This window comes from Marmota flaviventris, chromosome 2 (assembly GCF_047511675.1).
Source record: "Marmota flaviventris isolate mMarFla1 chromosome 2, mMarFla1.hap1, whole genome shotgun sequence".
NCBI lineage: Eukaryota > Metazoa > Chordata > Mammalia > Rodentia > Sciuridae > Marmota > Marmota flaviventris.
Window position 1 is genome coordinate 194,462,672 of NC_092499.1, and position 72,089 is coordinate 194,534,760.

Below are 72,089 nucleotides of genomic sequence, written 5' to 3' on the forward strand. Positions count from 1 at the left end.
GACTGACGGAGCCAAAAGGAAAAGGAAAACTCGGAGCTGGGCACGTCTGGGCTGCTGCGGCTCTTTGAAAAGACTGTGAAATGAATAAACCCCTCACTAGATTTATCAAGAAGAGCAGACATGAATTACCAGCACCAGGATTTCATACAAGGGAATCCCTGAAGACCCTTCAGACATAAATGGATAATAAGTGAATATTAGGAACAACTTTATGCCAATCAATTTGACAACTTGGAGTAAGTGGACAAATTTCTTGAAAGACACAAATTACCTAAAGTGGCATGAAAAGAAATAGAAAAATCAGAGTGGCCCTAAATCTATTAAGGAACTTGAATTTGTAATTAAAAACCTTCATAAAGAAAACTCCAGGCCGAGATGATTTCACTCTGTAAAATATTTAGGGAACAAATACTACTAATCTTATACACATGAAGAAAATAGAGGCGAAAACATGTGCCAACTCATTTCTTTTCTTTTTTTTCTTTTTTAAATAATGGAGATTGAACTCAGGGTACTTTACCACTGAACTGCATCCCCAGTTCTTTTTTTTTTTAATGTGTGTGTGAGGCAGAGTCTTGAACTTGTGACCATCTTGCTCAGCCTCCCAAGTTGTTGGGATAATATAGGCATGTATTACTGTGCCCTGCTACAAACTCATTTTTGAGGACATCAATACCATGATATCCAGAGTAGAGATATAATAACAAACAAACAAAACAAAACCCAGTACAGATTAACATCTTATTAACATAAGTGTAAATATTCTTAAAAATATTTTCAAATGGAATCTATTATTATATATAAAAAGTAATACCACATGACCAAGTAGGGTTTAATCCCAGAAATGAAAGTTTGGTTTATCACTTGAAAGTTAATTAATGCAAGTCACCTTATAAAAGTAGGGAAAAAAACACATCATCAGGCAAAGAGAGGAAAAGCAAAATCTCCTGAGATCCTAGACAAGGCATAAGTCAAGGTAAAGTGATAAAAGCCAAACACTCTGCAAAGGAAACATTTTGAACCATGTGTATTTGTCAACAGTATGAATAAGAACATACGCATTTCCAAGAAGTGCATAAAAAAAGCTACCAAACTCTATAAACGAATTCATTAAATTCATTGGCAACAAGGCTAATATACAAAAATCAATAGCATTTGTAGATGCTATTAACAAGCAATTGGTAAGTGATATTTAAAAATATGATTTAAGTCCAGTGTGGTGACACATGCCTGTAATCCCAGCAGCTTGGGAGGCTGAGGCAGGAGGATCGGAAGTTCAAAGCCAGCCTCAGCAATTTAGCAAGGACTAAGCAACTTAGCAAGACCCTGTCTCTAAATAAAATATGAAAAAGGGATGGAGATGTGGCTCAGTGGTTGAGGACCTCTGGGTTCAATCTCTGGTACTAAATAAATAAATATATATATGTGTATATACATACACATACATATATATATATAAACATATATATGTATGTGTATGTATATACACATATATATACACACACACACATTTGTAGATTTATATATATATATAAATATATGTATATATGTGATTTACAAAAGCATAAAAATCAATAAAATATATGTGAGAATAAATTTAATAGGTATAAGAACTGCACACTGAAAGTAAAAATATTTAAATAAATGCAAAGACATTCATGGTCATGGATTAGAAGGGTCGACATTGTTACATCTGATAAAGGGCTAATACCTGGATAGGTAAGAAAGACCAGCAACTCCATCAAAAGACAACTAATATCTTAAGTCAAAAATGGGCAAAAGATCTGAACAGACATTTCTCCAAGGTAGACATTCAAATGGTGAACAGGTCTAAGAAAAAACGTTCACCATTTCTAATCATCAGGGAAATGCCAGTTAATGTCACAAGGAGATGTCACCTTATGTTTGTTATAACAGCTGTTGTCCAAAAAGCGAGCAGGAAGTGGAGTGAGGGGACCTTCGGACTCGGCTGGGGTGAGTGAAAATTCTGAGCGCAGCGGTCCCTGCTCAGGAGTGTGGTCATTTGTGTGTGTAGTGCTCACATCTGCTTCTGAAATGGCCCCACCAGTGCCTTTGTCCTCTTTCTCTCCGCAGTTTCCTCCTAACTTGCCTCACCTACCCCTCTACTTCCCCAGCTTTTCACCCTCCTTTGTCTTATCCCACTTCATTACATAAAGGATAGTACAGACTTCAGGGGAGAAAGAAAATTAAGAACACCTAAAAATAGATTTAAAGTATTTAGACCAGGAAATCTGAGCATCCAATGGTTGTTAGAAAACAGACTGAAAAGAAGTAGGCACAAGGATTTATCAATTTTTTTTGTGTGTTTCCAGAAAAGTAGATTTTCATAGCAACTGTTTTTATTTATTTTATTATTATTTTTTTATGATGGGCTTCACCGTCCTAGGGGGCTTTGAGCCCTGAAATTATTTTCTGTAGAATATTTCTGGTGTGTGTGTTTTCCTGGCAAGAATAATCATTGCTTCCTTTGGATTCTCAAAATATCCACAATGCATCAATAAATAGAAAACACTATGTTAGCCGTAGCTCTTCTATCTCTATGATGATAATCTTTGGGAATAATTTTATGAACCCCCATAACACTGAAAGTGGAATTTATAAGCAACACTAGGAAACCAAGAAGAAACAAGGAAACCAAGAAGAAACAATGTCCAAATGTGAAATGCAGACTACCACCACCTTCAACTGAAGAAACAGAAACAGAGGGCTTTGTATATGCCTTAGTTTCCTCAACAATATTTTATTAATTTTTATGAAGGAAATAGTCGTGAAATCCTTAGCCACAAGGATGTTCATCACAGTGTCATTTATAAGAATGAAAATCAGACACCACTTAGCTGTTCAACAACTATGAATCATCCTGAAACGTCACAGCATGTCAGTGAAGTGGTACAGTGTGATGTTTTTAAGAATGACATTGGAACAGTGAAATGCAAAGAAAATCATCCTCTATTAGGAGCCAGCAGACTGTGGCCACGTGACAATTGCTGCCTGTCACCGATTTATGTACACGGTGTTGTTGGGACAAGGCCATGCCCATCCATTTCCTACTATCTAGGGCTGACGTCCTGCATCCACAAAAGGGAGTGCTCCAACAAGACCTTACGGCCAGCAAAGCTAGAAAAACTGCCTGATCCTTTGGAGAAGAGATTGGCCAATGCCTGTCCTACACCATCAAATGGTACTATGACCTCATTCCTGTAAAACACACACACACACACACACACACACAAAGTAGATACACTAAGATGATAAATGGTGGTTATCTCAGGTGATAGAATAATACATAGTTTTCATTTTCCCTTTCGTTTTTCAGTATTTTCCAGAATTTATAACCATTATAACTTAATTCACATGGAAAACGCTTTAAGATTGTGTGATGTCATTAAAAAAATCTCATCCTGTTTAACTTCCAGCAGTTTCCCCCCAGTCTCCCTGTCTCTTTTCGTGGTCACAACGATGGCAGAAGAGCCCCTAGTTATTGTGCAGAGTGGCTGTGCAGCCACCAATTGCCCTGTGACCAGGGCCTGTTCAGTGTCATACCTGGGAGGATATGAGCAACAGGAAAGGAAGAGTAGGGCCACCGTGCTGGGAGAAAATTAAGATCTGCAGATGTGACATTTCCTAGAAATCAGCCTGTCTTAGAATCTCCCATAATTATTCACCATTTGTTTACAAATGGGAAATAGCAGTCTACTGTGCAATGTCTTCCAAGAGACTGAAGTTAATTTGAAATAATCCTCCAGCAAAAGCACCAATCAAAGCACCTGGAACGCCCCGTTCCTGTAGCCGCTGGCTCCTGACACGGTGTTATTGATACACAAATCAAAGTTGACTGCTCTGGTAACAGTGAGTCCCCTGGCAGCAAGAGCTTTCAACAGAAAAGGTGTTCCTTTCTTAAGACAGGACCAACTTAACACAGGATCTCACTGTAACAGGGCTAAGTGAAAACATTAAAAACCCCAGGCAGAAATTGAAAATGTCCTCCCTGCTCCCTGCCCTCTCGGAAGGAATGGGTCAACAGAACATAATACTGGGTAAGCACAAGAGGAAGAAATTCAAACTATGCTTAAGAACAGACTCATGAGACATGAAAGAGGGTACAGCGTGCTGTGATCTAAGGGCTGTCATGGTATTTCACCTGTCAGAATCGTGGAAGGGGAAACTGAGGCCCATGGAAGCCTCTAGCCTTAGAGTCAGCTTGAGAGGCTCTACTCAAATAGAGATTTCTAGAACTTCTGGGTCTGCAGGGCCCTTAGGGGCCTGTCCATTCCTGAACTGCTCTGCCGCCCACCCTTTGTTATCCCTCCCAGAGGTTGCCTGGCCTTGCTTGGTATGAACTCCCCTGCGACAAGAGCTCAGTACCTCAAAAAACAAAATGAGAACAAAACAGAAAAGCAACTGATTTCATCTCGATGGGTTTGACTGTGAAAGGCGTCTTTGTGCTACAGTCCCCGTTGCTCGCCTTCTTTGCTCGCCAGCCTGTTTTCCTTGCTCAAGCAGCATTTTAATGCACCACTTCAGGTGAACCAAAGTCCCTGCTCTCCCGGGGCTTCCATTTCCTGAGGTGGACGGCCAGTGGGCAGATAATCTGGCAAAGGAGAGCAAGATCCAAGGTCCTTTTGGACAGGGTCAAGGCAGAGGAAGTAGCAGTGACCCTAGAGAGTGGGGTGGGGCCACTCCAGATGCAGTGGGTTAGAGATGAATTGTGCCCCTGCAGTGGTGAAGTCCTAAGCCCAGTATCCTTGAATGTGACACTGTGTGGAATTAGGTCTCCGTGGATGTGATCAAGATGAAATGATGCAATTAGAGTAAGTTGAATGGGAGATGGCAGGTGTTATTGTAAGAGGAGGAGGAGAGACATGCACAGAGGGAGGACCGCGTGGGAGACAGGGAACACCAGGGATGATGATGGCCGTGATTAGAGCCACACTTCCATGAGCTGAGGAAGGCTGAGGTGCACTGGCCATGTCAGAAGCTAAGAGAAGGACATGGGACCATCACTCCCACAGAGCCTTCAGAGAGAGCACGGCCCTGACACCATCTTGATTTTGAACTTCTGGATTCTGGAACTGTCAGGACAATGAATTTCTCCTCTCTTTACCCACCTAGTTTGCTTGTAATACTCTGTCATAGTAACCCTAGACACCAACAGAGGGCCAGCAAAGACCTGACCAGGATGGGACTTTCTGAGCTAATGAGCCAACTTCAATCAGAAAGAAGACTCTTATAAGCACAGGAACCAGGAGGAGCAAAAGCCAAGCTGTTGGGATGAGCTTGGAATGTTCCAGGAACAAAAAAGAGACCAGCTGGGCAAGGGCTCCGAGCAAAGAGGGACATGGTAATGGACCTGAGGTGTTGGAACTGCATTATGAGAGCAGAGCTTCTCAACCTGCCCTGTGCTACAAAGATGCAGAGGGCTGGGTCCCCAAGCTGGGGACTGGCACACAATGGGCCCAGGTATGGATACACTTTTAAAAGACCTCCAGGTGACAATTTTGAGAACCACATACACAAAACATTTTAGTCCTGATAAGAAATTTTGATTTTATTGTTCAGGAGACTGGAAATCATCAAGTATTTTAAGTCTTTTGGAAGCTTTAACTCTTGTAGATTGGTGTTCTTCAGACAATTGAAAGCAGCCACAGCAGATTGCTCCCATGTCCCATGTCCCTCCTCTTCTTCTTCCTCCTTCTCTTCTTTAGGCTGAACAGCCTCCCTGGTGTAACCCAACTGAATACTGCCCCTTCCCATAGCAGAGATTTTTGTTGGCTCTCTTCCAGTCAAAAATAACTGGCTTTCTGGTCACTAGAAGAGACCCACATGCTCAGGAAATTTGGGGTGAGGGAGAGGAAAGGCTCCAGGAATCATTCACTTAGTGAGCCTGTCCTGTGTGCTAGACCTGCTGTGGGGGCAGGTCTCCTCATTCTGTTAGCAGGGGCAAGAGGATCCAGGCAGTGTCACTCGTGCTGAGAGTGGGGGCTACGGCAGATGGATGTGAACAGTCCTTGAGAAAGAGAGACCGAGAGAAGCAGACACAGAGATGCCAAACTTCTCCTTGTCTGGAGAAGGAGCCAGCTTCTACACTTCTTTGGGCTTAGATGCAAATAGAATGAAGGAGGTCACTCCTGCAGTGGAAGTTGTCAAATTTCTGACAACTTTCTGGAATTTGTGTCTGCAGGACCCTGGCTTTTGGCTCTAAGGCATTATTGGAAAGCAGAGCCACAGGCCAACATTCTGTGTGTTTGTCCATGCCATCTCTTCTTGAGATTAACAAGACCCTCCTGGCGGACACCCAACTTGATGACTCCTCAGGTAACAGATACCAAAAGATCGAGTAACAGAGCTACCTACCTGTTTTTGCACCCATTATAATGTAGACCTCCTAATTCTAAAAGCCCTGGCTCATTCCCCAGGTTCTTAAGAGAGATCATTGGGGAAGGAGTAGTAAGACTTATATTTATTTTAAAAAAACTCTGTGTTTTCTCACCAGGTGTGCACAGGTACGACTCAGCAATCTGCCTATAACTGGGGTCTGTTCTGATTGATTGCCTGATGTTGGATATTTGGACTATTATTTCTTTATGTAGGGCTCATGTGGAGACATCATAAAGCAACACAATAGCAGCTCTAAGAATCACATCTGGATGGTCTCTGTCAACCTTTGAGTGGTCACTGTTCTGTTGTCACCCTACTCAGGTCCACAAGAGTGGACTCTTGGAAACACATTCATGCATTGACATTGGCCCCAGCCTACCTGACCACACATTTGGTTGAGGTGTAGAAACTGGCTCCTTCTCCAGACAAGGAGAAGTTTGTCATCTCTGCTTCTGCTTCTCTCGGTCTCTCTTTTTCGCTTTTCCTATTTATGATGCAAAAATTCGGGCACCATTCACAGCCCCATTGAGTGGTCCTACAATTGGGAAATTGAACAAGTCACCCTACAGTAAAGGAAAATAATTCATCTGATGTTAGTTATATAATTTACTTCAAATTATATTGAACCAGATGAAACTGTCAATATTTGACTAGTTGGAAATTGGAAATTAATCAAGTTGATGTGAAGTAGATTTCTACCTGTGCTGTTTAGATTTTATATTATTGTCCTTTACAATCTTCTCTGACAATTGACTTTAGTCATTGTTTTATTTTTTTTTCAAAGAAGTAAAGGATATGATTTTTTAATACTAATTGTGAATTTCTTTTTTTTTTCTTAAATATGAATTTCAACAGGGGCATGTATACTCAAGCCAGGTAGAAAACATTGAAACCTTTCTTAGCCAAGGACTATTCTGTAGTAGTTAAGAATTTTTATCCTAGACTATCTGAATCTTAAAAGTGGGCAGGAGGGAGTTCAAACCCATTTAAATGAAGCTCAACTAGAAGCCATGGTAAAAGCTAACCCTGTGAGACCTACCAGCAGACCTAAGAAACTCTGTGGAGACAGTCTCTTTAAACCTGGGTACAAAAGGGGAGATAAAATTAGGGCCGTGGGTATCATGGCAATGGACAGCAGGTCACGCTCTGATATGGCTAAAGTGATGTTTGTTGCCCAAGGTTCCAAATAGCAGATACAATTTTTGGAGGAGATTATGCCACTAAGACAAAAAGTGAAAACTTGTTTACAACTGAGAGAGATTAGATGATGGATGGAAGTTGGGAAGCTTCCAAGCATGTTAAAAAGCCAACACTAAGAGGATTCTAGATGGTGGTCTTCAGAAGGCACCTGGAAAACTCCTTTCTAAAGTCATGTGAGAAAATAACAGCAGAATCATCTTTTTTCAAAACTGTCCCAAGCTTGATCTGTGGATGGTTCTTTGACTACAGGCTGCTTTGGTGGACACCGGGCAGGGGTCAGCAAGGTCCAGCCCTTGGGCCAGTTCCAAGTCATCACCTGGTTTTGTACAGTCCACGGGCTAAGAAAAGTTTTAATATTGTAAATAGTTGAAAAAATAATCAAAAGAATACTTATGGACGTGTGAACATTATATGAAAGTCCAAAATTAGTTCATGAAATTTATGAGAATAGACCAAAACTAATTCATGGACGTGTTGTCTGTGACTGCATTTGCATTAAGACAGTGTTGACTAGTGGTGACACAGACCATATGGCCTGTGATGCCTAAAAAATTCACTATCCAGCTCTTTACAGAAAAAGTGTGCCAAGTCCAGTGCTGGTGTTGATTATCTCTGCCACAGTGGCTTTTCAGGCAGCCCATTATTGGGGCACCTGAGGGTGAATCCTAGGTCCTCATCCAACTTAGAGAAGAGGCCATGCCTGTTTTTACCCATTCCTTTTTTTAAAAAAATATTTTTATTTGTAGATGGACACAATACCTTTATTTATTTTTATGTGGTGCTGAGGATTGAACCCAGTGCCTCACATGTGCTAGGCAAGGCTCTACCACTGAGCCACAACCCCAGCCCTGTACCCATTTGTAATAAATATCAAAGTTTGGAATCTGGATATGAATTCCTGGAGCAGACAATGAGCTGATACCTTTGTCTAACTGCTGGGAGTTCATGACATTGACCAGAAGAAGGCAATAGCTGGGTGGAGCCTCTGGGGCTGAGATCTCTTTATTTGCAGATGCCTTGAGAGGGGCAGAAAAAGGAGGGAGAACAAAATCTGACTGGCATTTTGGTTGCTGGTTTTAAATCTTTCCTAAGACAGCTGCTTTCCTGCCCTGCACCTGGTGAAACACCAAATATTTTAACAATAAATCCCTTTTGTTTTGCTTAAGCCACATCAAGCAGATTTTTATCTCTTGCAACCAAATAGAGTCTTTATTTATACACTGCTGATGATCCACAGAAGGGGATAGAGGCAGAAGACTTGCAGTTGCTCATTTTATGAGCCATAAGATCTTCCTGAATTATTTAGGTAACTGTCCACCAGCACTTATAGCCAGGTACTTCTCACACTTAACCCAGAAATCTTAGTTATTAAGGTGACATTTTATAATCTTTGCATTGGACAACAACACAGTAGAAATACTGATACATTTTAGGCAAGACTGGGGAGTACATAGTGTATCGATGGGCAATAAATAATGTCCTCTACGGCTTTTTAAGAGAGGACCGGCCATCACACACCCAAGACAACCCAAATGCCTCATCTATTATTCACAGATTGTTCCAAAGATTCAGCAGATGATCAAACAGCCCGTCTGAAGCTGTAGCCAGGATCAGTCCAACACCCTGCCAGGAGGAACCAGTGCTTCCCTTTGCCTGCGGTGCTTCATTTCCTTTATAGCCTCTGCCCTCCCTAGTGGAGGAGCCACCCCAAAGTCACCCTCACTGGCATTCCCCACCAGTCTTAGGTGACAATACCAGAACAGTTTGAAAGATGAGCAGGGAAGACAGCAGGAGTGTGCTCTTTGCAATGACATGCCAGATCAATAAACACCTTCATGCAAGCCTGTCCCAGTTAGTGGATAAATGGGTCCCTATTTTAATTATTAAACAAGAACTGGCAAGAGTCAACAGACAGGCACTTTACAAGACAAAAAATATTTCCAATATGAAATTGAATTGGGCGTAACTGTCTCCTGACTCAATTTTCCTCGTCCCACTTACCAACAAATGAGAACTGAAAACAGTCTGATAACCAAACAGACATGTTGACTTTGAGGGTCGCTGTCAGGGAAAGAACTTTGTGAATTTTCCAAAGATACTCATTTTGCTGCATTGCACTGACTTTTAGCATTTTTTAACTTTTCATGAACTCTGTGGTTCCTCTCCGTAGGCACACCTATGAGCCCAAGGGAATTCTTTTTCCAGCTTCCTCTAGCCTCGGAAGCACTTGGTTTCAGAAGGCTGTGCTACATAGGGCACTCACTTTTCCTGCAGTAATCCTAATAAATCCAGGAGAGTGCACTGTGCGAAACAGAGGGACCCAGGCCTGCCTCAGAATAATGGGGCTTTTATGCTGGCATGCTCCATTGGGGACCACCACACACACCCTCTACTATAAACAAGCTTTCTGCTCAAGTAATAAAGTCATTTATGGAGGGAAGTCAGCCAGAAGACCAGGACTCACGAGAGGTTCTCAGAGAGGAATCACAGGGGTGGGTTAAAAGAGAGTTCCCCGGAGCCAAATCAAAAGCCTTTCTTTCAACTGAGAACCCTGGTTCCCCTGATTCCTGCAGTCCCATTACCATACCTTTTACGGGTCTAGAGGGAAAGCCTCATCTGTACTGTCCCAAATAAGGAAAAGGGATTTGGTGACTTTAAAGCCAATTAAGCCCTTTCTGAATATAAGAGTTTTCTCTTTTACTAAAACCTAAGAATTTCTGATCAAACAAGAACTTTTCCACTTTTAATTAGCCCCTTGTGTTCTGAGAAGAAGAGCAAGGGCAAAAGTTATTTTTAAAAGAAGTCTCTTATTTAAAGTCACCATTATAAAGATTTTGAATTTTTTAGCTCTATTGATTGTTATGGAAGATGTCACAAAGATGTGGATGTTTTCATTTCTTTGATTCTCTATGTGTTCTTGGTGAAAGGCACTCTCCATCTTATCAAGGACCTTGCAAATCCAGGAGATACTGAGGGGTGCTGACAGGGTGGGTAAGAGAAGAAAGTGAAAGCTTATTGTAGGGCATACTCCCTCAGAAAAAGACCATAAGTTCTATATGTTTAGCTGACTCTCAGGATCTACCCACTGGCCCCTAACATGACACAACATGTGCTAGATGTCATTGCTCAGTGTGTTCATGCACACACAGACGCATAACATATACAGTGTGGGATACATACACACAGATGTATAGATACATACATGTGTGCCTGTGTGTGTGTATTTTGACATCTACATGAGGGTGTAAAAAAAGGCCCTGCACATCTTTGCAAAATTATATCTTTCTTATATTAAGGACACATACATATAGGAAAATGAATGAAACTTTGGGTATACAGAGTAATTTTGATATACATCCATGCCTAGCTAACTACTATGAAAGATCAAGATATCAAATTATCTTAAGACCTTAGATTTAAATACAAGCCAGTAATTTTGTAATATTATTTCCTCTGCATCCCACACAAAAAGGTAAGTGGTGCCATTAGAACCAACCAGCCTCTGACCAAAAAGACAGTGTGTGCATCTACCTGTCTAGCCTCTCTACCCTCACCTTGAAAGGTTGCTGCTGGGGAGTTGGTGCCAGTGAACACGTCTCAGGAGATGCTGGCTCAACAGCCAATCCCAGCCCTTGATTGACGAAGGCTCCTCCCATAAGGAGGCAGGAAGGCAGCAGCCACGCCCTCGCGGCTGTGTCCCAGCCAATGGGAGCCAAGGGCGTGTCTGCTGAGTCCTGGGAAACATTCTCCCTTCTCACAAAAGAAGGGCGTGAGGAAATCCTCTCCGCTCTTCAGTGGGGCAGCGGTGCAGAGCTGCTCAGCTGTTCTGGAGGAAGGCTGCGCCAGTGTGCCTGGACAGGCAGGAAGAGGAGGCTGGGTCCTTGATAACAGATAGAATCCCTGAACCAGGGGTCAGCAAGCTTGTATTGCAAGGAGCTGTATAGTTAAATATTTTAAGCCTTGTGGGCCACAGATGGTCGCTGCCGTCTGCTGTTTCTTTAAAAACCTTTCTCAATTTTCAGACTGAAGAAAAAATGGCTAGCAGGGCAGATTTGACCCATGGGCCATGGTTTGTTGACCCCCTTCTCAAAACCAACCTGGCAACCTACTATCTCCAGAGTTCTTGTTAAGGAAGTTGATTTGAAAAAATAAAAAATAATAATAAATAAATAAATAACTGCTAGGCCCGCTATTTTTTAAGTTACTCTAAGTCAGATATTCTGTTACTTGCAACTAAGAAACCCCCCAAAGATATTGCAATGCATCTGCCTTCTCAAACTTACTCTACATTCTAAGAAAAAGGAAATAATACTGAAGGAAGTATTACAAGACCAAAGGGAAATATGTCATAAGTGCATAAGGATTTTTTTTTTCCCCCTCAAAATGCAATGTCTGCTGTGACTTGGAGGGACAAGAGTGATGGAGAGAGAGATGTCGGTGGAGAGTAAGGGCCAAACTTGGCATGTAGAGCTCTTTGAAATACTAAGAGGGAAAAAAAAGCACTCAAGAAAACCTCTTAAAACAGGACCCAACTAATCAATGGTGGTCAATTTTGTGTGTCGACCTGACTGGACTACAGCAGTGAGTTGTTTAATGCAATGCTGATCTAGGTGTTGCTGTGGAGGAATTTTGCAATGTGTTTAGTATCTACAATTAGTTGACTAAGTAAAGGAGATTATCCTTGGTACAATGGGTGGATCCCTTCCAGTCAGTAGAAAGTTCCTAAGAACAAAGAGTTCTTAGGTTTCTCTGAGAACAAGAAATTCTGCCCCAAGACTGTAGCATGTGCCCTGCCTGTGAGTTTCCAGCCTGTTGCCTTGCCTTCTGAAATTCGGACCTGTCCACCTTGACAAAAGCAATGCATACAGTCAAGTGTCCTTTATGGAGTCCATATTTGCATTTTTGCTAATTCTTTTCTACTCACTAAAATTCATTTGTAACCCCAAATCAATACTTAACATGCTCTCATAATCATTTGTATACACCCCCTGAGTGACCAAAGATTGAAGTCACCCAATGCGCATTCTCCCAGCTTGGTTGACCAAGTCACCACTGCCATTTTATTTCAGCTCTCAAACTGTAACCAAGTGTCCTTTTTGCATTTCATTTAGAGACATGGATTTTACATTCTTATGTCTTTTGTTGGTGATTTTGCTGGTCAAAATGCCCTCAATCATAGTGTAGAAGTATGTCTACTGCCATAAGCAGTAGACGTACCTTACAAGAAAAATAGGTGTGTTAAACAAACTAGCTCAGGCATGAGTAATCGTGCTGTCTGCTGTGAGTTCAAAATTAACGAACTGGCAATACATACTACAGAAGGTGTCTTTAAACAGAAACACATCTCCATCAAAGTCATGTACTGATCAATTGGTGAAAATGTAGTCACCAATATAGTAGGCTCATAGGAACCGAGTCACGCATTTCCCCTAGGAACATTGTCACTGATTCAGTGTTTGTGGTAAGTTTATAGACCGTAACTACCTCTACCATGAGAGTAAGAGAACAGAATCATTGTGCCTGTATGTGTGTGTGTGTGTGTGTGTGTGTGCCTGCATATGTCTGTGCCTATGTGTGTATGCCTGTGTGTGTGTGTGGGGGGGGTATATGTGTGGGTTTGCACTCATTTCTCATTATCCATAGGCAATTGGTTTCAGGACCCTCCTCAGATATCAAACTCCATAGATGCTCCAGTCCTTTATGTGAAATGGTATAACATTTGCATATAATTTACATACAACCTTCCATATATTAAAAATCATGTCTAGAGTATATATAATACTTACATGATGTAAATGCTCTGCTTATAGTTATACACTGTATTATTTAGGGGATGATGACAATAAAAGAAAGTCTGCATGTATTCAGTACAGAGGCAATTTTTTTCTTGAATATTTTCAGTTCATGGTTGGTTAAAAATGAGAATTTGGAACGTGCAGATTGACAGGGCCAACTATACACACGTTCTGTTTCTCTGGAGATCTCCAACTGAGACACCAGCTCAACAAGTGTGGGCTCCTTAAGGACAGGTCAGTGAGGAAGCTGTCCTGTGGCTCTGGCCTCCTCAGGACACAGTCTGTACATGCTGTCACAGACCCTTCAGACTCGCCATGCTCTGGCCCCGTAGGCTAGTGTATCTCAACTTTACTGTCTCTGATGCGGGGTCTGGTCCTTGGCCAAGCTCAACTATCTGTGGTCCTTGAATGCACCACTTCATTTTCCTCTTCCAGGCCTCAAGCATCTGCTCTCCACCTCTGAGTGTGAAACTTCTGCCCACACCTCCAGCCTCATTTCACATCCGTGGGTCCCTGATCTCCTGGACAGCATCCCTGCCCCACCAGCCCTGTGCCAGCATCCCTGGCTTCCTGCACCCTGCCCATCTTAAGGCACATTTGAACATGTTATTGCCTCCCCCTGAAACGTTCTTTTACATTCTTTTTGATGGTCACAACTGTTACCTCCTCCATAGCCCAGTTCACATACCACATCCACAGCGAAGCCCTCCCTTTCCTCTCAGTGTGTTCTCTTCATATTCTGAATTTCTTCTTTAGCATCAGTACAATTGCAATTTTTAACCAGTTTCTGTTATTTAATCAATGAGGGTTCTTAACAATTTTTTTCCCCATGGATCCCTACAGTCTAGGAAAGTTAGAATGTTGTTATCAACTGCATGATACAAAGTACACAGGATTAAAAGAAATTTAGATTTCAATGTGATTGGTTATCAAAATATTTCTTAAATGTTGTGTAGTAATAAAGTGCTTCTTTATTACGTATTAAGTAATACAGATCTAGTGGAATGTCTTAAGAACTGTAATTTTGAAGTGATGGGTACAAATGATATTTTAAGACAGTTTAAACAATTGTAATGGGATATAAAAATCTGGAATTGATACTGACAAACACGTCACAGATATCGGTAATTCTGCCGTATTTGTTGTTGCAGTTAATAACAGGAGGAGATGCTAAACATTAATTAAGAGTTTCTGAAAATAAAGATGTCATTTAGTTTTCAGCCAAATTTGCAGATTCCCTGACCTCCTGCTGAGTTCCATCTACGTACTGTGGAGGAAAGTCCAGATTTAGTCTGAACTGTCCCCTCTACCAGGCTCTTGGAAAGGACAGAGCCAGGTCTGATTTTCCTACCGTTGCATCCCTAGTGCTTAGGACAGGCGATTTCCTCAGCGGCTCGCTCCTGAAGGACAAACAGGAAGGAAGAAAGGGAAGCACTGTCTGCTTGGCTGGGTGATCTTCTGGCCACATGCATTACATGGTGAAAACACAGGTCAGTTTCTCTCCTCCAGATGGTTTTCCCTGCACTTGTCCCTCCTGTGGACACTCATCTTCTCACCACAAAATGCTTCCTTCTGTCCTCCTTCTTCCCGAGATGGGAGAACTCATGCGTTTTTGTTTGGAAGACTTTTAAAGGGACTCGGTTATATCTTATTTATCTCTCTGTATCACTATTTCTTAATATAGGGTGTAGGACAAAGTTTTGTACTTGATGGGATTTTTTTTAAAAATCAAAATTTTATTCTCTCCTTATTTTTCCATGTGGTGCTGCCTCTGCTGTTATTCTCATGTCGTGGAAACTCAGGCTTCTCTATGACCTGTCCTTGACCTTCACGCCCCCTCAGTCCCTTCTTGTTGGTCCACTGTTCATGCCATCGCACATGCACAAAATGGCTGGAAAACAAACCCCATGAATATGAACAATGACATGCATCTCACAAATCCTAACATTTATTCTTTTTTCATCAGTCACCGAGAAACAAGGGGCACTACATGGTTTTTGGAAAGTGAACAGATTGTAAAAGAACAAAGTATGAGCACATCCACTTGTGTGTATCCCATAGGGTGAGGGACAAAGCTTCAGGGGCCCCCAGAGATTTTGTCTGAGTCCTGGGGTGAGAAAAATCAGGGGTACCTCTAACCTCCTGCTCCCCTAAATCTATTCAATCAGCCAGAGGGTTGGACAGTGGCTGATTGTGACTTAACATTTGTTCTATTTGCTCACTGATTTGTGTGAGAAGTCGTTGAAGGGAAGAGTGGGAGGAAGAGAGAAGTACTTTGGGACATGGTGGAGTTAAAGCAGTTGCCATGGACAAAGGGCTGCTTATACCTCAAGAGTCACCAGTGGACAATCATGCTTGGCCTGATTGTTATCATACCTGATTAGTAATTGTGTCATTGTTAACTTTAAAATTCCTGTTTGAAACAACTTCCTTATTTATTTCACAGGAGTTAGACATTAAAAAATATTCTAAAATCTTCTTCCATATGCTACCCCAAATCATTTTGTGTACTAACGGTGCCAGCAAGTTTCTGGACTGTGGGTTGACCCTGTCTCTGCTCCCCATTCTTCTAGCTGACAGTCTGCTAATAGAGGAGAATATTTTTTAAATCAATAGAAAATGTTTTATACAGGCTCTGCAAAATATGGTTTTATTTTATCTATATTGAACATTTTATAAATGGCGTCCCATCATTCATATCCATCTACCCAACTTATGTTTTGTGCTCAACTTTATGTCTCAGAGATTCAGCTGTGTTGATGAATGCGATCCTGATTGCTGTATGAATAACCACTGTTTCTTTACCCGTTAGCCTGCGAAGAGGCATTTCTACCTTTCTAATCTCTCAGTATTAGAAAAAACAGAGCATGTATGTTTTCACAGTCTCTGGGTACATGTTTTAATTTCTCTAATACCCTAGAGTAGAATTTATGGGCCATGGAGTATGTGCACCTTGCATAGCATCAGATGTGGTCAGATTCCCCCAACATGTGGGCATATGCTTTTCCAGTAGCACTTTGTGAGACCAGGCCTGAGTCCACACCCTTGACAATATTTGATCTTATCAGACTTTCAAGTGTTATTAATTTTAGGGGTATGAATCGGAAGCCACTGTAGTTTTCACGTACATGTCTCCGATTGGAACTGTGAATTGCAGCTACCTTTCGGTGCTTCTGCTGTGTGAAGGACATTGTCGTAATCAGTCTGAACAACAGGCTTGTAAAATAAATATGGCTGCCATATTTTACAAATCTGCTTTCAACCATGCAGCTAGAATTCAGGTCACTGTGAAGCCTCAGCCTAACTACCTTATAACACAAGGACACTACTAATTACTAAAGACTGAGACTCAGTATCCTCAGCCATCAATTGGTACTCAGTACTCTCTCCCACTTCATTAGCTACCTTGTAAATCCAAGAGCAAGGCTCCTCGTACACCTGGTGCCCAGCACAGGTCGGTGGCATAGTAGGATAAAGTATGTAGTTTTTGATAGCAATGACAATCATGCTGATAACAAACCCCAGTGCATTTAACATGGCTGCAAGGTCGTGTGGTTTTACATGCTCTTCTGTCTTTCTGGGAGCAAGCTCTATGCAGGTTAGAACCGTGTGACTGCAGTCCTTCCACATCCTGCTGGAGTCTCCCTTGCTACTGGGACTTTCTCTTCTCCATCTTCCACCTCCACCCACCTCTTTCCCTCTCAGTCTGATGGAACTGAAGTTTTATGTTTTCTGTTCTTCTTCTTTTTTAACCTTCAGGGATAAATTTGTTTTGGATATTGCTCATGAGAAGGCTGGGGGAGTGGGATGAGCGTTTCGGGTAGAGTTAAGGCAATAACTAGATAGAGTTCCTTGGGGGTGGATGATTTTGTCAACAGCATTGACTCATTTTTATTTTAAACTGGACACATCTGCTGAGGGACCTGGCAAGGGAGATGTCTCTTTATCATTCCAAAGTATCCACCAGACTGTCTCGAGTGGAGAGAGCTGGATTTGATTTAGGGCTGTGTCCCAGTTGCTTGAATGAGGTCTAGGGACGCAGACTTGCCATAATACACTCGGGATTAGTCATTCGGGGAGCAGGTGAGTATTTGCTTTTGCAATTGTGCCTCACTAAATAATCTAGATAGATATAAAAACAGTGAATTCAGCCGCTTGTGAATAGTACGGATATTTGAGCTTTTGTGCAGTACCAATCCCCAGCAATATTTTTTTGTATTAAATACTATGAATCCACTTCACCTGTCAGCACTATTCAAAACACGAAATGCTGTATGAATAGAAAGGATGTTCTGGGATCTTTCAGATGATTACTGTTGCTAGGAAAACCACTTCCTGATATCTTTGTGCTTGCTGTATGTGTCTCTCTTTGTGTACAGCTTACCGTGACAAGCAAATTCATAGCATGGTATTGGGGAGGAATTGGGAAAGTTTAGAAATGTTTAAAGAACACTGCTTAGAGTTAAAAAGGGGGATGTCATCTAAAATAATAGTTAAGAGTTATGGCTGCTTTCTGTGAAGGATTATAGCTATCAAAGGAGAGCGGTGCTACTGTGTGTGTGTGTATGTGTGTGTGACGGCCGTGCAGACGCCGGGGCCATTCTAGCCGTCATTTTCTAGAACCTCAGAACTGGGTTATGTTTTTTTGGTGCCTGAGGAAATGACCATCTTCTGCTCCTTGTGAATATCATGCCAATTATTGTTTCTATAGTGTCAGCTCTGCTTAAAGTTGCAATTCAACAAGACTGATGGGAGGGGACTGTGTGAACTCTCTTGGGGACATGGCGAGGAATGAAATGGGAGCCAGGTCAGACAGGCTCCTTCCTTCACTCAGGATAAAGCATTCTTCCCAACGGTGCGACAGGGCCACGAGGAGTCAGTCAGTATCTCTCATCCTGGAAACATCCAGGAAGGGTCAAAAGCAAATGTGGCCTCAGCTCTGGTGCCTGGCACAGAGACCTCCCCAAACATGTAGGAGGTGACGAGGAAGTAGCTGTGGTAGTGTCACATCAGGTCAGTCCTATGCAGAAGTCCAGAGTCATCTTGGTAGAACTTCCATGACCACCGAGGCTGCCAAGAGGCCGGCCGGGGGCAGGGATTTCACCTCGTTGGGCCTCTCTGTTCTCATCTGGAAGACGGGGACAACGTGTGGAACTCCTTTAAAGAGCCGACATCATAGCTTAATGGCATCAGGAGCACAAGGAACTCATTTTAGCACCTGGGCATATTAAAGGTTTCCATAAACGCTACTTGACAGACTCAGGAAAGAAGTCCTTGTCCTAACGCTTCCACTCGGTCTCCACATGGGCTCCTCACATCCAGATGTTTATCCATCAGCATTTTCTTAAAAGGGATCAAAAAATTTTTCTGGCCCCAGTTACTGTCTTTGTTTTTAAGCAATCATGCAATAATAATATAATAACAACAATGTTAAAAAGAACACGTCTCAATCATTTTATGTTACACGCACTGCTTGCATGTTTGTTCTCTCACACGAGCCCTGTTGCAACCACAGCCTCAAAACTAGAGTGGGAAAGAGGAAGCTGAGGCTCAAACTGTGTGAGTGGCTTGCTCAAAGTCCCCGAGCAACTCCCCTGGGCCTCCTGACCCTCCATCTTGACCTCTTTCACAGTGCAGCACTGCAGGAGAGCTTCCCAAGCCTGGAACAGGGAGAGACACAAGAACAGCTCAAATTCCATCCTGTTTGTCACTGACATTTATATCTTGACTCCAGGAAAGGTTGTGGATAAAGTGTGTCTAAATTACAGCAAGGACCTGGGATATTAGTGAGAGTCTTCAAATCAGGTGCTTCTGCCTACATTTCAGTCTTCCAAAGAACATGGGCCACTCCTATGGCAGGGCCATCGGCACAGTAGCAGACTGTGACATATGTGGACTACAGGGTTTTAAGGTTACCCAAAATTGTACTTTTCTAAATATTTACTCCTCTGTCAGCTCCACAGAGACTGCATTTCCCCCTGTAAGGAAAGGAAGAGTCTTTAGTCTGGGAAAAGCAAGCTGATCCAACCTCGGTCTGCTCCTAGGGCCAGGTCTGGAGTTCTCTTGTCAGGCTATGCTGATATCCAGGACCCCAAATGAGACTTAGGGCAGTGCATTTGGAACTGCAAAGGAAAAAGATCTGGAGCCTGGGCTTCAGATGCCATGTGACCATTGAGAGCAAATATGGAAAAGGAGACAAAGAGATGAGCAATTCAGAAAGACAAACTTTTTCCCTTTTTGCCTCTTCTAAGAGTTAACCCTCTTCTCTTGGATCTGAAAAAAGTGGGTAGAAAGCATTTGAGAACAGTCTTGGTTGGCATACATGGGCATCCTTATTCCTCAAGGGCCACATTTAGAGCGTTTGCCTGTTGAATGCTGGGAAATCAAGATGAACGCATCCAAGCTTCTAGTCCACACTCCACGCAGAGGCACGGCCCAGGGCCTCTCAGCCAGAACCAGCCCGTCACTGTTGCCGCCCTGGCACCAAAGATAAACTCTGCACAGTGCCTGATGGATGTGTCTGTTGGGGCTGGGGTGGGGACACACAGGGACTCTGGTAGCTCCCAGGCAGGGGTAGGCCTGTGATGGATGGGGTCCAATTTATCTCATGACTTCTGTTGAGCCTGGCTGTCTGGGTGAGCCCTCCCCTGAAGTTAATTTTCAGTAAAGAATGCAAGAAGCCCCATCACATCCTGGCATTGCTCATTGGCATTCGCAATTAATGCTTTTGGGGTGCTTCTGATGTGGCAGGCACGACACCATGCATTTTCTTTGTATTATCTCTGATTTGGAAACCAATTTCTTCACCAAGTTTTAACATTGGGATTTAAATATTTTAAGCAAGGGTTCACGGTTTAGCCCTTCAGTGCCGCACAACGATAGACATTTGAGTTCTAAATATTAAAAATAAAAAGTGTAGTCTTTTAAATCTATCCCCAGTAGCTCTCCCAAAGGAAATAATCCAACAACAGTATAAAGGTGTGTGTACAGGATGAATACTGCAGCCAAATTTGTAATAGAAAAGATTAAAAAAAAATGTTCCTCAATTGGAGAGGTGTGTATCTGTATGTATATATGCATGTATATGTGTCTAAAGGTGCATGTGTGTGTATGTATGTGTGTCTCTACAAACACACACGTACTCACATGCACTCATCAATTGATACACTTTTGCATATGCAGAAGGTTGTATACCATATAGGAGGCATCATTAGGATATATTTCAAATGGAAAGCACAGATTTATTTAATACCATTTCTACAGTATTAAATAAATACCTATTTATAATAACTATTAATAACAAATTGAGGCAAATGTGTACAAACTCACAATTTTTTTCATATGGGGTAGGAAAGAACTTTTATGTGTAAAGATACTGTCTACTCCATAGACCACTGTATATTTCTAAAAATAATAAGCACAGGTTACTTCTGTAATCAATTTCCCAAGGAAAGCTATTCACACCTGTGGGTGGGTGGGAGGGGGGATAGCAAGGCATTCTGTAGATGAGTTGGGCTGAGTGACCTATCAGGAGTATAGTTGCAACCCACAGTGATGGAATACTTCCAATTCTGAAGTCATTTTACTTCCTTCATTTGCCTGATTAACTATGTTCATTCAGGGCATTTAGCTCATCAAAATGGTGGTCAAAATATTAAAAGAGTATTAGAAATACAAGAGCAAGTAACTTTGGTAAAATGAAGCACTTTGTGCGGTCAATATGCGTATTTGCAGAGGACAATCGTCTATACAGAAAGCAGCAGCCACAGGTAGATACATAAGTCATTTTGCTGAAAGCAGGTAGCAGTAGAGACCCTCCTCCAGAGGGTCAATCCTCTTCTTGAGATCTTTCCTTTAAATCTCAAAACACTTGAATGGCCATCGGGGACCAAAGAGCCTCAGAAATGCTTGAACCCATAGCCGGCAAAGCCCTCACCACACCGTGAGGCTGAGCGGGAGGATGTGGATATGGGGACTTCAGAGCGTAACCACCTGCAGGTCCACCCCATTCAAGGCTGAAAGCAGGAGGAGCACCTTAGTCTCTCTGTGCCTCAGTTTCCTTATCTTTGAGATGGGAGCACTATGTATCATCTTCAAAGTACCAACAGCACCATGTGTACACAATAGTCAATGAACAGTGTTTAACACTTAGTTAAATTGTTACCAGTTCAATAAACATTTATTGAGTAGTTTTGTGGTTCCACGGACTCTACAAGGCCCAGGGGAATGCAAGAGCAGTAAAAACCTACCTCAGGCCTCAAGACCTTACTACAATCTAGAGAGAAATTATTTATTTTCTATGTTTGCTTGTAATTCTTTATTTTCTGAGGCATTTCACCATATCACAATCATTCCTATGGCTTGTTGGAAATAATGTGTTAATGCTACGGAAATACTGAAGTTTATATATGCCTTTCAATTTTTGCAAATTTGGGGACTTTACATGTTATGCATATGACACTATCACTCTGTCTTTCTGTCTCTCTTGCAGCTGTATTGAGATAAATTCACATTTAATTAACCTGATGTATTTTCTTCAGTGGTAGCAACAGGTAAGGCACACCAGTCATCCGAGGAGGATGAGAAGAAGCTCAGAGCCTTTCCAACCTGCCCTGGATCCTCACTTGTTCTAGTGCACTTTTATGAATATCAGGCTAAAAATAACTTTTATTCAGCTGCACATAATCCTTTCTGTGGAGGGGGAGGGGCATCAAAATCAAAGCGTATCTTTGCAAATGTACATAATCCATCAGGAATGTTAGTGTAAGAAAAATGGCGCCGCGACCCACTTACTAATGGAGTGCTGTGCAGAGTTTGCGGAATCCACTCCTCCTCTCGGGGAGCTTTCAAAGAGCATGGATGGAGAAAAGTAGGAGGGTCTAATTTATTTGACAGATAAGAGAATTAATAGCTATTTTCACCACAAACAGAATGGGCAGGGGGTGATTGGCGGGCTGGGAGGGCAATGGGTGTCTGTCACCTTGTTCTTTTGCTTGGGGAGGACTACCTGAAAGAGACTGGGGACGCTGCGACTGGTCAGAGGGGAAGAGTCTGCCAGGGGATTCCAGGCCAGGGAGGGAAGAGGCCATTATCCTGCCTGCTCTAATGCCCCTCCTTACAGACAGACCCACTTAGGACAGCTAGGAGAGCTAGGAGGGCCACATTTTCTCTCCACTCTGTGAACCGTTTTAATTGAAATGTGGAGAACTCAGAAACAGAAGCACACTTCCCCCCTCACCCCCACCCTCAGATCCTCTTTCTTTCCCTTTCCCGTAAGAGTGACTCAGTGGACAATCACTCTCGGCCCCAGCCCTGCCCAGGGAGTGGGCCAATGCAAGGGAGATTAACACACAGAAAGGGGAGGACCACGGTTAGATCAAAGAGCTGAGCTCCCCTGGGCACCTGGTGGTGGGTGTGAGCAAGTGGCCACACGCCTGTGCTCAGGGGCAGATGGGGCCTCCTGTCATCGCTTGGAGGGACCCCTCCTTAACAACCAGTCATCCAGCCTTCAAACAGACTCCCTGAGTGTGAAGCTACCAGTATGAACCTGAGGCAGAAGAATAGAGCCAGGACTGCCATCCATTCAGGCCCCGACTCCCTCCCAGAAGAAAATAGCTCTCTATTTTATAGCACAAACCAAATGTGAAAGGAAGGTTATTTTCCAATAACAAATTAATTTTTATAGCAAGCCTTTATGCTGCTGTCTGGAAGAAACCATCTCAGTGCGTGTGTGTCTGCCATCCAGCCACAGTTGTATGTTTCTGTACTGAGGCAGATCTAGAGCAAAGACAGGAGGGTGGGGATTTTAGCCCCCATCTGGGGAGTCCAAGAGGGGGATTGCTAGCTATTTGTGGCCATTTAAATAAATTTAAATTAATTAAAATGCGAAATTCAGTCCCTCAGTTTCACGGATCACATTTCAAGTGCTCAAAAGGCACCTGTGGCTTTTGACTGCCATCTTGGATGGTGCCTACGTAGCATGTCTCTGTCTTCACAGGGTTAGATTGACAGAGCTGGTCTACGTCGCCATCATGCGATCCTGGAGAATTTTCCGACATGTTCTCATTCTCTGTTCCACAGCGGAGGAAACCAAGACTCAGAAAGCTTATCTAACTTGCCTGTGGTTACCCAGATTTTAGATGGAAGCCTTTTTCTGGGGGTCCTAGGCAATTGGCAAGGTAATTACAGTGTAACACTCACCTCCCCTGACATCTTCTTCTCCTCCCCTCACAAGTCTGAGGAACCTAAAACTAGCCAGGGAATGAATAATTTGGCTCTTCATCCATTATTCCCAGTAAATGATGTAACCTATAAGCCCAATCTCATTGAGGTTTTTAGATAATTCAGAGTTCCAGAATTTTGAAACTCAAAAAACTAATTATCTGCATTTCAAATATTATGACTCTCCTCTGAGGAGTTATGGCCTCTTGGTCTAACTTGCATGAGGATAAAAAGGGAAGTCTAAGAATAGAAAGCCTATCAGTTACTATAACAAAATATTATCCAGCCTCAATAGGTTTCAATGAGAAGGTCCAGAGAGATGGAGGCACTATCAGACACGGCCTAGTTGCCTCAAATGAGCTCGGTGCTTCCGGTGCAGCTAGATGAGCATCTCCAAATCTCAGTCGCTCCTCTCATTAAGCTCACTTCCTGCTCACACAAAGTCCTCTGAAGGTCAGCTGAGCCTCCAGAGCAACTCCATGCTGTGACTCAGAGATCCAGGCTGCTTCTTCCCTGTGACAGCAGCTGCACCATGGCCTTCACACTTGCCCTCCAAGAAAACAAAAGAGAGGGGAATTACACAGGGGCTCGCCTCAGAGGTGACATGTGTTACATCCCTTGAAGCATCCCCCGCCTCACTGCAGACAAACTGAGAAGGGAGAGGAGGGTTGGACTATGGGTGAGTATTCTCTTTCCCTCCATGATGTTGAGACAAAGTCATTGACAATAACAACAACAGAAAAGCATTACCCTATTCGACACTCGCTGACAACTGAACATTTTGTGTGCAATATCTCATTTAGTCTTCACAACAGCCCGTGAAGCAAGTACTATTATTATCTCTCTGTGTCTTAAAGATGAGCACAGTAGAACTTAAGATATTTCTAAGTTATCTAAGAGATTTGACAAAGGTCAAATGGATGACAGCTGGCAGAGCCAAATCTTGACTCAGGTCTGACTAATCTCACAGCCCACCATTTAACTTCAACGTAATATTGACCTCACCTGCCACTATAGATGGTGCTTGAGAAATGTGGGAGGAAGGAAAAGATGTCAGAAGCTCAGGGCTGGTTAAACATCCAGATATTTTAAAGGGAAAGTTGCACTCTAAAGGAGTACTACTCAATCAAACTTTTTGCAGAGAGGCAAATGCTACTATCTCTGAGTGATCCCTTATAATAGCCCCTAGTGGTATATCAGATCTGCATCCCTGTTTTATATTTATCCACAGCGCTTACATTTCCTGACTGTTTTTAACATATTTTATCTGTTTATCTGCATGGACTTCTAACATGTAAGTCCTGTAGGAGACCTTTGCTTAGTGGTGTGCTGGAAACACTTAACAACCAACTCTCTAGGAAAGAGAGAGGAAAGGCCGTGACTCCTGGCTATCACTTTCCAAGGTATAAATGCCTCCACCCAATTTTAAGCCACAAGCATGATGTCACACGATGCAGACTTGGAAAGAGATACACAAGATTCACCCTTGCGAACTCATGCACACCAGTCCCAGAACACTCGCAGCTCCTGGGTAGCGCAGCCCTCTCAGGGGGAACACAGCCGACTGTGCTAATTGTGCTGAGGTGCCGAGCCCTGCAGCAGCTGGGAGGTGGATACCAGCCCCATGGAAAGTGACACCTACCACACAAGGAGTAAGATTTCTTATTTTCTTTGGTCACTTGGAAATGCTCCTAACCCCCGGATGCCTGTGCAAGAGCTCAAAAAATTAGGCAGGGGGACTTAAACTGTTTTACTTTGAGAGTTGTGCAAATGCATTTGCAACACATTCATTTCTTCAGCTGGAAAAGGTAATTTAATGGCACTGAGATAGAAAATTTAATTAATAGTATTGTAATGAAATGATCTGCATGTAAATGCTCTTACTTAAAAAAATAGAGTGAAGATCTTTGAGATGAGGGGTCATCCTCTACTCAAATTTTTATCTCTTCTCGTTTGGGCAGACCAGAAAAAAGTCTGCTGGTACACATTTAGATTATTAATTGACACTAACCCATTGCAGGGCTCACTGACCGTGCATTTGCCATTCAGCTTGCCTGGAAAAGACCAAAAGGGCCTTTAAGCTCCATCCAACCAGCAATTGCCTCATTTTTTTTTCAACCTCCCTACAAGATTGAGCATCTGTAATGAGACATGTTTGGGTATTTTTCAGAAGTTGCTTCCAAGGCTTTCAAAAAATTTCTTTTTGTGGTTTTTTTTTTTTTTTTGGTGGCAGGGTTGGGGGAGAGAGTAGGAGGGTGTCAAATTCCTTATTTTCCATACTGACTTTTTAAAAAAGGAAAATGAAGATCTAGCTTAGAGTGCTTTCACCAAACAGGAACAGAATGAAATGGAGAAACTTAATGGATCTCTTTCTGTGAATAAAATGACAGATAAAATATCTATTTTGCTCACATATTTTTCATCCACAGACAGTTCATTTCAGTAAATATCTTACCACCTGCACTTGTCTATTTTCCAAGGTTTTTGGGAAATTTCCAATGAGTTCAGTTGGACTCTATAGCCGCTATTTACGAGGCTGTGCTTAAAGGAAAATTGCGTCAAGGATACCATCGGCTGGATGTTTCCAGTGTCTTTCTTCAAGGTGTAGTCTGCAAGCTCTCCAAGCCCTTATCAGGCCATAACTCAAAGATGCCCGTGGCCTCCACACCTGGGTTAATGTTTGCAAGCCCTCTCCTGCCCCACAGCCTTTTCCTAATGTGTCTCTATCCTCAGGTCTGTCAGTACTTAAGATTAGAAGCGGCCAAGTGTGTGCCTGCAGAAAATGCCTACTGTGGCCTCCACGCCGAAACTTTCCTTTAAAATTGGCTCTACTGGTGCCTAGAGATGAGTTGGGAGATTTCTGAATGCCGTAAGCCAGTGATCTTCACCCTTAGCGTGATTGACATTTAGGGCCAGGTAATTCTCTACCAGGGGGCCATCCTGTGCATTTGGATGCAAGATGTCCAGTAGCAGCCCTGGCTTCTTCCTCGGAGATGCCTGGAGCAACCCTCACCCAGCCTCAGTAACCAAAAGTATCTTCAGTTATTGCTGATTGTCCTCTTGGGGAGGGAGTCACCCCTCAGTTGATGACCATTGTCCTAAATTGTCACCATGATGTACATGGTAAGGACTCAATGAAGGATTCTCACTAAGTACTTTGCTTTCAAACAAAATTACTGTATCATGTGTGAACAAGTAACGATGACTCCCACTATCATGTGCAATTATAATGCTCCAGTGAAAAAAGAAAAGGAAAAAGAAAGATCAATTCAATGTCAAATAGTTAGGAAAAAAAGAAAAAGAATTGCCTTGTACAGGATTCATAGTACTGAATACTTTCCCCTTCTATCACACATGAAGGGCCAACAATACCTGGGTATTCCTAGAGTCCCCGTGTCTCTGGTATGACATTTCTAATAACAAAGCTTGGGTTGAGATGACCAGAAACTTGAATAGGTTGATAAGGGAAGTTTTATGACCTCGATATCCCTGCATGATGAAGGAGCTTGCTTTCAATTTAGAATTATTTCTTGAACCCCATTTTCCAAGGGAAGAACATGGATGTAAAATGCCACAGCAAGGGCAGTGACCTGGGATCCAGGCACAACTCCAGACTTTCTGCCGACTTTTTCTTTAACAAATGTTTTGTATTTGACAACAGACTGACAACGAAGACACCTGACACAGTGAAGGGCTTCGGGCAGTTGGGGGAAAGATCAAAATCTGATCTTGCAAAGATCTGTAGTTGCAGGCTATGGAATGAACTGCACGTCGGGTGAAGGAAAACAAGAGGGTAAGTTCAGGAAGTGTTGAGAGGACAGGGGAGGGCTGCTTAGGCCAGCTAGGGGTCCAACAAAGAGGGAGAGCAGGGGAGTGAGGGTCATTTGGAAGGTGAACCGACAGGGGATGGCAGCTGATGGGTTGTTGATGCCCCTATTTGGTGGGCTGAAGTCCTTCCTGACCCCATATTCAACATGGCCCCTATCACCTGGAGAGGGATGGGACGTGAGGAGGTGAGGGAGAAAGAATCATTTAGGATGCCCCTTAGGTTCTTGCCTTGTGCATTGAGATGGCTGGTGGTGTCATTTGTCTAGGGAATGGATTCTGGGAACAAAACAAGATCATGATGGGGACCTGTCAGCTCTATAGTGGGCCTGCTGAATCCAAAGCACATTTAAGATCTTACAGGAAAAAGAGACCTGGTTTGCAGCACCCCAAGGGAGATGCTGTTCCAGGAATAGAATTACCAATGGTGGCCATCATGTAAAACTTCCATTAGCACCGAATGTGAAACTTGAACAATGGTTAGGCAGGGGCTACGTATTTTTAGCATATTAACAGCAGAAAAAAAATGTTTTTAAAAAAGAAGAGGTTGTCTGCCACAATCTCCCTCCTCACCAAATCTCATCTAGGCCTTCAATATAAGGAATTCTGCACATGGGCCCCTGGAAAGAAAAGGAAATTTACAGCATTAGAAATGTCCTCTTGTGGATGGAGACAATCCACTCACCACGCTGGGTCCCACACAGGACATCTAGAGGGGACCGTCTCCTTTTCGTCACCTTGCATTTGCTCAGCGTCCTGACCCCAAGTTGTGGGAGTGCAACTCTGGCAACCTTTAAGGATATAATTTGCTTCCTGTTACTTTATTTCTTTCCGTACAGGAGAGACCGAGTGTTTGTCATTTACGCATGTCATGTCATTACATTCCATATTGCAGTGTAATGATGTGAAATGATTAAATGACAAAATGCCAGCTCACTGCCAAAAATTTAAAGTGGCATACTTTTATTTGTAGATTGGAAAGCTATTATTAATTCTTATATTGACTTTGCCACGTGAAATAATGCGAGAAGACTGGCGCACGGAAGCCGGCGACTGCAGGTGAGGCTCTGAGTCCCCAGTTCGAGAACAACAGGGAGGAGGACACTGACTCAGGAGCCTTCCTCAGGCCGCATGTCCAGAGATAAACATATTAGCTTAGAACAGTCTTGTCACCTGATGAATGTGGAGTGGCAGTTTTCAAAATACAATCTGACTGGGGTTTTTATTGGAAAGAAAAATGGGAATTGAGGATGGGTGGCTTAGAAAACCAGGGGCCTGGCCTCCCCTTTGCCTCCTACTCAGCCTCTGTTTTTTCCTTCTAGCCCTTAGAGGGAGATGGAATTTGGTTCTTTTTTCTTTTAAGGGAACAAAGGCACACAAGATTGTTGCATTTACATCATCAAATTACCGGAAGAATCTGTCGCTGTTAAAATAGCAATTGTGTCCCCTGCCTAGGCTGTACAATCTCCTGTAGAAATCTTTGAAAGAGGATTAAAAATGACATTCTCCGTACTATATATATTTTTAAGTTTTCAATTTCAAGTCCGCATGACCTCAAGTGTTTGAGGATTCGCTGTGAAACCCTCTCTCACTTGTCCCTTGTCCCTGTCATTGGTGGCCTCCCATCCTAGAAACATATTATTTTCCCCATCCCGAGAAGAATCTCTTGGTGCCATATTTGATTTCCTTCTGTTGTTTCCTTTTTTCTCTCTCTTTTGAGCCATTTTTACTTCTTTGTGGAAACCAAAGAAACACCATGCCTTGACCTCTTCTACTACGTCTTCGAAGAAATACTCTTGCCTTTGGAATTCTCTGGAACTCAGAAAGGCATTATTTTTTTTCACACTTTCTTTTTTAGCTTGCTCCTTTAACATAAACTAACACCTTATGTTTTGTGTCCACTTTGTTATATGCTATGTGCAGAACATTGTTTTGTTATAAAGCGCTCTTGGATGAGAGTCAATTTGAGTAAAGGGGAAGAAAAAGAAGTCCAGGTACATTATGCTGATTTGCTTTGTTCTGTTGCTTATTATGCATGGGCACCTGCAAGGTCACTCACCTGTGGCTTGGTGGTTTTAGACCAGGAAGGTGCAAACACCAATAAGCTCCTGGATTTGTAGACGTCAGCTGCGTGCGTGCAAGGTGGTGAGCAATCTTTGCAATTGCTCCAACACGTGGGGCATGTGGCCTTGCTTCTGCAGTATTGACAAGGACACAGAGCATGTTCTTCATGGAAAGGGCCTCATAAGTGGATAGGTGCTCAGGATGAGACTGTCAGGAGCTCATTTGGCTTGTGGGAAATGCTTGAAAGTTCTGCACCTGGAAGGATGGCAATGTCAGGTGGTGCGTCATGGGTGAGATGCCTCGCGGTTCTCTCTGAATTGCAGCATCTCTGTTGAGCTCCTGCTTTGTCTTCATCAAAGAGCACGTTGGCCAACAGCTTGTGGCAGCACCACGCCATCAGGAAGCGCTTCTCCGCTGGAATGCCTTTCTTCATGACTTCCTTTGAGTCTTTTATTTTTACATCTCTTTGGCTCTGGCTCTTGTTTGGCAGGTAGGGAGAACTAAGGGTTCTCTTGGAAGAGCTTTGGGGGATTTTTCTTTATACACAAATGACTTTGTCATTCTGTTCTAAATCACAGATGCATGAGACAGCTGCCAAGAACAGCTCAGGTGGCTCATCAAGGACCCTGAATTAATCGACTGGCTCCACCCATGTCTGCAAACGAGATCCCATCACACAGGTTCTGACCAGCACACCTGGAGCACTGGGTTAACCTGACCTTTGGCACAGCCTTAACAATGGCTGGTGGAAATTATTTATTTTCACAGGTAAGTTCTGCTCTTCAATAAGCCATCCACCTTCCCTGAAATCAAGGCATCTCTTTGATGACAGTCGCTTGCTTTCTCAAGCATTTAACTCATGCTTAGGTGTTCATTGAAGAGGTGAGTCGTTCTAGGACAGACACCATTCTGCAGGTCATAGAACTTAAGATCCTCATAGGAAAAATAGAAGCAGAACAAGTAAATAAGCAAGACAGTTTCCGGTGGGAAAACATGCTGTGAAAAAATGAGACCAAGCAGGGTGGCTGAGAAGGAATCAAGGTTGGCTAAATATAGATGCTGTAGTCACAGAGGGCTTCTGAAAGGAGGGGACATTGGAGCCCAGAATAAATGCTGGCATGTCAATTGTGTTACAGTCAAGGAGACACATTTCAGATCACGGTATTGTCAGGTATAAAGACCATATGTTAGGAGCAAGCCTGAGCAGGAATCAGTCTGCTGTGACAATCTCTGAACTACAAGGAAGATAAGAACTGAGACTGGAGCAGTGAACGGGGAACGACTCATGCAGACTTTGAAACCTGGTGTGCAACCCCAGGCTTGCCTGGCCTCTGGTTTGTATATTTTGTCTTTAGAGGTCACATATATCATTCCACTCTCAAGACAATAAGAAATACCACTGCAATATGAGCCCTGGTGTTCTAGGGCATAAATAGGTTGCTAAATGTTGATGGATGTGTAAAATTTACTTTTGCTATACTAAGGGACGCATATACTCATAGCAAAGTCTGTCACCTACAACAAGGGGGAATAAAGGCTGTCCACTGTGAAGTGGATGATAAAAGAGGTCCCCACTCCTCCTGCCTTCAATGAGGATGTTCTGCCAAGAGCTATAGCTGCCATCTTAAAACTGGGACCAGATGGGAAAGGCCATCTCAGAGATTCTGACCCTGGTTCAGGATCTCCTTACATAAGCAAACCAGGGCTAGCAACCCCATATCTCCAGACTTTGGTTATGGGAGAGAAAAAAAAATCATATTTGTTTAAAAATACTGAGACATGGAGAAGCTTAGAACAGAGGTAAGCCCACCAAAAGAAGAGCAAGCATTTTCTGAAACTGTGGGGGCTTGTCTCATGCGTTTTTAAGAGAACTCAGTTTGGGGCAGTAAATAGCCCTACTCATGAGGAGGCTGTTGCTAAGACAGCCAGATCAAAGATGGCAGGGCAGCATGGTCACACCAGAGTGGCAAATAGTGATAATTATTATGGTCTGTTTTAGCATGGCTTTGTTTTTTATTCTTCCCATAATGCAACTTATCTTCCAGCAATCTCAAGAATTTTTGTAAAAAAGTGAGAGCCACTGATAACCTACCATTGGCTCAAAGAGACCATTCTCCTATAGCCATGACCAAAACACCGCCATGTGAGGTCTTGATCCAGACATGAGGGACAAGTTATACCACCTGCTTGTCCCAAGTGGCATCAATTTCTGTCCTGGCTTAGATTCCCTGGTACTCTGGGGACACGTGTCTGCTGGCTTCCAAGTTTTACTCTCTTTATTCCGCTGCCTCTAAGACCTCAGCTACTTATGAGTAACATAGAAAGTCTGGCCAAGACGGTGACTTCGAAGCATGTGTGTGTAGGGGAATGTGAGCAGCAGGTGGCTTTCCTCAAGTTAAATTTTGTGTAGAAACTCACTTGATAAAGGGATGGACGAGGACACATTATGGTTGAAATGAAGAGTGATCTCATGTCCCTGGGCTCCATCTGCCCTGCTCTGCCTGCCATCCCTGAGGTCTGCACCCTCACGATGCAGACATGCATTTAATGATTTCTATCCAAAAATACTAGTGTGGGTTAGAGGGGGAAATTGAGACACCACTCAGCAAGAGGGCCACACAGAGACACACCTGGATATACTCCATGGTGAAGGCATCTGGTTCCAACGTGCACCAAGTGCTGTTGGTCAAAAGTCCAGGTCTTTAATATTCTTTGCTTCCACTTAATTCTCATTGGAGAATAGTGAGGGAGAGAAGGAGTTTGGTGCCAGAGGCCAGTGCTCAAAGTCTAGTCCTAACTGATACCGACTTTACCACAATTGGCAATGCATTCACCATGACCTTGTTGAGCATTGTTCTGTAGCTGTAAAATCACCGAGAATGCTCAGATAGGGTGATTTTTAAAAAAAAAACTTTGGTGAATTTTTATGATAACTAAGAAGTTGGTACTGAGAAATCAAGCAATTTGCCATAGAATGGATATGGCAAGAGCAGGCAGCTTGGGAATTTACAAAAGAAGTGATTGACATGAGATCCTATACCCTTGACTTGACTGCTGGGTGGCAGGGGCCCTGGGAAAGTCCTCTTTGCTTGGTGGTTCATGGTAGGTCAATTGGAGAGCACAATCACTTTATGTAGGTGCGATGTGCCTGGGTGGGGCCTGCAGGATAGCTAATAAAGCTAATGTTCGTAAAGCTTTCTTGCTATTTAATTAAACTGATTAGGTGTGTTGGAAAGCAAGGCCTTGAGGGAAGACAAAAGATAGGTAAAAAATAGATACGACTGACTGGTGGGGTTGCAAGGTTAGAGTTCAGGAAATAGTTCAAGTATAGAAGACCAGGAGCCAGGAGTCTGGGTTTTATTGGAGGTTGCCCGTTTGGGTGGTTTTATGCAGCTAAAACTAAATACCTCAGCCTGGGTAATTTCTAAGGAGCAGAAATTTAATGAATCATGGTTTGGGGCGGGGGGTGCTGAGAAATCCAAGATCAAAAACCTGGCATCTGTCAAAGTCTGAGATCAACAGCATGTGGCAAGGTCTTACTTTCTCATCTCATTGTGTCAGATGAGAGGGACAAGAGACTGAACTCACAGCCAAACCCTTTCATAGTGAGCATGGATCCACTCACTGGGTGGAGCCCTCCAGACCTCAACACCTCCCATTAGGCCACACCTCCCAATGTTGCTGCACTGGGGACTCAGTTTCCAACACCTGCTTTTGGGGAGACACAGTCACACCATAGCCTGAGCCCACACCCAAGAGAATGGACATTAGGCTTTCCCCCTTCCACATGAAGAGAGCTGGGACCTGTATGCTTGCCCACATCCCTCACCTGATCTCAACCACCCACATCTGAACTCTTGTCAGGGACAAAGCTGTGGAGGTGTCACCAAAATGAGCTTATCCATTCACACCAACTTCTCCACATCCAAGAGCCTCTGTGAAAAGGGGGACCTTTCAAACCCCCTTCAGAATGACAGTAGCCCAGAAGCAGTTACTTAACAAGACCCTCACCAAGGGATGAAGTCACAGCAATTATCCTGCATTTTCAACTTTCATTTGAAAGGAGGGTGGCCCAGTTTGCTTTTGAAAGCAATTTTAATGAATTCTATCCCAAAATACTAGATTCTCACTTTCCAAAATTCATTTCGGAAGAGATAGTTCTCAAGCAAGTAATTCTCAATGTTATTACTATTACCACATTCCTATACATTTGGGAACAATAGAAGTGCATTTTTTTTTATTGAAAGAAATGTTACATTAAGACCGGAGCTCATATATGGCCGACTTCGGTGGATTGACCAAAAATAGAAATTGGCTTACATATCCTTCCATTTTTAGGGAAGGTGAAGATATGGATTTAGACACTTGATTTTCTTAGCTTAGGGAGCACTGTAGGCTAAACTGCTTTGGCCCTGAGGGACTCTTTGCTATTGGCAGCCCTGGGCAGGGTGAGATTTTAAAATTCATTTCTGATATTCAGTTGACATGGGATTTTTTAAAAAGTGTTTAAAATTGCACTGGTCGCTGCTTCAGCCCTCAAAGAATTCTGCCGGCTCTGGTTCCTGGTTATTGCTCCTCCTTATCATGTTCCCCTAATTTCACATGGAGTCTGTTTTCTAAGTTGGAGGCTTGTCTCTAGTGGGGGAAGTAACATTTGAGAAACCTGGAAATGGGACACTCAGGAGCTCAGGTAGAGTTCCGGAGGTAGCTGCACACTGACATCCTTTCCTCTGGCCATCTTGTGGGAGGCCATCTTGAGAGGCACTGAGGTGGGGTTAGGGGACGGACAGATGAGGATGGGGAACCCGAGGTTAAGGGACTAATTCCCACTCTGCTGACCCGCACATGCTGACTTTTCCTAGAAGCAATTTACCTGCAGCCCTGCCCAGCCTCCGGGGACAGGCTGTGTCATTCTTCAGCAAACTACCTCTTCACTGCAAGAGAAATGCAGGCCTGAAATAAAGTTGGTAAAAGGAACCCGAGTCACCCTGAAAGGGAAGAATTTTGTGACCACATCCTAAAACTCTGAGAGAGAAGGATAGTTTCTCCAAACCATAAAATCTGTAAGGACGTATGGTTCAGAATCCAATAAGAACTGGCCAGCAAGGGCCAAGGTGACCTAGAGTTGCCATGGCAGTGGGGACTTGAAAGTTTGATGACATTCTGCTCTCAGTTATAGTCAAGTGGTGGACTTGGGCGGGATTCTCTGGAAACTTCTCTGGGGAGTGCAGGAGAGGCACATTGTCCCTCCCTCTCTTCTCGGAGAAGACCCACTCTCTCCCTTGAGAGTGTCCCCTTTCCCTCTTCCCTATCCCTTCAATAAACTCTTGCCTGTCACTCTAAGCAACATGTCTGAAAGCTTTGTGACTTGGTTGCACAAATTGGTTTTTGAGGAGGGGGTCTTCATGGTGCCTCGGTTTCTCAGAAGGCCCCAGCTCTGTAACAGTAACACAAATGGGTTCCTGCTACAGAGGCTAGTGGGTGGATGGATAGGGACGGAGGGAAGGTGCTTGGACACCGCTGTCAGTTGGCTCATGTGAGGCTCTGCACAGTCAGGAGAGATGCCAGCCAATATTTCATTTTCCATTTTCAGCTTCCTTTGGGGGCCATTATCTGCACAAGAGGGGGAACATGAATGGACTCTATCTCCTCTTCAAACCTGGCCTTTGAGATCTAAATGAAGCAGGTAGGACTGGATAATTCCTAAAAGCTATAATTCTGCACCCCTTAGGTTTCAGAATGTGTTATTGGGTCAATAAATTTGCTATTTGGATCATGATTTTTAAAAAATAATGTCTTTTGCTTAAATAAAAAGCATCATGAAGGATATCATGAAAAACTGGCTGAATGAGTAATTTGTAAAAGGTTGAATTTCTCTTCTGGCTCTGAAATTATTTACTAACTGTGTGGCATTAAGCAAATCACTTGCCTTCTCTGAATCTTTTTCATGTGCCTATAAAAGATTGCTTATGATTGCTAATCTGTCTACATTACAGGTTCTCCTAAAGGGTCAAATGAGTTCACGCACAAGAGACCACTGGAAGTGAAAGGCATCACACTAACACCTGGTCTTACCACCCCAGGTTCCATTTCATTTGTTTTTCTTTTCTACCTTGTAGTTCCTCAGAGAGGAGGATAACAGGAGACACGAGCATGGGCACCCTCACAAAGGAAGACTGAGACGAGTGCTGTTCCATCGCCCTAAAGCCCCCTCCCTGAAGATCAGGGTGATAACAGTAAGAGTTCAGTGTTAGGGAGCAAAGCACGCGGAGCCTTGGCAGTTGGAGGCACCCGAATGTCAAGAGCAAGTCACTTGTGCACATGATGCTTTAATGATAGGGAGCTCTACATAATGACCAGCAAGGTGGTGGACCCCAACTCCCGTACATTGAAGAGAAATTCTTCGTGAGGTTGGGAATGTGTGGAATTATGAGTCATTGGTGTGTATATATGTATTCACACAGACAAGCAAAATGCATTTGAGATGGTGTATACGAAAAGCATCATATATGCACATGTATGTCTGACATGTATATTAGATGTCTATATAAACAGGTGTATATTTACATTGACATTTTCCAGATACTAAATGGATAGCAGGCACAAATCAACAATGCATTTGCTTCTGGAGAGGAAGATTCAGAGAAATGATTTTCATTATCTCCATGAAAAACCTCCAAGTATTTATTAAAACCCAAGGTTTGACTCCCACCTGACCAACCCATCTCATCTGATCTAACCATGATTTTTGCTTAACTCACTTAACAATTTCAGTTGATACCAAAAATAAAAATAAAAAATGGCTATTAAAATGCTAGCATTTTCATGTGAACAATATATCTTTTAATGAGAACAAGAGGGAGAGAAGAGTTATACTTCAAGAGGCTTCTGCTTAAATACACTAAGCCAGAAAAAGTCATTGAGAGCTGTTCAACGGCTTTAGCACAGGAGTGTCACCAGGCCGCTGGGGGCCCGTGTGAAGATGACCCTTCTGTCTCTAATGTTCTCCAGGAGCATTTGTACATCTTCTTGGGGCCCACTTATCAGTTCTTTTACAAATACTGACACGGTTGATGGTGTCTAATGTCACGGGTGCCTGTCCTTCACCAATACCCTGTTTTCCCAGCTAAGAACCAAGGATTTTTTTTCTCATGAATTGACTCTCCACTGAGCCTCACGGAAAGCGAGAAGTGTCATCCAACTGTTTTGCATTCAACATATTTATTAAGCACCTACTGTGTGCCAGACACAGTTCTGGGCACAGGCTGCAGCAGTGAGCATCTAGACAAAATGGGACAACTCACCCAGGCTGGAGCTGTGTTTCAGACAGAATTGGGGGCAAGATGTGAGCCTGCAAGTATTTGTGGTAATCCAAGATGCTGACAAGAACCAGGACAAGAGAACTTGAAGTGACTTCTGTGCTTACCTGTGGGCCTGATCATTGCCAGAAATTTCTATTGTGCAATTAACATGACAATAGGCAGTGTTCACCCCCTGCCCCTCCCTCCCTGCTCCACTCCCACAGGTCTTCTCCCCGTGGCAGGACAAGTCCAGCCCTCAGGTGCCTTGTGTATGGGGGGGGGGGGTCCCTTTGCCTGAACTTCTCTTCCTTCAGCCTTTGTGGGACTTGTGTCCCTGTTTATTTAAATCTCTGCTGAAGTGTCACCTCCTTCCACAGTGCCCGTCACATCTGCAATGGCAGCTCCATTACTCCTAACCCTTGGACTCTGCCTGTTTCTCTGTAGCCTTTGCCTCAACAGCCTGCTGTGTGATGGATTGATTGACACTTCTGTCTTCCTGTGTTGCTCTAGAATGTAAGCTCCATGAAGGGGAAGACTCAGGTCTGTCCTCAAAGCACTGTGTCCTCAGAACTTAGAGAAGCCCCCAGTAGATAAGGGGGTGCTCCAGCTACACTGATTAGTGAGTGGGTGAGTGAGTGCATGAAGAAGGGAGCCAGGGAGAAAGGAAAAGAAGGGGAAGTGGGAGTAACTGTCTTAGAGTCTCTAAGCAAAAATGGACGGCAAAAGCCAGACATAGAATAAAAAGGTCTCTCTGGATGTTTCACATTCAATCTGTCTCTTTCACTCATTTATTCTCTAATAAATATTGTCTGAGCAATATTTCTCTAGGTTTCTCTTTCTTTAGTGCCTAGAGAAAGCTGGACTAGATAGAGAGAGCTGGACTTTAGAGAGGAGGGCTACAAACGCTCTTACACCGTGTGGCCCAGCAGACTGGGTGGGGAGTCTCCTGGCTTAAGTATCATAACATTAGTTATTTTTCAGATGTGAGAAGGGAAACCATACCACAGTGGCTTATGTCATGCAACAGCCAGTCTTGGGCTTTCAATAATAACTACTTTGGCTTTACCAGGTCAGGCTAAAACAGGATTCCTCTAAAATTGTATTTCCCATCCTGATTTTTGCTTGAGAACGCAGGGTTACAGGTGACCTCTGCACTTCCAGAAGTGATATCCTAGATATTTAACTAAGGGTCAGACCTGGAGCTCTCTGTGATTCCAGGATTTTCCCCTTCAGAATCGTAGGGAGATTCAGAGACTTGGTCAAGGCACCGGGACAAAGAACGTCCCTTGGGCAACTCAGGAAAGTTGCCCTTTACCCACCAACATGGAAGCATTTTGCGTGTTGCTGAATGTTGGTCCTGTCTCTGGAGATCAGGCTGAAGGAGGCCATGAGGAAAAGGGTGTGGGTTCCCTGCCAGCAGGCCTTCGGGTTTTCTGTTTGGTAGCACATTCTCCCAAGACACTAATGCCCAAACCTTACTGGACAAAAGCAAGTCACATGACACCCGCTAATTGCAGGGGGGCCCACCCTCACCTTTCCACCTCTAATCCAGGGAGGCAGGGAAAGGCAGGAGTAAGTGGCTTTGGAAAGCCTGTTCCCTTTTCTGCTGCAGCCTGCCATTAGGGTTTGGGAAGGGCACCATCTGAGGCCAATCCATCTGTCCCAGAGGTGGACAAATTGAGAACGAGGATCTCAGTAAGCAAAAAGCCCAACTTAAAGTAATGCATTATATTTTGAACACTGAATGTTTGACAATACATTTCACGGCTCATTTCCTGCTACTTGTGAACGCTAGTAAACACTCAGAGAGCGAATTCACATTTTTCATGTCAAATATCCTTGCCGCTCACCCCTCCTCCTGCTTGTCAACAGTTAAACAGACCCCTCTGAGGACAGTCTGCTCACACTATAATCTTCTGTGACACTAAACCTTAATCTGTCTTAAAATTTCTATTGTTTTTCACTAAAAGGTTCTTCCAGAAATATTTTATAGCGCACATTCATTTCCGTGGCTGAGGATAAATTGCATAATCAGAGGCGCTCCAGCCAATGCCGACGCGCCTGCCCAGCCCGAGTCTAAGGCTATCACGCGGATTACTCGTTGCCATCTATCTAGCTAATTCAATGTCATTATTTTTCTCTGGTCTAGGAGAATTTACCCTTCCCTGAAATGAGCTTATCTCATAATAAGATATTAGGGGGAGAGCGCCCATGTGGGGGAAGTTGGCGTCACTGAGGCCTTCTGCTGCTGGGCCTCCAGTGAAGGGGGCTACCAAAGTCTTCCCTGAGAAGAGAAAGTCCAGTTTTAAAAAGTGGTTGCAACCTGCCCTTTAATAAAAGAAAATCATGGCCATCTGACTACGCAAATGGTGGCCTTCTTGAAATACCTGGTTCTGCCTTCAAGTCCATTCTCCAACCCCGCCATTGGTCTATTCTTGGCTTAACTAAATCTCACTTGCCTTGCAGGTGACAGTTTTGTTGTCACATCCTTCTGTAAGCCTTCTCTGTCCCCAAGGCTGAGTAAGGGTGCTTATGTGAACCCCCACCCATCCCGAGCATCCGTTGGGGAGACTCTGCTACATTGCTGTCCAGTGCAAACAGAATGTAAGCAGCATGTGACTGGAGGTCTCTGTAGCTAAGTGTAAACAAGCGAAAGGAAGAAGAGGAAATTAGTTGTCATAATACATCTCTTTGGACCAAATAGTCATTCAGTCCTTCATATCGGCAGTTTCTGCATTCTCAGGTGCAACCAGGTGAGGATTAAAAAATATTCAGGGGAAAAAAATGGCGTCTTTACTGAACATGTGCAGATGTGTTTTTCTTGTTATTATTCCCTAAACAATACAGTATAATGTGTAAATACATACTAACATAGTATTACTCTATAATGGATATTATAAATCTAAAGGTAATTTAAAACATGCAGGAGGATGTGATAGGTCATGCGCAAATACTCTGCCCTTTTCTATAAAAGGACAGGAGCATCTCCAGATTTTGGTATTGGTGGGGAGTCCTGGAACCAATCCCCCTCAGATACAGAGGGTTGACTATATCCAAAGTAATGTCAGGTTGGCATACAATCAGCATGAAAAATAGCACTGGGAATTTTACATCCTTTGTGTAATTCCAGTGAGTGTTTTATACTCACAGTCTCTCAGTTATCACCAGCCACACTTCAAGTGCTGGGTAGCTGCATGTGGCCCATGGCACCTGTGCTGCCAGGCCTGATTCTGTAGCGCTTGGAGTACATTTGTGCTTCTCCCCCCCACTGCACTCGAGAGCGGGGGGTTAGATTTATCCTTCACCACTATACCCCTAGCACCCAGCATATAGTGGAGGCTTAATAAATGTTTGATGAAAAAATAATTGAACAATCCCATCTCTGCCACTATTTAACCATGTGACTTTAGGTTAGTTGATTTCTCTGGAGCTCCTACCCTATTAAAGAAGAGGGTGTTAAATTCTAAGATTGCAAAGGTCCCCATAAATGTAAACATTCCAGGTCACTTAATTCAGGTCTCTCTCTCTCTCTCTCTCTCTCTCTCAGCATTTAAGCAGATGCTCTTGATTCTCATCAAGAGTTTCCGGGCCAGGATGCACCCAAATTTATCATGCCCCACTTTGAATCTCAGAGATATTTAGGATCATGATACTGTTCTTTTTTAAAAAAATAGTGCTCATTTTTTACTTTGATTATAAAAAGAAAATATTTTTTATAATAGAAAATTTAGACCACACAACAAAGTAATCAGACAACATGTTGCTTACATTCCTCCTGCACAGAGCTAGACACGGTGTTTGCATTCCTCTCCTTTTGGTGTTGACGTCTCTATTTATTACTAGTAATGTGTATATGAATATGCATGTCATGCTCCTTTTAGCAAAATAAAGATCATGCTATATATATTCTTTTTAAAAGTCATCCTTTGTAATCTAATGGTATTTTGGGAGCATACACCAAGTCGTCAGATGTTAAGGCATAATTTTGCTGGGTGCAACATATAGCTTCACATGAAGACATGGAGATGCCACCTTAAGCAGATGAAAGAGTCAGCCTCATGGAGATCTGGGGAAACATACTTCCCAGAGTAGGAAACAGTAGGAACCAGCCCCACATGCCACATGCCGGCAGGGCTGAGGTGGGATAAGCAGGGCAGAGAGGGGCAGAAAGCAAGGTCAGAACAGTAAGGATAGGCCAGGCAGGGTGGTGACTGTGGACACTTCAATGACCTTGGCACATTCCTCTGCAGGATAAGGGGAGCTGCCGTGGGTGTGGAGGGGGTGGGGGCTAGGGATCGGGATGCTGATCTGTTAAATAGCCCGATGCCCTGGACAGTGCCCTGCAATAAATAATTATGTGTACCCCAATGTCAACAGTGCCAGGGCTGAGAAATCTTGCCCTGCAGGAAAAGGAACAGTGACCAGGACCAGTCAAGAAATCGTGGAGGAAAAAAATCCAGGCAAGATCAGTTGATGGTTTGGACGTGGGTGAGAATAGTGAAGGTAGTCAGGCTCTGGGCACATTCTGAAGGTGGAGATTTAGGATTTGCCATGGATCAGACATGGCTTTGGAGACACAAAAGGAATCAGAGTAAACATTCAGGGGCCTGAGGACTGACAGAGATGGAGGAGAGCTCAGGAAAGCTCATGGGACAAGACAACAAGTCAGATGGTGGAGGTTTTAGCGCCTGACTTGAGACAGCTGGAGATTGGTTGAAAACAGGAAGAGAAGAAGAACAAGGGACGACTCCAGTTCATGGCCCAGAAACAGGCGAACAAACGCGGGGTCCAAGGGACATGGTTGAGGTCTGGTTTGTGGCTGGAGGATGGCATCCTCATCTCTGGTCACACTGGTGGCACCGCATGCATGGGTAGTGATCCTCCCTCTTCCTTCTCCTCGCCGGTCCCTGGGATCAACTGAGATGGTGGGGCAGAGCGCACTGTGAAGTCAAGGTTTCTTGTATGCAAACATTATTTTCAAAATCTCATTGCTTAATTGGGCTTTGGGCACTGCTATCCAATATCCTGGGAATCCATAATGTATGTCCTGTCACACTCTGCCCTTCCAGAGTCTGATGAGAGTTGACTCTCTGCCTTCAGGGATAACACATATTTATTTAGGGTGTTTTAAAATTAAGTTCATAGCAATTGAGCTTCCCTTTATTTGGCCTCAGAGCACATTAACATTCTTTGAACTACACTGTTAAGAACATTTTAAGAGTTATTTTTGCATCAGTAAAAGGCTTTCAAAACCAGAGAGCACACAGGATATAGTGTTCTCGAGGAAGACCAAGCCTGGGTGGTTCGGGAATAATGTTCTTGTAAGTGGTAGGTAGGGCTTAGCAGTAATTTTCATTAAGGGACACACTGATAATACTGTACCCGTAAGTTCTTACATTCCCCATTCCAAGGACTTCTCAGGGAATCCTATGAGGTACATTCTGTACCGTGGGCCAGGGACAGGACGTGCAGCACTCAGAGAACAAACAGTGAGTGGGGAGACAGATGGACGAGAAAGGGGCCCCTGCACCCTCTGCTTCATGAATGAGCCAACTGAGGCCCCCAGAAGGCTAAATAACTTAGCCAAGGAGATAGGACCAGAGGGTGGAGGGACAGCCGTGAGCATGCATAAGAGCATTCTGTGTACAGGGAAATGGGCATGCATGGAAGACAGAGGAAGTCAGTGGGGTGATGTGGTGGATGGATTGGGGATAAGTAAATCATGTCGGCCTGTCTCCCAGGGCCTAGGCTCTCCTTCTCTTTCAGAGTTGCCAGAGTGTGTTCTGCTAACGCTAATTCTCAGGGGTTTACTAAGAACACCGTGAAAGTGTTCGGTGCTCATGAATGCAGGGAACCCCAAAGCCTGCACTCTGCACGTTCCCACTTTCCCAAAAGGAGCCCAAAGTTGTCGCGGTTCCTCAAATTGACGTAACCAGTGGGTCCGTGTCCTCACGGGCCTCGTGTGGAATTCCAGGTTCTCCATTCCAGAGGACACCCGTTTAAGAAAAGCTGCTGTGTGGGGCAGTGAGAAGTGGAAAGTTAAAACAGGCAGTGAGAAATGATGAGCATCGCTTTTAAAAAGTTAGAATTTGGCATTTGGCATAAAAATCTGACTGTCAGCATTTTCCGTTTTCTCCGGGTTTGCTGTGCTGTTTCACACCTACGATTTGCAGTAAGTGTCTGATGAGAGTGGTGGAAGGGAGGCAGGAAGAGGAGAGGGCTCTACTACAAGGTTCCAGAAATCTCTAGGCCCCAGGAGCCTGAAGTCTCTGCACATTTACTTATTGGTTCTCCTCATACAGAGAGATGCCAAGTATGAACTTGAACTCGATTCTTTTTAAAATTTCTTTGAATTAGTTATACATGACAGTAGAATGTACTGTGATACATCATACATAAATGGAGTAAAATTTCTCAGTCTTCTGGTTGTACAGGATGTAGAATCCCATGGGTCATGCAGTCATATATGTACATAGGGTAATAATGTCTGATTCATTCTACTATTCTTCCTGCCCCCCACCCTCTCCCCTTCCTTCGCTCCCCTCTACCTAAAGTAACTCTCTTCTCCCCAGCCCCCGAACCCTTATAGTAAGTTCACATCCACATATCAGAGAAAACATTTGGTGTTTGGTTTTTTGGTGATGGGCTTATTTCACTTAGCATGATATTCTCCACCTCCATCCATTTACCAGTCAATGCCATAATTTCATTCTTTTTTAAGGTTGAGTAACACTCCACTATGTATATGTACCACAATTTCTTTTTCTACTCCTCTGTTGAAGGGCACCTAAGTTGCTTCTATTGGGCCTTAATCACTGGAAAGCATCAAACTGTCATGAGGACAATTCTGAGGAGAACCACATAGGGGACCATAGAACCAGGAAAGGACCCTTTTAACAAGCAGGCCTGAATGTAGGTCCCCTGAACATAGCTAGTTTCTCCCTATGCATGTGGGAATCCTTGTTTTTTTTATCCATAAATATTATGGTTTTTCTTTTCAATTCTATAATATGTGCCTGATCCATTTGGGATAATGGAAAGCGATAATGTGTGTGAACCTGAAAGGTTTGATAAAGTAACAAAGTGTTACTTTTGTGATTAGTATCTAATTATCCCAACAAAAAGGCTACCTGACCAGGAAGCCAGACAGGCTGAGTGAGTCCAGGGGCTTAGAGTGCAGGTGACACTGTTCACAGAAAATAGTGCAAGTTGGGGAGTCGATCGGAGATGGGGGAATAAGGCTTGGCTCTGCAAATCCAGGGCTTTTAGTCACAGCTCCCTGATAGGTTTGTTGTGAGAATTAAATAAGATATTTCAAGAAAAGTCCTGAGTGTTTAATAAATGTTAGCTTATTATCATCCTTAGCATTTTTTATCATCGCTCCTTACTGAAAGAATCAGGAAGGACCAGGAAAGTATCAAGAGGCAGCATTGAAGACAAAATGTGCCAGTTTTGCCCAGATCTGACTATCCCCCTGCCCACACTCCAAGGTCCCTGTGGCAATTTAAAACATGAAACCTGAGAAAAAAAGAGATTATTTCAAATCACTTTCTATGGAGTATTGATAGGAGTGGGCATGGGAAGATTTACTTAAGGAATCTTGTTGATGCTCTTTGCAATTTATTTTCAACTAGGATAAGAGAGCTAACTAAGCAGAAAAAGGACCCCGAGCGTCAGGTGTTTGAATGGCGTCCCTGGCAGCACGGGAGGACACATGACGCACAGTGGCTTTGTAGTCCTGAGCTCTTTAATTGAGCAGAATGACGCGTTGCCCGCATAATGCACGTGTGGAGTAAAACGAGTGGCAGGCTCTGGGGTTCCTCCCCCCTCAAAGCCAGGCATTTGAAGTGCAGGTGAATACAAACCATTTAGGAAATAATTGGTCTGACCCAGAAGCAGGAGTCGCCATCTTGGCAGCGGTGAGAGGTGACAGGAGACAAGGAGGCTGAGATGTTGACTGCAAGATTTCCCCAGTCTTAAACCTGTCATCATAAGAAATACAGAAAGAAAAAAAAAAGTACAAACACGGTCCCAAGATCTTTGATGCTAGTCTCCTCAGACTCAAAGAATAAAAAAAAGAAAATTTAAAAACAATCTGTCTCATCAGTTAACTAAGTTAAAGCTACTGAGTTAAGACTCTCTCTTTTTTTCTCTCTCTCTCTTACTATTATATAAGGGGTTAGCCAACTGTGTTCCTTGGGCCAAATTCATGTTGCTACCTATTTTTATAAATGAAGGATTTGGGGGGAACATACCTATGCTCATTCACTTAGGTAGACCCTTCCTGCAGAGATCCTGGCTCTGCAAATCCAGGGAATTGTGCAGAGTTGTGCAGAGATCCTGCAGCCCACAAACCTAAACACTTTCTTCCTTCACACAAAAAAATAAAAGACCTGCAAACTTGACCATGTCAGCTTCATCTCTTTCCCATCTCTTGTGTTTTCCATTTCAGATACACAAGAGGACATTTAAGCTAGTTCCCCCAAGGAATGAGACTCCTGTCTCTGAGCCTTGGCCTGTGCTGGGCCCCTACCTAAAGCGTCTTCCTCACCTCCTCACTCTCTTTACATTCTTCTCTTTGCTGGAGGGTGCTTAAGTTGCCCTCCTCACTCTGTTTCTTCAGGTGTAAGTTCTGCATCTCTTTGCTCTGCAGTTTCTATGTTCCTCAAGTAACGAATGCTGGGCATCTGTGTGATTTATTTGCTGGTGCTCTCCATAGATGTAGGTAGGACCTAGCTTCATGGCTTTAAATCACAGTCAGGGCTGGCCAAGAGGCATTCCTAGTAGCCCCAGCATGTGGAGCCACGTTCCCACATTCTCTGCTCTTATCTGCAAGAAGGTGCCTCCCTGGTCCCTGCTTGGTTTCAGAGAGAGGGTGCAAGAGTCATTCCTCTTGGCTAGGCACTACAATGAGCTCAGGGTCATCTTGTCATGAACTCTCCTTTGCTTCTTCCTTTCCTGCCTCTCAGCATGGAACACCCTTGTTGGAAGTCTAGTCTCAAGAACAGACTGTTTCTTATCTTCCTTTAAAAAAATCATATTTTCCTACCATTTATAGGTATTTAATGCAGGTGGACTGAGCCTGAAAAATGTACTTGGTCTCCTTGAAAGAGAAGAAATTGTTTATTAGTCTTTTGGGGTAGACTTCAAATTTCACAATGGTTGTGAACCACAACATCTGTATTTTTTACTACTTAATAATAGATGCCTATCAAAATCTCAATGATTGCAGGTACTCAGTGCATATGTATTGTATGAAACAAAAAATGGAGAGTGGCAGATTATTGGTAACTCACATCTGCTCCGAGGAGAACCAACAGCCCACAACACAATTCAGCCTAGAGTCCAGTTTTAAAAGGCAAGGAAAGATTCTTAGGCAAAATCCCTTTGTAATTGTAGTCACATACTTGCCCATCTTTCTAGCAACAGGAAGAAGCTCTGTGATTGTTTAGTGGGTTCTTGTAACAATTGAATGATAAGCTTTAGGCAAAATCACGAAGAAGATAAGGGAATAGTCATGTCTCCCTTTCGGGCTTTCTCAACCACCATGTTGTGTTATGGCATGGAAGTTAGTTTGCACCATTATAACAAGGCACCTATAAAGAAAAAAAGTTTAATTTGAGCTCACAGTTTTGGAAGTTTTAGCCCTTGATGGATTGGCTTTGTTCTTTGGGTGTGTGGCAAGGGTCATATCACTGCAGGAGAGTGTGGCAGGTGAGACTGCACCCCCAATGGCCAAGGAGCAGAGAGACAAAGGAAGGGACTGAGGTTCTACAATTCCCTTCAAGGACACATCCCCAGTGACCTAAGGACTTCCCATGAGGCCCACCTTTCAAAGGTTCTACAACCTTCCATTAGTGTGACACTGGGGACCAGTCCTTTAACAGGGGGACATTCAATATCCAAACTATAGCACATAGATGTCCTTATGGTGATTCCATTTTAATCATAGAAACCTCAGTTGACCCTCTCCAAGGTACCCATCAAAAGTCCAGTCAAACATATTAAAATTGACAGTTCTATTTTCCCGCAGGAACCCTTCAAACTTGCCTATCTTCTATTTATTTACTCTAGGACTCTGATCTCAGCTAAATCATGTTTTACACCAATCATATATTTTTCTAAATTTTGAATCACTGTTGTAACATTGGGTGATATTGAAGTATAAATCTATTGATGTGATTGCCTTAAAAGCTATATATTTATATAGAGACAAAATGCATAACCAGTCATATAAGTAGCTCATCCAACTCATGAAGTGTGGTTTTTATACCTAAATAGTATATTTGAGTTTCAACAGCATTGGAGGAAATTTGTAGAAAAAATATTATGTTTTCTAAGATATGAAGATTGAGAAAATTAGAAAATAGTTTTCAAAGGACTGTATCCTAAAAAATCCCTACCTCATCACATTGCCATAATAATAAAAGCTCACCATTTAGTGCCATTACATTTTTTAACTAAAATTTTCTGGGAAATTTCTCAAGTTCCATGCTAATATCTATGACTGAGTCTCATTCAACAGGCAGATCAAATGTTGAGGAGAAGCATCTGCCCTGTGCAGATAGAATTTTTTATTTCTACAACCTCTTGACTGGTTTAAGGTCAGTATGTTTTTCCAAAACACCAGGCTTAAATACAAGTCTCTTGGATTTCAAAAAGTTATCGAGTCGTACCACCTTCATCAGGTGTGTTGAAAACCCAGTCAAGACACAGGGTGACCATATTTTTTCAGAAAGAGCTATGGGAGATAGAGCGCCCCCTGCTGTTTCTGTGACCTTCCCTCATGTGTGGAAGCTGCCCTCCTGACTGAGTCCCCCTCTTCAGTGGCACGACTTCACCCTGTGAGAACACGTAGAAGCTCTTTCTGAGGAGCCCACACCCTCTTCCACAATCATTTTCTGGTTCAGCAAAGCCAAACACTTCTCTGAGACCACACGGCTCCACCTTCAGCTCCAGTTCTGTGCCTTGGCCTGTGCTGGGCCCCCTCAGCTCCATCCTTTTGCAAAAATTGAAGAAAAAAAAATTTTTTTTGGACCCATCAGAAAACTTGTCATGGGACAAATCACCACCACAACACCTAGAAAAAGAGGCAGAAGGAGAGTCAGAGGTGAGTCTACTGACCCCAAAGCAAACACCACAGGAGCCCAACCTTCCAGGAGCACTTCCATGGGGAGTTTGGTGATTTCTGGAGTCTGTGCCATCTTGGGCGTGAGAGCCATGGGGAAGGGACCCATGCTGCCATGGCTTTCCCTCCAGGAACCAGAACCACGCCAGGCGCTCTTGGGGAAGATCTAGCAAAGGCTGCCTCTGACCACGGGAGGGGATCAGTGAGCACCCTCTGCACAGCCGAGTCCTATGCTGCTGCATGAGTCCTACTCGAGCCCTCACCCCACACAAGAGTTTCATCTACTCAAGTTCCTTCCAGCTGGCCCTGTGAAGTTGGAACACTCTGAGCAACAAAACAATAAAGGAGTATTGGCTTATGACCCTATGGATAAAATAAATATCCAGAAGTCCACACCAATATAGACAAATGATTGCATGGGTAAACACACACACACACACACACACACACACACACAAGAATTGACCCGTCCCGTTGAAGAAGAATTCCTGACAATTTAGGGAGAAAATCAATGAGGGAGACCACTGCTCCCCAGTCCTGGGCATGAGCTCCTTGGGCAGGCATGCTGAGAGGGGAGAGTCACTTCTCAGTTGAGAATTGGGACAAATGCTACCTCACCGAGTGCTCCCGCCAAGACCCAGCAGTGAGGAGTGATGTTTGTCGCAGGTGACCTCGATGTGGTCTGAAGAAAGTGGCATTTCCCCTCTGCGGTCTCTCTGGTTCTTACTGAAAACTCTGCTTCCTCTGATTTTGTTTATACAAGATCATAAATGCTAGGGACATGACATGAGATTCCACTTTACATATATGCTTTAAATACATGGTCTGATGTTTCCTTTCACCTCTCTGTCAGGGTTTGGTGTGAGAGAAGATACTTAAAATTGTCACCTACATAATGGTGTCTAGACTATCAGGCTTGTTTAATCCTCCAAATTCAGGATCTCCTCTCCAAGAGGGTTTCCCTGGAGAAGCTATGCTGATGTACCTGGCCACCACAGCGTGGACTCCACCCACCCGCCAAGGCACAGAGAGAAATGGGCCAGGGAGGTGGTGGCAGCCAAGTGGGTCGTTTTCTATGATAGTTCCTTGTGGTCATTTATATTTGGAAACTTCTATACTCACTAAAAATTAAAAACTTTAACATGTTGCTTTAAGACAGAACTTCTCAAATCTTGATAATCCAATCTAATGAAATCTCTGACATGCAGTTTCCAAACTTATTTTTTGGTGGTGGTGGTGATAGAGTTATGCCTATTGGCATTGTGAGGTTTAATAAAAGAGAATTTTGAAAGCAGTGTCTTAGAGGCCTCGGTGGCCCTGTGTACTGATGATAATGCCATCATCAAATATTTGAGCCCAGGGAGGTGTAAACAGGGCTGTAAGCTGCCTCTCCAACTTGTCCTTGTGGGCTCACGCTTGGCTTCTACAAAAGGCTGATGTTCTGTGCATCAGATCAGGCAAAGTAGGTGTGCAAATTAGCTTATTTCTTTCATTTCAAAGGCAGCTGGACACAAAAGAGGTGGGGGCCAGAGCTCCAAGCCCCTTGCTCTCTCTGCACTGGGTGCCATTTTTTTCTTGCTCTTGGACCTCATTAGTGTTTGATGTGGATCCTGCCTCCCCCAGCGTGGATCCTCTACTCCCTTCATTTGCAAGCGTGTATTCTAATTTCTGTCTCATTTCTGTCTTCATGAATTAGAGAAGGGCCCCAGTGTCAATGGAACCAAGAGTGTGAATCAATGTCCCACGTGGACTTAGGCTCCATGTTTTGTGTCAACAGAGACCAGTTGAGCAGCAGCTCTTCTCTCTGTGGTCATAATGGAGCAAAGTCCTCTGTTATCAGCCTTCTTGTGTTTCATGCTTTACCAACTGAGTCAAGGTTGTCTCACTCACATTTACTAACTTACCTCAATTTACCTTCATTTCTATTTCTTAGTGAACACTGGGAGCTTTGTCTAACTAAAGTGATTTCCCTTTTGGTCAATATTACATTCCCTGCATAAACTAGAAGATAAAAATATTTCTGTATATAAATATCACAGGGAAACTTAATATGAAATCTAGAAGTAAACTAATAAATTGCCATTTTATTGAATGGTCTTGTGCTAAGCTCCTTAAAATAAATTTTGTTTGAATCTGATCTTTCAGGACAATAATTACTATTTTCTCCTGTAGATGTGAAGGAAATTAGTCTACAAGAAATCTACAAGACTTGGCAATGTGACTGAACTGTATTAGACCTAGATCATAAACATCAAAACAACTTCCTCACTATAAATAGCAATGTCTGCTTCTCCGGGGGGTTCTGACAGAGAGCAGACTTGGTAGACTAGGGCCTTTCAAACTAGAGGGGGGACAATTAATATATGTTAATTTTTTAAAAAGGAATATGTGAATATCCAAACATTAGTAACATAGCCACTACATTATTACATAATTTCCAGTATTCTGAAACTATGTTGCTTCTTCCTAAGGTTGACTTACAAGTGACAGACAGGTGACTAATGCAAAATCATTGAGCTTCCCTGTCTCACTGAAACACATTGAGAGGAGGTCTGGTGTTGATTCTGCATGCACGTCACATCTGGGCTACCTTCACCTAAGGCTTTGGTCCGTGGAGTGCTATGGAATTACTCACAGGCAGAATATTCTGGAGCTCTGATGTCACTCAAATTGGAAAGATGTGGTAATGAAATCATTCCTTATAGCACGGTTCAGGTCTATTAAATAAGCACATTGAAGGACTCCCGTTTCCCCTGAAATGGGCTTGTCATTGTAACCTAACTATAGTGCCCGTAAGTCAGGAGGGATGTAGCCTTCTCAGTGGTTTTAAGAATTAAATATTTAAAGTTTCCTATTTCTACTTAATAATCTTCATAGATTAGTGCCTCACACTTATCACTTTATGATTTGCCAATTTTTCTAATTATTGTTCTTGGTACCTCCAAGCATGACGTTCTTAAATGTGTTCATTCCAATCTCTGGGAAGGATTGCTGAGCTAAGGCATCCGTAGGTAAGAGGAAACTTTGTAGGGCCAATTTACTAATAAAACCTGGCATGGTGCTTGCTGCAAAGATGCTGCCTGTCAAAGGCTTAATCAGGGAGAATAATCTTGCCCACTGTTGTATCTGGGATGTCATTGTTTATGACTTCGGGGAGTACTGTCTTGTTAATTTAAGGGATAAGCAGAAAGAGAACCCTTCTAGAAAAGTGTACAAAGGGCTCCAGGTCTGGGAGGGTTATTTAGGGTGCCTTTTACGTGTTCCACATCCGTGAAACTCGAGAGAATTACAGAAAATCTTCTAGATGGAATGTTCGGAGGGGAGCTGGTTGATGATCTTTAGCCTCTGCACACTATCTACAGCTTGCTGCAGCCGTGGAAGCTGCAATTTGCATTGGGAATTAGGTCAGTAATGGAGAAGCTCCCACACAGATCCCCACTACCTGAAGTGTGGGTCCCAGATCAGTCTTGCTGGCATCACCTGGGAGCTTGTTAGAAAAGCAGAATCTCAAATCTCACCCAGACCTATTCAATCAGAATCTACATTTTAATAAGATCTCTAGGATATTCATATTCACATTAAAATATGAGAAGTACTAGTTTGGGGCACTTGTCTCCAAAGTGGGGTGTTCTTACCTCCAGGGGTACACAAGGAAATCCATTGGGGAATGTAAACAATAATAAGAACTTATTTATCTTTGTATACTTGGCATGATTTCTATCTAGTGAATTTTAATAATGTGTATAATATTGTATAGCAATACAGGAATAAAATTGGTACATAAACACATTTGTTGTGCATGTTCCAAATTTTTCTGTTGATTCGGGCACATTTTAAAAATATTATTTGCCTTGTACTACTCTTTTCTAGTGTATGGTCTGCAGATGAGCTTCTACAGGATCTGGTGGGGGCTACTTAACATCAGAACTCTGGGTCCCACCCTGGCCCACTGAAATAATCTCTGGTGGTTGGCAAATCTGCATTTCAAACAAGTTTCATGGACAATTCTGCCAAGTGCTAAAGTTGGTGAACTACTGTATCATTTGGAGTGTGATATGTTTATTTCCTCCCCCAACAAAATGAATTGCCCATTGTTTTTTAATTGATCTGACTGCCAAGATTTCCATTCCACAATGGCTTTCATATTGTTTGTATATTCCTGTACCATTTAATTATATCTTTAATAAAAATGCTGCTAATATGATTTTGGAATCTTTCTCACACTCTTCAGATACATGTCGTGAACAAAGAAAGCAGAGTATTCCCCTGTAACTTTCTTTCCCAGAGTTCATTGATACCTGCCCTTGGGAACTGCCATTGACCTTCAAGTGTAGGAGGTAACATCCCAAAGCCAAGGGAGCTGGGAAACCAACAGGGGTCAGAGGCAATTCCTGCAGGTGCGGTTTCTTAAGTTCTCTTCAAGGCAGGGAGGGACACGCCTGGGTTCTACAGGTGGCTAAAATTTGAAAGAAATCCAAACACATTCCTGATTTTCAGAAAGAAACAATTTTGGCCAAGGTCAGACAGCCCCATGTGAGCTCCTGATTTTCCTGCTTGTGGACAAAGGAGCAAGCTCTTCATGCAGTCACTCTGTGTCCTGTGGGGCACAGATATAAATAAGGGATGTTTCTCACGTACAGCAGTTTGAGGTGTGATGAGAAAAAGTGAATAAGCAATTAAATATTGTAAAATGTGTAAAATTAAAAAAATTGAATTCTGGGGAAAAAAATCTATGGGAATATCCCAAAAGAGAGCCATTCCATTTCCCTTGGCAAGGGAGTGGAAGAAGAAAAGGAGGCTACCTAGCAAAGGTTCTCACCTGCTGGCCTGAACTGTGAAGGACAAGTAGAATTTACCAGGGGGAGAAAGGAAGTTCATTGCTTCTGACTCAACCCCTGCTGCTTCTCATAGCATCTGTTTTACTTGGTTTTTATATAGTGGGATGGCAGGTGGCCTCTGCCTGACATGGTCACCAACGGGATTCCTGTAGGAGTACTCTCATGTGTGCTCAAAACTGCCCTAAAATGATATTTGGCGATTAATCCCATTTCACAGACTGGGAAATAGAGGAACAAGAGGTATTAGTAACTGCCCAATGTCACACAAGTGACATTGAGTCCTTTGTCAGAATGATACCCATGTGATCACATCTCTCAGTGTGATTTGTCCTTGGTTGTTCCCTGGTGCCATTAACAAGACATGCCTCCATTGGTAGAACCAAGCCCTGTGGCCATCACACCAGGGACCAAATTAACTCTCCCGGTGAAGCTAAGTCTACAAGCTGTTGCCCTTGGTGACCAAGCTAAAGTGTTCTTCAGAAAGCCATCCTGTGACCCATCATTTTTGTTCCTGAAAGAGGTGATTTGTTCAAATGCTGCCAATGGCCTGTGATCACTGCCAGCTCTGGAAATAAACCCTGCTACTGTTTAGAGGGCAATAAGGAGAGCCCTGGAGGGCTGGCAGGAAGACGCAGACACCACCACTCACCGTCTACATGCGACCTAGGCTGAGCGTGTCACTACCGACCTGTCTGGGCTGCAAACTTGGTCTCTGCCCAACACTGTCTTTGGATTCTGCATCTGTATCTCAAAGTCTGAATATGGTCCTATTCCCTGGCACTAAATTTCCCCTAAAATTTATTTTCCAAAACATTATTTTTAATGTTAAACAACCTCAAAATGCATTTTTCATGTTTATTGCCAGTGCATAAAATTACAATGCTGTGAACATTTTTAGCAGCATACCAATATCGTGATCCATAATTTAAAAGGTGACTTTAGTGGGGCAATAAATTTCACAAGACACTGAAACCTCTGCAGAAAGTACACAAATTAGGGGCCGGCCATTCAGCCAGCATTTGGGGGGACGTGGTTAATTACTATGTTTCCACCATTAAAGAGAACTGAGGGGACAACGGTTGTTGGCTCCGCAGAGAAGCACTGGTGCGGGAAATGGGTTTGTGAGGCCTGCAGATTCTCGAAGACGGTGACGGTGAGTACCTGCAGGGGAGTGATGAGACCAGGTAAGGGACATGCCTTCACATGCTTCCCCCAATTAAAAAGGGAAGAAGAAATCAGCAAACACACACACACACACACACATACACACACATCTCTCTTGGGTCTATAGAAGGTTAATGTTGCGTCGGGGTGGCTCATTAGATTTTGCTGGCTGAGTTTCACAGTTTGAAATTATTTTTCTTCTGTCTTTCCACCCTCCTGAGGTCCTGACCAATTGCCACTTTGTCGGTGAGCTTTTTTAATTTTCGAGGAAGGTAGGTGGTGTGTGAAACAAATCAATTGCTTCTTCAGAAACCACATCTGCATGGCCTCTCACTTAGCTTCTGCCAAGCTGGAGGGAATTCAGGGGTCTTGTTTTTGTTTTGTTTTGTTTTTGTTTTGTTTTTCCCCCTCAAAAAGGTAGAAGGCCCAATTAGGAACCCAAGAACATGGGAACGGTTTTATCAGGCACAGAAGCGGCACGAGGTTCGTTTCTTGATAAAAAGTGTTGATTGGTGGGAGCGGGGGTGAGGCTCCGGATGGTGTGCACACGCCTTGCAAATGGACACCGAGGTTGCAGGTTCCCTCTGTGGGCTCACACGAAGGGACTCTGTGACAGCAGGAAGATAATTATCGAGTAAAAAGCTCTAATGAAGCCATGGCAATTAGCACACCCAACAAGTTGCAGGGTCAAAACTACTAGCATGCACACATGCCTGCCTGCACACACGCGCCCCAGATTATATGTTTAAGATGACTCCCCACATTGGTATCATTGCTGTATTTAGGCTAATGATGCCTGGGACAATCAGAGCCATCACTGCTCTGAAAATGATAAGTACCATATAGAAAGGCCCCCCGGGGAAATTTGGCCTGTTAAGGCTTTTCAGGTCTGATGGATTTTTTTAATCTATCTGCCAGACTGCTTTGAAAGCTAAATAGATGCCCATCAACAGGCTGTCTGTCAATGATCAACAACTTCACATATTTTGCTTGTGTTGACATTTTTGTTTCACTTTAATGGTTGTTTTCCAGATGGCTGCTGTCCTCATTAGGGACTCTTAGCGCATCACGTGAGTAGTCTTTGGACTGGTATATGTGCAAACTGGGGTGGCCCTTTATTTCTAACTATTTCCTTTGGAAAGGTCTGAATTCATTGAGGGATGGGAGCTATGGGGCATCTCTCCAAGGCTACCATGATGGACATGTGCAACACATAGGGTGGGCGTTGGCGACACAATGCCTTCTTGCATGAACAGCTGAGATGAAAGAATATGCAATGTGATGACAAAGGTATGAATTTAGCAAAGCTGAATTAGTTAAGAAACAACTTAATTGATGGCCACTGAAAATTTGATTTCATTAGAAACACCAAATCCAGTATTCTATACCATCTTGGTTTCTGAGTGCTATAGCAATTCTCTTCATGGCATGGCCCCAAGGCTCAATACCTTGGACTGTCCCAGTGATGGTTCTCAATTCTCCACTATTCTCTAGATAAGATCTGTTCTTAGACAACCTCATTCAGTACTATAATTTTAGATAGTGCTTGTAGTCAGTGCCTTCCAAATTTTATCCCAAACACAGATTTTTTTATACTGACTTCCACTCATTTAATTTCTTTTCTTGTGCGAACATATATACATATCAAACTTGACATGTTTTAGCAAGAAATTTCTAAATTTTCTGCCAAAATATGAGTTTTCTATATTTTTCCATGTCTTGGAAAATGGTAGCACCATTCTCCTGTTTCTGAAGTGCTCGATCTGGGAGTCATCCTTGAGTTCCTTCTTGGCCTCACCCCTCATTTGCCATTCATCACAATGCACATGAAATATCCCTCTTTTGTGTACTTCTCTCCACCTCTGCTACCACCATCCCAATTTCTTAATTGCATTATTTGCATCTGCTTTCCTAATTTGTCTCTTTACTTCTGTCAATCCACTCTGCACAGTAACTAAAGTTATCGTTTATAAAATTCAGCAGATTTTATTAATTTTCTATCTAAAACCTATTTGTAATGTATATAGAGTGACTTTTTTCCCCCTATTATATCACCTTGTAGGACTAGGTCACACCTATCTCCCAATCTCCATCTCCTTCCCTCATTATGCTCCAGAGATGTTCTAAAATGCCCCCCAGGTGTTCCTCTTAAAGACTCTTGGCATTTGTTTTTCTCTCAGCCTGGGATACTCTGACCTCAGTCTTCACACTTCCTGTTCTTTCTTGTCTCTCAACTTTCCTCTCAGAGATTCCTGAATACCTTCTCTAGAGTATTCCACCCCAATTCCTCTATCATTTCATCCTGTTCCAATGTTTTCCTACAACTAACTGCTACCAGCAATGGTCCTGTTCATATATTGTCTTTTTGGATTATGTCCTTGTCTCTCTGAGCTAAAATGTAAATTCCATGGGCCCATGAAGCTTACTCCTGTATATCTGACATTGAAGAGTGATTAGATGGCACAACTCTTTAATAAGTATTTATTTGATAAACAAGTTTTTATGGACTTCAAGTTTGTATCCCCCCAAAATTCACATGTTGCAATCCTAAACCCTGATGTGATGATACTAGGAAGTGGGATTTTCAGAAGATAATCAGGTCTTCAGGAAGAGCCCTTGGGAATGGGATCAGTGTCCTCAGAGACACAAGATGTGAATCTCACTCTCTGCTCTCCTCTGTGTGAGGATGCAATGAGACATAGTCACCTGCAGACCTGAACTAGTGCCCTGCAGTGTGACTGAGCCTGACATCTGACCTGCCTGAACCTTGGCCTTGAATTTCCCAGGCTTTAGAATGGGGAGAAACAAATGTACATAGTGTAAGCCACCCAGTCTAGGCTAATGTGTCATAGCAGCCTGACACAAAGTGATAGATCAGTCTAATGCAATTTAGCATGGAATTACATATATTCTTTCCCATTTAATAGTGTTTTTGGATCTTAATTCCTCAACTAAATTGAAAGCCTTGGGTAAGTAAGGACGCTTTGATAATTCCTCATCAGGATCATCACAGGTACTAGCAAATTCACATTAATAAATTGACATATAAATAAAGGCTTCTTTTAAGATAATCTTCTTATTGGATAGCCATATTCCCTAGTTCTCCTCATTACATAAAAAATAAGGCAAAACTGAAAATAAAAATGAATTCTTTGTTTATGGCATGAGTAGAGGCATACTGAAATAATCCATTGAGAATTGAACAAAGGAGTTAGTAGCAAAAGAAAAAAAAAGGACATCCAGAAGACAATGAAAATCATGTCCTAGACATTGAAAATGTAGCTATGAAGATTGGTTTGAAACCCATGCAGTTAGTGTTTCTATTAATTAATTTATTTGCCCATTAATTAAATACACATAGAGGTCCAACTACACAATGCGCCACAGCTGTAGAACAGGGAACCTGCGACAGTGTTCATGACCTTTGAGGATGATTGACTAATGGAACTGACAGACCAGTATTCAGGTAGTTTCGATATAAGGTAAATAGTGGTGAGATGGGTAAGCACAGGAGATGGAGACATCCAGAAAAAGCTCTAATTCAGCCTACAAGGTCTCAGAGAGCATCTCTGAAACATTTGGTCATATTGTGTCAATGCTCATAACATTTTAATGCATGTGAGAATCACCCAGGAAGCTTGTTAAAATGTAGATTTGCAACTTCTCCCCAGGGTCCTGATGGACATGGTCAATAGGGCACATTTTTTAAAAATTCTTTTTTACTTGTGTAAGCACACAATATCTTTTATTTATTTATCTTTATGTGGTGGTGAGGATCGAACCCAGTGCCTCATACATGCAAGGTAAGTGTTCTACCACTGAGCCCCAGCCCCAGACCTCTAGGGCACACTCTCAGGATCTGTGCTTAGTACGTAAGATGAGATTCTACTACAGTGTGGACCTTAAGTGTCTGCCCCAAAGGTCCATGTAGTAGAGCCAAAGCACTGTGGGCAGGTGGTGGTACTGTTCAGAGGTGGGGTCAGGCAGGAGGTCCTCACGCCATTGGGGAGGCCCTTGGAGAGGATACTCGGGTCTCAGCCCCTTCATCTTTCTCCTTTTTGTTCCTGGCATGAGGTGAGTAATTTTTCCCTGCCACAAATTCCCTGCCATGATGTGTTTTCTCACCGCAGGCCACAAGCACTGAGGCCACCCGACTATGAACTGAAACCTTCAAAACTGTGAGCCAAGATGGCTGCTGCCTCTCATTCTACTGCTGTGAGCCTGAGGTCACCTGGAGGTCTTCTTTCAGGGTGCTGCTGGGATGCAACTGAAGCCGACACTGCTGCTGACCCCCAGAGATCGCCTGGTGATGCTGCCCCCAGTAGCTGCCACTATTGCTGACCTGCTGCCTGCTGCCAACAACCACGGCCACTTCAGCTACTACCACGGCCTAGAGGACTGCTTCAGGGGAGACCCCAGGTTTGGTTGCATGTGGCTGCACCCATTTTGGGACACCAGCCTGGGACCTGGGTGCCAGCAGGTTCACCACCACAAGAGCCCCTGTCTAGGGACTTCAGCTGGGAACTGCAGGTCCAGTGTGGGGGTGCCTGAAAGTTTGGAGGAGCCTGGGGTCTTCCTGCTGAGAGTGCTGGTGGCTCTTGTCCTGCTGCTGCTTCTTGGGGTTGTTCCTTTGCATAAGTGTATCCACGGTGGTCTCAATGCAAGTAGGAGCAGCATTGAGATCTTGGGACTGCAGTGTGGCTGAGCCTGAGGTATCTGAAGCCCAGATTGTTGGGACAGAGACTGGGTTTGTGAGGGCTGATCTGGGTTTGGTGATCCTGAGACACGTCAGAGCAGGGCTCTGTCTGTTGAACACTGACAGATACAGTTTGACTTTCCAGCAAGATTTATTTCATTTTCTTTAATTTTTTTGATTCACTAATCTCTCTACCATATTTGGAACATGATGTTTTTTTATGCATCAGTGTGTGGAGGACAATGATATATGAATGGCGTTTTGCATTTTTGTTGTATTCTTATGTCTTTAATTTTTTCTCTTTGTTTGCATTCTTCCTCAATCTTGTCTATTTTCTTGGATTTTTTTCCCAACTTTTCTCTAACGAACAGCCAATCTCTGTTGGCTCTTCCACTCTTCCTGTGAATTTTTACTTCTAGCTTCTCTCTTCCTTCCTTGTGAATACTGCATACTACACTACTTCTGTTCTCTCATCAACCATTTGAAATTGTAAATCGTTTTAACAAATATTCTGTTTGTACTATAGATAGTTATTGAACTCATCATTTTGGTTTAATGAGAGAAAGCAGTAGACGCCTTAGTGGGATCTATTATGTTTAAGGCTATATATTGTATACACTGGGTGCTGTTGATGTTGGTCTCACTAGTAAAGACAAAAGTGCTGGAAACCTTAAGGGACACTATAGGTCTACAGGGAAGAATTTATCCTGCCTTAGATCCATTCTTTTAGATGGGAAAACACACCAACAACATGAAAAAACAAGGGAAGAAAGCACCCCAAATAAACCAAGATGCTTCAACAACAGAAGCCACTGATAACACAGTAGAAGAAATGTCCAAGGAGGAGTTCAGATTGTATACAGTTAAATTGATATGTGAAGTAAGGATAGTAAAAAGAGTGAGATCAAAGAAAAAATACAGAAGAGAAAGATCACTTCAATAAAGAGTTAGGGATCATGAAAAAAAAAAAAAAAAAAACAAGCAGAAATCCTTGAAATGAAGGAATCAGTAAACCAAATTATAAATTCAATAGAAAACATCATCAACAGACTAGACCACTTGGAAGACAGAACCTCAGATAAGAGTTGAACATGTGGAGAAGATGGTAAGAAACCATGAACAGAATATCCAAGGATTATGGGATAACATGAAAAGACCAAATTAAAGAGTTATCAAAACAGATGAAGGAGCAGAGATAAAAACCAAAATAATGCACAATCTTTTCAATGATATAATAGCAGAAAATTTCCCATCCTAAAGAATGGAAAGGAAAATCAAATACAAGAGGCTTACAGGACCCCAAAAGTACAAAATTACAGCAGACCCACACTAAGACACATTATAATGAAAATGACTAACAAAGAAAATAAAGATAAAATTTTAAATGCTGTGAGAGAAAAAAAAATCAAGTTACATATAGGGGGAAATCAATTTGGTTCTCAACTGATTTCTCAATCCAGACCCTCAAACCTAGGAGATTCTGGAATAATATATTTCAAGCTCTGAAAGAAAACGGATGCCAACCAAGAATTTTATATCCAGCAAAGTTAAATTTCATATTTGAAGATGAAATTAAAACATTCCCTAATAAACAAAAATTAAAAGAATTCACAACTAGAAAGCCTACACTACAGAGCATTCTCAACAAAATATTCCATGAGGATGAGTGGGGGGAAAAAAGTGAAAACCAGCAAAGGGAGGATCTACACTAAAGGGATATTCAACCAAATGAGAAACTAAGAAAAACCCCAAACCAGAAATAAATCAAAATGACAGGGCATACAAATCATATCTCAATAATAACCTTGAATGTTAACGCCTAAACTCATCAATCAAAAGACCTAGACTGGCAGATTGGATTAAAAACAAGACCCCCAAAATATGTTGTCTTCAAGAGACTCACCTCATGGGCAAAGACATCCACAGGTTGAAGGTGAAAGGATGAGAAAAACCTTATCACTCCCATGGATTGTGTAAACGAGCAGGGGTTTCCATTCTCATCTCAGATAAAGTAGACTTCAAACCAAAAAGTTAATCAGAAGAGATAAAAAAGGATATTTCATACTTCATAAAGGAAGTATATATAAGCAGGCTATAACAACTGTAAGTATTTATGCCCCAAACAATGGAGCATCTATGTACATCAAACAAACCCTTTTCAATATCAAGAGTCAAAGAGACCACAATACAATAATACTGGGTGACTTTAACATACCTCTCTCACTACTGCACAGATCTTCCAAACAAAAACTAAATAAACTATAGAACTAAGTAAAACAATCAATAATTTAGATTTAACAGACATATATAGAATATTTAATCCATCTTCTCAGCAGCACATGGCTCCTTCTCTAAAATAGACCATACCTTATGCCACAAAGTAACTCTTAGTAACTCTCTATTGTATCAGACCACAATGGAATGAAATTAGACATTAAATAATAAAGTAAAAAACAGAAGCTACTGCAACAAATGGAGACTAAATAATACAGGATTGAATGATGAATGAATAGTAGAAGAAATCAAAGATAAAATAAAAATATTCTTAGAGGTAATTGAGAACACTGATACAAATATCCAAATCTCTGGGACACTATGAAGGCAGTACTAAGAGGAAAGTTTATTGCATTGAGTGAATTCATTAAAAGAATAAAAAGTCAATAAATAAATTACCTAACACTACACCTCAAAGCTCTACAAAAAAGAACAAATAAACACCAAAAGCAGTGGAAGTCAGGAAATAATTAAAATCAGAGCTGAAATTAACGAAATTTTTTTTAAAAAAGGAAAAATTGAAAAAATTGACAAAACAAAAAGTTGACTCTTTGAAAAATAAATAAACTAGATAAACCCTTGGCCATGCTAATGAAGAGAAAACTCAAATTACTAAAATACAAGATGAAGAAGGAAATATCACAATGGACACACCTGAAATAGAGAAGATAATTAGAAACTATTTTGAAAATTTATATTGTAATAAAATAGAAAATATCAAAGACATCTACAAATTTCTAGAGACAAATGACCTACCCAAACTGAATGAGGAGGTCCTACATGATTTGAACAGATTAATTTCAAGTAATAAAATAGAAGGTGCCATCAAAAGTATACCGACCAAGAAAAGCCCAGGACCAGATGGATTCTCAGTTGAGTTCTACAAGAATAAAAAGAAGAATTAACACCAATACTTCTAAAAAGTATTACATGAAATAGAAAAGGAGAGAACCCTTCCAAACTCATTCTATGAGGCTAATATCACCCTGATACCAAAACCAGACAAAGACACATCAAGGAAAGAAAACTTCAGACCAATACCCCTGGTGAACATAGATGCAAAAATTCTCAATAAAATTCTGGCAAATCACATACAAAAATATTAAAAATATAGTGCACCACGATCAAGTGGGGTTTATCCCAGGGATGCAGGGTTGGTTCAATATATGGAAATCAATAAACATAATTCATCATATTAATAGACTTAAAAACAAGAACCATATGATCATCTCAATAGATGCAAAAAAAAGCATCTGATAAAATATAGCACAACTTTATGTTCAAAACACTAGAAAAACTAGGGATAGTAGAAACATACCTCAACATTGTAAAAGCTATATTGCTAAACCTAAGGCCAGCATCATTCTAAATGGAGAGAAATTGAAAGCATTCCCACTACAAATGGAAAAAGACAAGAATGACCTCTTTCACCACTTCTATTCAACATAATCCTTGAAACTCTAACCAGAGCAATTAGAGAAAAGAGTAATTAAAGGGATACAAATAGGTAAAGAAGAACTCAAACTATCACTTTTTGCTGATGACATGATTCTATATCTAGAAGATCAAAAAAATTCTCCAGAAAACTTCTAGAACTAATAAATGAATTCAGCAAAGTAGCAGGATATAAGATCAACACCCATAAATCAAACACATTCCTATACATCAACAATGAATACAGAAAACTACTCCATTCACAAGAGCTTCAAAAAAGCTAAAATACCTGGAAATCAATCTAACAAAAGAGGTGAAAGACCTCTACAATGAAAACTACAGAACACCAAAGAAAAAAATTGAAGAAAACCTCGGAAGATGGAAAGATCTCCCATGCTCCTGGATAGGCAGAATTCATATTGTCAAAATGGCCATTCTACCCAAATTGTTACACAGATTTAATTTAATTCCTATTAAAATCTCAATGACATTCTTCATAGAAATAGAAAAAGCAATCATGAAATTCATCTGGAAAAATAAGAGACCCAGAATAGCTAAAGCAATCCTTAGCAAGAAAAGTGAAGCAGGAGGCATCATAATACCAGACTTTAAACTATACTACAGAGCAATAGTAACAAAAATGGCATGGTATTGGCACCAAAATAGCCTTGTAGACCAATGGTACAGAATAGAGGACCCAGAGACAAACCCACATAAATACAGTTATCTCATACTAGAAAAGGATGCCAAAAACATTCACTGGAGAAAAGATAGCCTATTCAACAAATGGTGCTGGGAAAAATGGAAATCCATATGTAGCAAAATGAAATTAAACCTCCTTCTCTCACCCTGCACAAAAATCAACTCAAAGTGGACCAAAGACTTAGGCACTAGACAGAGACCCTGCACCTAATAGAAGAAAAAATAGGCCCAAATCTTCACCATAACAGCCTAGGTTCTGACTTCCTTAACAAGACTCCTAAAGTGCAAGAAGGAAATCAAGAATCAATAAGTAGGAGGGATTCAAATTAAAAAGCTTCTTCTCAGCAAAGGAAACAATTAACAACTTGAGGAGAGTGCCTACAGATTGGGAGAAAAATCTTTACCAAATGCATCTCCAATAAAGCATTAATCTTGAGTATATACAAAGAACTCAAAAAACTTAACACCAAAAAAACAAATAATGTAGTCAATAAATGGGCTAAGGAACTGAACAGACACTTCACAGAAGAAGAAACACAATTGATCAACAAATACATGAAAAAGTGTTCAACATCTCTAGCAATTAGAGAAATGTAAATCAAAACTACTCTAAGATTTCATCTCACTCCTGTCAGAATGGCAATCATCAACAATACAGGCAACAATAAATGTTGGCGAGGATGTGGTAAAAAAGGTACAAATCATACATTGCTGGTGGGACTGCAAATTGGTGCAACCACCATGGAAAGCAGTATGGAGATTCCTCAGAATCAGAAAACTGGGGATGAAACCACCATTTGACCCAGCTATCCCACTCCTTGGTTTATACCCAAAGCACTTAAAATCAGCATTCTATAGTGATGCAGCCACATCAATGTTTATAGCAGCTCAATTCACAATAGCTAGACTATGGAACCAACTTAGGTGTCCCTCAATAGATGAATGGATAAAGAAAATGTGGTATATATACTCAATGAAATATTACTCAGCTTTAAAGAAGAGTGAAGTTATGGCATTTGCCAATAAATGATTGGAGTTGGAGAATATCATGCTGAGCGAAATAAGACAATCCCACAAAGCCAGAGGCAGAATGTTTTCTGTAATATGTGGATGCTAATTCACAATAAGGCTGGAGGCACTAGAGAAGAATAGCATTACCTTAGATTGGGTAGAAGGAAATGATGGGAGGAGAGGGGATGTGGGAATAGGAAAGATAGTAGAACAAAACAGACATTATTACTGTATGTATAGAAGTGACTATATGACCAATATGATTCTGCAACATGTACACTCAGAAAAATGAGAAACTATATCCCAACTATGTATGATATATCAAAGTGCATAAATGCATTCTACGTTTGTGTATAACTAATTAAAACAAATTTTAAAAATTTAAAAAATTATGCTAACTTAAAGAAGATAGACAAAACACACACACACACACAAAAAAACCCAACAACAACAACAACAACAACAACAAAAACCCTGTGAACCAAAATAACCTTTTTCTCTTTATAAGGTGATTTTCCCACGTATTTGTTACAGTGAGGGAAAGCTGACTAATGCAGGTTTTCGGGAGCCAGCAACTTGGTTTCTCTCAGCTCTACTCACTTATCACAGCTAGATGGCAGGTCCTTACCATTTTGACCTCACCCCCCTGGCTTGTATGAAGGGGATCCTAATCTCAACCTCACATGGGTGTTGTGAAGACGAAGTTGATGGAGGCATGACAGGAACACTACATCTGGTGCGTAGAAGCTTTAGTCCACATGAGCGAGCGTGGGCACCATCGATGTTATCATGGCCCTGTCACAGGGAAGGACATGTTTGAAGCAGAGAAGCAAAACACAAAAGCCAGCAGGCGTGTGGGAGAAACTCCCATCCCTGTGTCTGGAATGGCCTATGCAGGAGGCTCGTTTCCACTGTGGTGTGCAGTGTGACCCGTCTAGACTAGTTGTGGGTGAACCTAGCCCTGCCTGTGTTTGTGAGCTTTATGGGCATGACTTCACCCATTCATCCCCACATTGCCTATGACGAATTTTGTACTATAGCAGAAGTTGTAGTTGTACAACAGATGAGAAGAAATAGCCGATTCCTTACTGTCTGCAAAGTCTAGGTGTTGACTGTTTGGCCCTTTATACAAAAGGTGTGCCAATCTTGGGTCTAGAAGTATTAAAACATGATGGTTAGGGTTGTCAGCTCTGGAAAATGACCACCAGGGTTTCAATCCTGGCTCTGACATTTGCTAGGTGGGAAATCTTGGGTAAGTGACTTAACCTCCTTGTCCCTTAGTTTCTTCTTCTAAAAAATAAGGGTAATAATAAGAGTACCTTCCTCATGGAGTCGTTGTAATGATTTTACATACCTATAAAGCTAATACACACATACATACATATAAAGCCTGAAGAGCGTAAGCACTGTATGAGATGTTGTGATTATCGATGCAGATGAAGGCCTTTATTTGTTGGTAGAATCTGAATGGCCTATGAAAACCATCTCGGTTAGGGCATCACCAGCTGTGGACTGAGGCCAGCAAGATGAAGGCAGAACCATCTGCTGTGGAGGGAGTGGAACAGCTAGTAACTCAGAGCTGTCTGACGGTGCCCTTCTGAGACTTTAGTATTTTATATCTGTTAAGGAAAAACAACCAGACTCTTCACAAAGGTCTACCAACAAACAAGGAATCAACCACAAACATGACCAAATTCTATTTATGTGCAGATTCCCTTTGTGTGTACAGTTTTTTTTTTTTCCTTTTTCACACATATAATTTTATTTTCTTGGCTTGGTCGCCTCGCTGTCTGTTGCTTCAGCTGTGGTGGAATTCTCTTAATAAATACTATGTAAATTTATTGTTCTATTTTGGCTCTTTTTTGCAATCCCTCTACCCTTCCAAATCTATGACCTACCTATGATAGCTCTGCTGGATCCGCTAGTCAAATGGTGATTAATATAAATACATGCTTTGTAGTCAGACGGGCCTGAAATTGAATTCCTGCTCTCCCTTACTTAAAAGCTAACCCACTCCTCTTGGCCACCGTCTGTCCACCTATAAAATGGAATTACAATGACCCCCAACTTCACAGACTTGACACAGGGATTTATCAGATAATTTATGTAAAGCACCTGCCGCATAAGAGGTAGTATGCGGAAATTCCCCAATAAGTAGGCACCAAGGTTATTTTTATTTGTAAAACTTGACACTTGGAATATTTCAGTCGATATTTTTGAGTAACACTGTTACGAGAAGCCTCATTCTGAGTATTCAGTGAGTGGATAGATTCTACCCTCCTAGGAACACCCTATTTTTTTCCTCAGGAACATTTAGGCACTTCTGACTGTTATTAAATTAAAATGTTTATCCCTCAGGAGAGAAAACAATCAACTCCCACACCAATTCTATTTAGGAAACAAAACGCTTTGGTTTTTCCCTGCCTCAAATCCTCATTTATGTACAATCTTTTTGAAATAGAAGAATGTTTAGAATGGTTTTCACATTGTGTGAGTGTGTGAGTGTGAGTGTGTGTGTGTGTGTGTGTGTGTGTATTTGGTTCAAGGCTAAATTGATACTTGGGCTTGTTTTAAGAGCCAGCCTTCATCTGTTCTTGGTTAGGAATCAAGACTGCAGAGGGTTTGGGGCACCGGGGAAGCTTCTGGCCCCTTATAATGTGGGTGCTTCCATACAGTGTGCATGGGGGTCGTTGGGCTTCTCTCCAGGAGAGGCAGACAGAACCAAACTTCAGGAAGACACGTGTTCTCTTTCTTCTTCTAAAGCTCAGATGAGCACCGTGCTCCTGTGAGCCCTGTCCACTCTCTGTATATCCCCATGCCTCATGTATATTTTAAGCTGTCAGTCAAAAGAAGGGCATCCGATATCTTTCTGGTATTTCTGTTGATGTGACCCACATTTTATAGTCCAATTTAATGGGGGGGGGAAGTGTCCCTGGAATCAGGAATCTTGAGTTTGTTCAGTTTTTAACTCCATACTGATATCAGGGCTTGCTTCCTTTGGGGATGTCCTGAAACCTCATCTCACCCATCAGGAGTAGGTCTTCTTCCTGGATAACTGTGTAATATGATGGGTCTCCTACTCTACAGCTCAGAAGGTGACTTGTTTTTGTCTGACTATTTGCAGTCTCAGTCTTTTACCTGTGAGTGTCCAATGCCCAGCCTAGTTTAGGACTTTGGAAGATGCTCAGAAAAAGCCTGGTGAGAGACTGCCCTATGAGGGACAGAGAAGGAAGGAAAATAATGCCAAGTATGAGGGCTGCGTCCACTAGCGCTTTCAGGATACGGTGACCGACTCACCCCCGTGTGCTTGGGACTTTTACAGCAATAAAAGTCCCTGGCAAATGGAGATGGTTGGTCACCTTCTTCTAAACGAGTCATCTCTCTCTCTCAAGCAGTCCGACCACCACGTGTCACCCGTTTCTTTTCCTTGTCAAAACCCTCACCTTCAGGGCTATCATTAGAGCTCCATAAGCACATGGGATCTGTTGACCTTTGACCCAGTCTCCCATTTTCTCCTTTTGGGGACAGGGCCCCGTCCTCCTCTGGGGCCATACTTCCTCCAGTCTTAGCTCTTGACTGCAGGCTGGGGCACATCACCCCGACTGGCCAACCAGAGAACACCAGTGTGGTGGCTGCTGTGACTAGGGCTAATCATGTACTCAGGCCATCCCAGGGAGACAATCCGGAGACTGTGGCTGGGAATACGGAGGAGGGTGTGTTCTTGTCCCGGGAGTGTTTTTAGCTGAAAGGCCATGAGTCGACCATTCAGGACAACCATGCAGAGAAACAGCCGGCTCAGGTGCAAGGTCACCCAGAGGGGATGCAAAGGACAAAGAGAGACAGGTCCTGCCAATATCACTGAAGCCTTGAAGAGAATTCTGCTAGATGGACCCTGTCTGGTTGGGGGAAATGAGAATAATTGTGTGCTTTAGTTTGTTGGATGTGGAGTCAGACTGGGAACTGTAGAGTCCTATCGTGTTCCATTTTTATCAATGCAGGACGTTAAAGACAAGATTTCCTGTAGTTTCCCCACTTTCTAAACCTATTAAATTTCTAATATTAAAAAAGAATCTTCCTACCCATGATGGTACAGTTTAGAGCTTTTATACCGAAGAGTCAAGTGTGGTCTGTCCAAATACTGGGTGAGTAAAGGCAGAACAGGCCGGCAGGGCCCCTGCTTGCTCCCCTGCCCTGCCCATCAACACCAACTCCATAGACACATTGCCCAGGGCTTTGTGCTTGTCACTTCATCTAACATAAAAATGGCCCTTATAGAATGGAGTCCTCTGTCCCATATTACAGATGAAAAACACCAAAATGGAGTAACCTGATCACCATCCCCAGCCTGCGCTTCCAGAACTGTGAGCACAGACAAATTATAAGCTAGTAAAAATGCATGCCGGAATTGACGTGCTCAGCAAACGCTAGAAAGTATCTGCTCTGCGTCAGAAACAGTTAATTGTGCTGGGAATGCTGAGGGGAGCAAGATGGTCATAGGAATTTGCATTCTCATGGGGCAACCTCAGACACAAGAAACCACAGGAATGTCGTCTCTGGCACTTTCAAGAGCCAGGAGGAAAGTGAAGGGGATCCCAGTTGACTGGAGAGGGGAGAGCATTTCAGATGAGCGGGTCAGGATGTCCTCTCTGAACAGAAGACTTGTGAGTGGAGGCCTGAGCGACAAGAAGAAGGAGAGACCCAAGGAAGGGCTGGCTTGGGGGGGCGGGGCATGCTCCTGGGAGGCTTTCTCAACCCCCACCTGCAGCGCGGGTCCACGGTAATTCAGCAAAGTGCATGCTTAAGTTATAAATGTCATGTGACAGCTCCATTTGGTCCACTTTTGCTTTGAGTCAGAGGCATCAGTGACCCCCCTTTCTGAAACCCCACTGAGGCTGAGGCCCCTGGACAGAGATGGGAATATAGGATATAAATTGATGTTTAGTATGGGATCTAGTTTTCCTAGTTCAGATCTAGGGTCTGAACCCTGTTTGGTTTCGGTTCTGCAACTCAACCCATCTCCTTTGCCTTTACCTCTGTAGACCAGTTTCCTCACCAGTAAAGAATGCACATAGAGCATATAGTGCCTGCATACCATAAGCACTCAATAAATATTTCGCCACCATTATTTTTAACTTGGAGAGTGCAAGGGAAGGACCCCGGTGGGGAAGCAATCTTCGTTTTCTAACACCTGTCCATCTTGACAGGTGTATCCATTAAACTTCTTTGACTGCTAATGACAAATCTATTTTGGCTATGTTGAGCAGAAAACAAGAGAGAGAATTTATTAGAAGCATGTGTAGTAGAGCGTGTAATCTAAAGAAACACTGTAGAATCAGGTCTCAACAAACAGACAAACCAGGAATGCAAAGAAGAAACTTCCAGGATAAGGTTAGGATGAGCTGGCCAGTGAGTTGCTTCTATCAATATCGCAATGGTGGAAGGAGGAACCATTGGCTTAGCATGTGTTCCCAGCCCCTGGCCACAGGGTGATGGGGAAGCTTGACTGACAGTTGTTGTAACCTCAAAATCAAAGGGAAGGGATGGCACCTCAAATGCAGAGTAGAAATAGTTACGATTCCGAGGAAGCCAGAAGCCATAATGGTCACTACAAATAGGCTCATTTGACTCCTGTAGGAATGGATATAAACTTCTGCCAAGGGGGGAAATTCTTCTTGATTATAAATATGATACAGAGGCAGAGATGGGAATATAGGATATAAATTGATGTTTAGTATGGGATCTAGTTTTCCTAGTTCAGATCTAGGGTCTGAACCCTGAACGCTTCTGCCCGCAGTTGTGAGTCTGTGATCAAGTGGCCTTTCCTCGTTAGCCCTCGGGTGCTCACCCCAGAATTGAATCTGCCTCATGTGGTTGCTACCAGGATTAAATCAGTTAATGAGTGTGGCGTTCTGAGAGGAGTGTCTGACATGCATTGTATGGATACATGTTAGTTATCCTTACAATAAGTGATGTTATTGATTTATATGTCCTAGAACAGATAGGACCTTGGCGCTGTCAGATTCCAATGTAGTTGACATATAGAAAATTGTAATTTTCTAAGGCATTAATTGGTATCTTCACTTTAGTGTGGGTGAGATTGTCGGGATTCAGGGTCCCTTGATGTGCCCATGTGAATTCACAGTAGGACTTCTCCAGGGTTGGCCAGGAAATAAGCAGGCTCTGCGAAGTCGGAAAGTACCTAGGGGACGAGGAACTAGCTTCCATACGGTGTCAGGCCCTCCCCTCCCTCATCTCTCTTTGTCTGCATTTCCTCTTAACATGCCACTGGTCAAAGTGAATAATGATATATTTTTTGTTGTTGTTTAAGAGAAGCCCTTGAAAGCCATTCTGAGACTGGGGTCCAGAAATCTAATCTTTGTTTGATTCTGTGTTTAGTGGGGATTCAAATCCCAACTTAATTTAATCTTTTGACTTATCCTGCAGGTACTGCCTGATTATATTCCATTGCCACCAGTAATAGGATTGCAGGGACAGACTCTTGCTATTAGCACTTTGAGAAACAAAAGCAGAACAGAAACCAAGGCTGGCATTAGTCAATGAAACCCGCTGTAAATGAATGGCTGCTTCCCTGGCATTTCCCCACTGCCTGACTTTAATAAGCTATAGCATGGGTACACATAAAAAGTCACAGCTGCCATCGATCTCCAGGAGACCTTGAATTTCCACAAAAAGGGGAAACCTGAAATCCTATGCCCATGGATATATTGAAGCAACCACCCCCAATAACAGGCAGGTGCTGGTAAAGATGAGTTAGCAGTTTTGATGATCTGCTTATACAGTCGTTCTTATGATAATCTGTAATTTTACACCAAGTATCTAATAATCGAGTGGAAGGGAAAGATTCCCATCTCTGTAATTGGGATGCTTGGCTTACAATCCTGACTCATCTCTTGCTATCTGGGTGACCTCCTGGGAATCAATTACCTCTCTCAGTTTTCTCATCCACAAAATGGAGATAACAATAAGTGTATCATAGGAATTTTGAAGGATTAAGCCAAGCCGTGCAGGGAATGCTTTGGGGAACTTACTAGCATGTTACATAATATATGAACATAATAATCTGAAACAACAACAACAACAACAAAGAACCAAAAGTGGGGGCGGGGGAGAGAAAAGAAAAAATCACGCTTCCTGCCAGAGAGCCACATGTACGTACCTTTCCTCTGTTGAGATTCTCTAGTCCCCACACCGGGGTGAAACGGAGCATATGCTGAGGGGGAGAAGTGAGGCAAGATCCTGTTGGCCAGGAAACATGGGAAAAGCCTCTTGAGCTCAATAGTGATCACTGAAACAAGGAAGCTTCCAGTTTTCACCTGAGTATGGACAAAAACTATATAAATTTTCTGTGGCATTGCGGGATGGTAAGATGGTGTCATTGCAAGCAACGGTGACATATTTGGGCTGATTTTAGCAAGAAGGTAAATTATTACAATGTTATTGGGTCACGCATGGCCTTTGTGAGGAAGATGGAGAATGAAGTTCAGGGCTATCGGCTCCCCACAGCCTCAGGTGACATGCAGAACTGGTCCAGTTGCAGGTGCTGTCACCTGGTTCCTGGTCCCCTATGCTGTGGCTCTCAGCTGCTGCCTCACCCCAAGACTTCTCTGGAAACTTGATCTGAAGCTCAGAACCCCACCTCCACTGGGGAGATGACCAGTCATAGGTCCTGCTTCCCACTCTGCTGCCATTCAAATTCCAGGCAGACCTGGGCTTCACTGGGAGATACTGGGTGACACCCTAGCTTCAAGACAGCTTGGAGGAAGGGTCCTGGGGCAGTCTCAGCAGCTGCTCAGGGAGATGGCCTTTGCCTCAAAACTAAGGGGAGCAGGTGCGGTGGCACATGCCTGCAATCCCAGCGGCTCGGGAGGCTGGGCGGCTCGGGAGGCTGAGGCAGGGGGATCGTGAGTTCCAAGCCAGCCTCAGCAACAATGAGGCGCTAAGCAACCCAGCGAGACCCCGTCTCTAAATAAAATACAAAATAGGGCTGGGGATGTGGCTCAGGGGTTGAGTGCCCCT